We start from the raw sequence: 72089 nt of genomic DNA on the forward strand, positions 1-72089 counted from the left end.
TTCATACCTTTAGTGTTTTATACCTTTAGTGTCTAATCCAAGAAGTATTTGCCCATTTAGAGTTGCAAAGGTGTATTTGCCCATGTTTCCTTCCAAAGTGTTTTGTCTGGATCTCATATTTATGTTTATGAACTCTCTTAACTTAATTTCTATGTATGGAAGGAAAAAGAGGTTAAAGTTTTGCTTTTTTCTTAGTCAGACACCTTGTGGTCCTGCTTGATCCTTAACAACTACTTGTTTTTTCTTATTTCTTAAAAAATGAGTCTGTATCAAAATGTAGCACGCACAACAGAAGAGTGCACACAGTGTAAGCGTACAGAAGGATGAGTCATGTGAGGAATGTGATCGACACTCAGATCAGGTTAAGGAATATTACCAGTGTCTCAGAAGCCGTGTCTGTCCCATTCAACAATAATCTTGCTTTTCCACAGGAAACTACTATCATGACTCTGAATGGGTTAGTTTTTCTTGCTTTAGATTTTTTTTTTTTGTACCAGGAATCAAACTTGAATCCTTGAGCTTGTGAGGCAGGCACTGGAACCACTGGGCTAAATTCCCTGGCCCTCTTGCTGTAGATTTTTAAGTACATTTGTATGCTAGCACTGAGCTACACTCCTACCCTTGGAATGTAAACAAACAGAATCACATAGTATGTATTATTTTATGACCAGTTTGGTTTACTTAAAATTTTATTCTAAGTCCACTTTGCAGCATGCACTTTGTAGCATATTTTCATTGCTGTAAATACTCCTTTTAACCAAAGTATGATAATTTATTTATCCATTCTACTATTAATGAACATTTAGGTTGTTTTTAGTTTTTTTGAATACTACAAATAAACCAATAGGAGCACTCAAAGATATATATGCTATATTGGCAGGCACAACCCACTAGGCATATATCTCAGGGAAATTCCTGGATTGTAAAGTATGAATATGCTGAACTGTTGGGGATGCTTTCTCAAAGTGGCCATGCAAATTTACATTCTCACCAGAAACATATAAAATTTACAATTTCTTTATTTCCTCACCAACACAGATTATGATCAATATTTTTAATTCCAGCTATTCTTGTGGGTGTGCGGTGGCATGGCATCTTTCATTATGGTTTTAATAGTCATTCCTCTGCTGAATAATGGCACTGGGCAAACTCTTCTATGTTTATTTGGACATTTGAATATATTCTGTCTTTTAAAGTGCCTGCTCAGCTCTCTTGTATAATTGCTCCATTGAGTTGACAGTCTTTCTTATATTGATTTAAAACTATCTACAAATACATTCTGGATAGCAATCTCTTGGGGGGAATATGTATTTGACATCTTCATGGCTGGGTGGCTTCCAGTTTCATTCTCCAAGGAATCTGTTGATACGTAGCAGTTCCACCCCACCTTGGTTTTTTGAGACAGGCTCTCATCTTGTAGCCCCGGCTGGCCTTGAGTGGTGGAGACCCTTGTAATCAGGCTCCCGTGCCCACCTGCCCAGTACATGATGCAGGACTGAGAAAAAGTGTACACTAGGAGATAGAATTAAGAGAGAGAAAGCGGGAGCCAGGGTGACCAATGTCAGTGCATCTGACAAAGGCGCTGTGCAGCCCCAGGCACTGACATTTATTGGCAATCAATTGAGGTAAAGGCGACATGTGGTTTCTATGGAAATTAATGTAAACAAGGCTCATAAAGGACAAGACAAAGCATTCTCGAATTACGAACAGAATAGACAAAATATATGATGGTAATTAGAACATTGTCCTGTTAGTCTGAAGCTTTTAGTTGTGGGAACGGAATTCGGGCATGTAGGCTTCAGCCCGACTCACTTCTATAAACAGGCTGACCGTGGGTGAACTCTTCAGAGCCTGCTTTGGGCGTAATCAATATTACAGTCCTCTGCACACGTATGTACCACTACGTTCAGCTCAGTAAAAGCTCCTAACATGAGTTTAATCTAACTTCATCTTTTTTTCCTATGATTAGTGCTGAGTTCAATTTAAGAGATCTTAGTTCGCCCCAAGGTCACGCAGTGCTCCCCTATGTTATCTTCTTGATGCTCGCTGTAACTAATTTACAGTTAGTGTTTTGATTCATCTCAGATTGATACCCATGTGCAACATGAGGATGAGGCTCAGGTTTTTGGTTTTCCATTTGGCCTTTCTGTCCACCAGCTCCACGAACTGAAAAGAACAACCTTCCCTGGTGGTTCACAGGGCAGCTCTGCTTCCTGTGTCTGCTGTAACCACTGGTGACTTAAGGCAGCAGAAATGTGTCACTTCATAGTCCTAGAGGCCAGAGTCCATGAGTAGTACCACTGGCCTGAAAATAAGGTGTTCTCAGGGCTCTGCTGCCTCCAGCGGCTTCATGTTCTCCCCTTCTGCCAGCGCCCAGTGACCACCCGCACGTGCACTTGTGGTCACATCATCCCAGTCTCCGCTTCTATCTTTGTGTCACCTTCTCTGCCTGTACAGTTCCCTTTCCCTTTGCAATTATTTTTCATGTCAACATTTAATTTATTCACTTATTTATACTGACAACTAAAGATTGTATGTGTTTATCTGGTACAATGTGAATTTTTTGAAATATACATAAACTGTAGAATAGCTAGAGCAAGATAATCAACATGCACTCCACGCGCCTATACATTTTTTGTGTGGGAGGACACTTTCAATCTACTCTTTAGGGAATTTTCAAGAATGTAACCTCTGCGGTCACCATGGTGTAAGTTTTATTATTCTTATCCAAGGGAGATTTTGTGACTCTTCACCATTTTCTTAGCCTCCCTCTGCCCTTCTCTTACAAAGACACTTGCAATGGTACTTACATCTTCAAAGAATTTACTATAGAAGGTAAAATTCAAGGTTCTAGGGATTAGGAAGATCTGATAAATTTTGACAGACATTTTTGTTTACCATATATCATGAATCAAATGTCTATATTTCTGGTCTTTTAATTACATTTTATTGGTCTAATTAACCTGTCTGTGCTATTATCACATTATTATGATTTTATTCTTTTTATTTATTCATATATCTTGATATTTGATTTTGTAAGCTTTCCATTTTTTTAGGGTGGACTGGATTTTTCTCCTCTTTTGCATTCTTAGCAAATAAATTCTAGACTCAACTTGTAAGTTTCCCCCAAAACACAGGCTAGGATTATGATTGACCTTGCTTTGTATTTATAATGCCATTTGGGGTAATTGATACTTTTAACAATACTGAGTCCTCCAATTCATGGATATAATATCCATCCACTTATTTATGTTTAAAAAAACATTTCACAGCAGTGTTTGTACTTTTCTAAGAAATAACATCGTATCTCAGACTTATTTCTGATATTCAACCTTTTGATCAAACTTGGAACCTTGGGCTTGTGAGGCAGGCAGTAGAACCACTGAGCTAAATTCCCAGTCCTGGAAATGTTATATTTAGAAGTTTCATTTATTACTTGTTTATTTAAAGAAATATAACTAACTTTTGCATAAAACAATCTTAGTGAACATATAATATAAATTACCTGCTTATTTTTGATTTTATATATACATTCATGCCATCTGCACATAATGATTTATTAAAATGGAAAATTATAGTAATATAATACTAATGGAAATCAGTACTTTAACCACTTCTCTGTTAATGGAAATACCCTAGATTTATCCTCACATATTTGAAATGTGTATGTCTGTTGATCTTTGTACTCAATTACTATTTTTAAATATTCAAAATTTCTTAGATTTGCTTCTTTCTCTTCAATCTTGTCTTTATCTCCCTGATTTATGTGGGATACCTTTCTTTATGTCATTGGCATTTTATTGATTACAGATCTTCTGCTGATGAGTTTTCTCATTCCCTGCATTTTTTTTTTTTTTGAGGATACATTTGTTGGAAAGAACTTTAGCAATCTCTTTCATTAGTTTTAGGGAAATTCAGTTAGTAACACTTCAACTATTGTTTCAGTTACATTCTTTGTATTTTTCTCTTAGACTACATTTAAATATGGACTTTATTTTTGCTATGTCTAAAACCTTTCTTATTTTGTCCTTTCCTTCTTTCTATGCTTCACTTTGAGAATTGCTTCTGACCTATTACCAGTTTACTAATGATAGACATTTATATTCATACCTACATGTTCACGGATTTCTGTTAGACATATCTATTGAGTTTTTAATTTCAGGTTTGTATTTTAAAGACTACTTTTGTCTATTGATATTTACATTCTGTGCTGAAATCTGCCATCGTATCATCTAATTTTAGCACCATGTAAACATTTACTTTAAAAACCTCGTGTATGCTAAACCTGATTTTGAATCACCTGAGGCTCTGTGTCTCTTATTTTTTAACAGTCTTTTAGTTTAAACTGTCTAGTTTTGTCTCTTGATGTAGCAGTAGTGTTCGACTTAAGTCATATTTAAAAATGAAAACATTGCCGGAATCTCTAGATAGTGTTGTCTTTGCCTGGAAGGGCTCCTGTTACTTCTGACAGGAAGTTGAAATAGGACAGATAACTTCAGAATAATCCAATGACAATCCAATCAATGAGTTGTCAGTCTTTGTAAGAAATGCTCTATTTCTGATTCATCTTTATTCTTACAGCAAAGGTCCTTTAAAGTTCTCAACTGAAATCTTGGGGTGTTCAGCAGGGCTGGTCTTCCAGTTATTTTCTTCAAGTCTTGTAAGAATGTAGGAAATCTCTGCGAAGCTCTCTGTCCTTAACTTCTACCCAATCACTAAATTCCCTAATCAGAAAAGCAGTATGGAATTAATGCCAAGCTCACTTCTTTAAATCCCTTGTCTCCAAAGTCTCAGTTAAATTCCTGCTTTTTTTTTTTAAATCTTTCTGGGATTTCAAATGCACATTTAAAAACACATTCCCATGCATTTCTAGTCACTGTTAGTGGAGGAGTTGGTTTGACACTAGCAACTCTGTCATTACTAGAAACATAAATTTCTGACTAGCAATCTTTGAAGTAAAGTATATGCAAATTTTCTGGGCCAGCTCTTCATAAAAGCTTTGAGTAGAGAATAATCAGGATGCAGTATCAAATTATGTAAATTTTCTGAGTGAAAGCTTGATGTATAAGTTCATCTAACTTTTGTTTCTTTTCTATGAATTTCATCGATATCTGTGAGATTTTTCTTTTTACCCAGTGCTACAAAGAAGATGTATATGCTTTCTGTGCTTATATTTACCATTCTTGCTTTTACCTTACAAAGATTGAATGGAGAAACAATAACTTTAAACGACTGTCTTTAAAAATGAGTCTGATCTCATTTTCATTTTAAATGGATCACTCTGGCTATTGTGTGGAACAATATTTCAAATAGCCAAAGATTGGAATGAATCTAAATGTACATGAATATAGCCTGGTTAAATAAATTATGATTAATTCATTTAATAAAACATCAGAGCAGTTAAAAATCATAGGTAGCTTTCTATGTAATGACATGGAACTATTCCAAGAATTATTGAATGGGAAAAGCAAGGTGTAGAACTATGTGTGTGGGAATGACTGCAATCATTTATGTAAATAAAGAATATGTATTCATATTTAATAAATGCATAAGTTATCTTGGAAATTATATAAAAACTAGTGAAAGTTACTAGTTTCTATAAAAGATACAGCTAAGGAATAAAATAAAGTCACTGAAGAGCAGCTCTATGATGAACATTATCTTTTCAGCCCATATACTTCTGTATTTTTTGGATGGAATATTGGGGCCATGTGTTACCTATTCAAAAATGGAACAAAAATAATTTTAAACAAAACACGCCCTTTCTGCTTTGTAATGAAATAATTTTGATTTGTAAATATTGCTATTGCTTTCATTTTTATTTATTAAATACTTATTTTATATAATTATACTTGGAAAATTTTGTATTCTTTCTTGGTATGTTTGTTAGGCAGCTTTCTGTCACTATATCAGAATACCTAAGGTAATCTCATAAAGGTAGATTGATATTGGGTCAGAGATTTGGAGGTTCTGGTCCATGACTGGTTGGTCCCAGTGCCTTCAGGCCTGTGGCAAGGCAGCACATCATGGTGGGATTGTGTGGTGGAGTAAAACCACCCATCTCATAGCCAAAGAGTGAAAGACCGGGAAGGGCTACCATCCTCTTCAAAGACACCTCCCAAAGACCTAAAGACCATCCAGTAGGTCTCACCTTCTAAAGTTTCTACAATCTTCCAACAACATCACCCAGGTTCCAACTTTAACTCATGAGTCTTTGGCAGTCAATATACAAACTGTAGCAACATCAAAACATTTTTAATTTTTTATATTGGCTTTGATATTTCTTTAAGAATTTGCATAATATTATGTTTAGCTCAATTACCATAATTTACTTGCTCTTTCCCAGTGTTGATCATTGATCTATTTGAATATTTCCTTCTAATATGTAACATAGTTATGAACATCTTTGTGACTATATACACACTTGGTCCTTACAATTAGGTTTAATACTTTATTTGTTATACTGGAAAAGAAGTAAAGCAAGCACTATATAGAACTAAAAATGTCAGAAATGGTTATAGATGATCCTTTGAGATATTCATGGTAAGCACAGAAATTTTCATTCAGTCTAACATTTGTCTATACGGGTAAAACAAACAGAATTGTTGCTCTTTAAATATACGTACAGTAGAAATTGAACTCACAGGAAATAGTGCTCTTAAAGAATCATTAATTATTACCTAATTACTTGCACCACTGTGGCATGGACAGAAAAGAGCTCTGCAATGATGAAGTTGTCAATTACAGTTTATAATTAAGGGGCCAGGTGCATGTTTAACTTAACAAGATAAATATCTGCCCAGATGTTGTTTGTCTGCTGCTTCATTACCAGGTAGGTTAGAAGATTTTCATAAACCAGAAAGACTATTAAATACATAACCTTGCTACATCAAGAAACCCTTTGCAAACCTGTTATTATAGCCTATGTTCATTTATAAAGGCTGTGCATCAGAGTTCTGAGAGGGCTGAAGGTGCAAGCACTTCTATACAATACCATTTTGGCAGAGTCTCTGTGAAATTGCTATATGGATATAAAAAAGAGAAAAATATAAAAGTACCGAGAATTAGAGAAGTTGTCACCTTAAATTAGAAACATAAAGGAATATCATGAAAGACTTAAAATTCTAATTTAACGGAAGACAAAGAATCAAAGAATGGCCGGGCATGGTGGTGCATGTCTCTAAATCCAGCACTCAGCTGAGGCAAGAGGATCGCTGTGAGTTCAAGGACAGCCTGGGCCACATTGTGAGCTCCAGGTCAGTCTCAACTACATAGTGAGACCCTGTCTCAAAAAAAAGAATCAAAGAATGCAAAATTCTTGGATGTAAGAGGGAACATCTCGGCAGAATTATAGTAAGACAGCCTAAATTAGGGAGGAGAGGGATAGACTGCTGGGGAAACATAGGAAGCAGACCATGTCATCCGTACATTATTTTGCGAGGACCGTCATAACAAAACACCACACACTGGCTGCATTGAGTCACAGAAATTCATTTTCTCAGTGTTCTGGAGGCTGGAAGCTGCCTTTCACTGCCTTTCCGTGGCTTTTTTTGGGTAAACAGACCTTTTTCTCTTCATATAATGACGTCAGTCATACTGAACTATGGTCCCATCCTTAGACCTCAGTTAACCCCACTGCCTCTCTAAAGCCATATCTCCAAATAAGTAATATTTAGTGTTTCCACATTTGACTTTGACAGACTCAATTCAGTTCATGAGGCTTCTCTCCTTAAAACTCTCCAAATGACTCTCTAATGTCTTTAAAAGGGCATAGAAGAACCCTTACAATCTGGTTTAGTGCGGTTTCTCCAACATTTTATCCTTACATTCTCCTCTTCTGCTCACATAACTGCAGCTACATTGACAGGTATCCCTAAAACTTTACTCTAGAACCAAAACATACTTTCACTTCAGAGCCTTTGCAGGCTCCTCTGTCCTTGCGGAACGCACCTCCAGATAGCCGCAGAGCTAGATTTCTTGCTGCCATGGGGCTCCTGTTCAGAGAACTCTGTGTCAATGAAATCTTTTCTGACCATCACATATGAAGTTCAATTCAGTGTCACTTTCTTTGCCTTTTCATCCAGCCTTGCTACTGTAGTTCATAGAATTTAAATATTTTTTGGCTTATTATTGTGTATGCCTACTAGATTTAGGCTGTAATTGAGGTCAGAGATTTAGCCTTTGTGTTTCTATTATAGCAGCTAGCAAGAGAAGATATGACTTAAAAAGAAAGGCAATTTGATTGACAGCAGATGTTAGCAAATGTAGAAGACAGCAAACAATGGAATATTTTAAATTTGGTGATAGACAATAATTATAAACTTAGAAAATTGCTTTGCAAGGCATTTTCAAATAAACCAAAACAGAAGTCATTTCATTTCAAGAAAAATTCCTTAAAAGAATGTTGGTTGAGGCAGAAAGGAAAGACCTTAGGATGTCTTTAATTTAATATACAAGAAAGAAAGGCAAGAATAAATGAATAATTTTTAAGAATAAGTTTATACATCCAAACATATATTGCTTATAAATAATAACAGTTAATTTCTAGGGTTAAAAAGATAGAATTTAAGTATAAATAGAAGTGTAATATTCCAAACCAGCACAATAGCAAACATGGACAAATAAAAGGATGAATCAAAGCTTATCAATTTTCAAAAAATTAGGAGAAAAGAGAAATGAAGTTTGGAAAAGTGGGACAAATAAGAATCAGTTATTAAGATTGAAAAAATTAGTCAAAATATGATTCCTAATAAAATATGAGTCTCAATAAAAGTAGATTAAATCCATCAGTTAAAAGATGAAGTTTGTCAGATTGGATTAAAAATTTAAAACACATTTATCTTATTCACAGGGGAGAAGGAAGAATATTGAAAGACTGACAGAGAAAGGATAGAAAATATGTACCCTGTGACACTAACCAAATGTTCTCCCTTTTATGTCGAACTAAAAAGATGACAAGTAAGTAGAGGGAGACTATTATTAGGTAAGAAGAAGGGAAGAATGGAAGGAAGAGGGGAGGTAAGACTGGGTCATAGGGGGCATCATTTTTTGTGGGGGGCATCAGGGACCGAACTCGGGACTTACACTTGTGAGGCAGGCGGCAGCACCACTGAGCCACATCCACCACTTGGGTGCACAAATTTGATCAAAATATATTATATACACTGAATCCTTCCCCAAACATTTGAAACTAGGGATAACGGGGAAAATGATTTACGTATGTCATATGCATGACAAATCTGACAAGATAAAACCATTAACCTGTAATAATGTAATAATGGAGTTTGTAAACATTTTAACACCTGATAAGGAGAGTACACTTTCTTCTCAAACACGATGAGACACAGGGTGTCTATTTTTTTTTTTTTTTTTTTGGTACCATGGATCGAACTCGGGTCCTTGCGCTTGCAAGGCAGGCCACTGAACCACTGAGCTAAATCCCTGGCCTCAGAGTGTCTATTCTTTGACCTCAATTACATAAAAATAAGATTTCAAAATCTTACATATTTGAAATAAAAAACATGCTTTCTAGTATGTGAAAAACTAATAGAAATTGAAAAAATTCTTAGAACTAAATGACCATGAAAAAGTTTTAAATTAAATATTGTATCATACATAAAACTTTGTGAATATATACACTAGTACTTAAGGAAGATTTAAAACATTCAATGCTAAATATATCAGAATCTCTAAAAAGCCAGTAATATAAAAGGTCAAAATTGAAAGAAACAAGAATGAAAGAAAATCTTAAAACAAAATGCTCAACAAAATAACTAACATCTCAATTATCAACCTAAACAAGTTGAACCCTTAACAATTACTTTCAGATTGTCTTTAAAAATCAACAAGAAGTCTGCACACGTGCTACAAACACAGGAAACATCTAAGCTCATTGAATTAGGAAAACTTAAAAGAGATGGCTCCAGAACATCAGTAAATCTGAAACAAAAACAAGAGGACCCCAATCACAATGAAAATATATGCAACGAGCATAAACAGAGTGACACATTATCATATAGAGTAAATATAAATGTTAAAAATATTAGGACAAACTGATAGACAACTGTATTTGGAGAGATTATCAAATCTTTCGCCTCTGATCCATAACCCCAGAGCAAGAATATAGAATACCCATGCATTCAAAATGAATCTGCTTGATTTAGTAGACACATAAAAACCTCCACATACAATCAAAAATTTGCTTTTTACTAAAATTATGTTTACTACATAATAATAGTAGTTCTAAAATTATCTCGTTAAATTAGACTTTAACAATGAATAAACAAAAGAGAATACCAAAGAATAAGTTAGTACTATGCAAAGATCTAGAAAATCATGTCACCCATATTAGTCAGTATTATAGCTTTTATCTAGATGCTGCCCCTTGCCCCATGCCCCCCTGCATGTGCTCATAGGTGGAGTGTTTTGGAGGTGGCCGGATCTAGAGTGGGTGATGCCTGGGATTCAGACTGGATGGAGTGCTAGGATTAAGGGCGGCCCACCCAGGATGTAGAATATAAGGGACAGAAAAAGGGCTGCTGTTGTCACTGCTTTGCTACTTTGCTGCTTTGTTGCCTTCTGCCAGCCATGAACTGTTTCTTCTCTGTGATGCCCCTTTGCCTTGCCACCCTGCCTTACAGCCAGGTGATTATAGATTGAATCCTCCACAAACTGTGAGCTGAAATAAACCTTTTCTCTTTTAACTTTGGGTATCAGGTATTTTGTCTCAGCAACAAGAAAAAGTAGCTAAGTCAGAATTCTTTGGTTGCAAGAGAAAGAAACCAAATACAAATTAACTCAAGACAAGGAGAACTTACTGAAGCTTCCTGGACAGTGAAAAGAGGGGGTGGTACTGGAAGCCTGGAAAGCTTGATAGTGTTATGCTTCATTTTCATTTCATTATTCTCTCATCCCTTATCCACATGATGGGGACATGGCGTGTCCACTCGAGGTGCACGCACATCTTTCCGGCTCAACTGCTGCAGCAAAGATGCCCACTGTAAGCCCACTGCCTGGCAGCTTCTTCATAGTGCAAAGGAATATGGCACATCCTTGCCTCCTGCTGTTAGTTTGGGGCCATGTTATCAATAAACAATATGCGTCACTTGTGGATGGAGAGTCTCAGAGTGGCAAAGATTCTGTATATGCTCTCTTTCCTACACGGCGACCCTTCAAAAACATAAAGGTCACGAGGGACAAAGAAAGTTTAAGGAACTGTCACAAATTGGAGAACACTAAGGGGACATAACTCAAGGCAAATACGGGATCCTGGATTGCATCTCAGAACACAGAAAAGACAATTGCAGAAAAACTGGCCAAATTTCAATAAGGTTTAAAGTTTAGTTCATAGTACTGTACTAGTATTAACTTCCTAATTGCATTGTAGCTACAGAAAATGCTTACAATTATTATGTACATGTACCAACTCCACACTAAAACTCGTAATGATTATGTACTGCAAACATGTACTAATAAAAAATAAGAAAATGTAGGTATAAGGGAAACTTGGGTGAAATGTATGCAGGAACTCTGTAACTTAAAAATATTGCTCTGGGGCCCGGGATTTAGCTCAGTGGTACCACCGCCTGCCTCACAAGTGCAAAGACTGAGTTCGATCCCCAGGATCAAATATATATATGTATATGTATATATATATATTTATATTTATATTTATATTTATATTATATAATTATTTCAAAATAAAACATTAAAATGTATGCAACTTCTAATCCTGAGGTTGATTTGGCTGGATTAAAAAACACATATAAAAAACTTTGCTTTATATTTCTTCTTCTTAAGTTGTCACTTTATAGTCTTTTGGCATATTACTTATAAAAAATAGAATGACAGTCTGATTTTCTTTCCCTTGCCAATAATTTGGTCTTTTTGTCTGAGTATGCAAAAGATGTTCCATTTTCTATTTTTCAGAGTTTGATAAAATTCCAGTGTCTTAATGTTGATCATTCTGCATAAATTTTCCTAACAGTAAGTGTGTCCTTTTAATATGGAATATTAAATTTGAAATGTATTGTTTCAGTAGAGCTTTACCCAACTTTTCATTTTGAAAAAGTCCTAAATATTCAGAAAATTTGAAAGTATAGCAAAGTGAACATATATGCACTTCATTTATATTTACTGGTTGTTAACATTTTCACTACATTTGCTCTGTATGTAGGCTACTTATTTACTTATATTTGGAAAAACTTTTGAGAGTAAGTTTCGGATATGATAATCTCACATAGCCTACTTACATATTTTATCAAGTATCTTTCTATGAACAAGAACATTCTAATTTAGCTCAAAATAATTATTGTATTACATGTAACATTACCAAAGCATTTTATCTAATTTATCATGTTCAAATTTCCTAATTTAACAATACTGCTAATAGCCTTTTATTTCCAATGTAGGTTGCAATAAAGAATTACACATTGTATTTGGTTGTTGAATTTCTTAAATCTTCTTTACTCCCGACCTGTTCCTCCAATTAGACAAGGCTGAATCATTGAACATACTCAGGATTCCATGGGATCTACTCTCACAAGGCTTTAGGAAAGCACAGGGTATGGCACAGCAGGACAAAGATAGCACAGACAGACATTCAGGAGGTTCAAGGTTCAGGCACAAGTCCTGGCTTCTTGCTCATGCTGGATGGGCTTCATCTTCAGACCCTAAATCACCAAGGTACAAACGTATAACAGAGGTCACTTTGTGACTCTGTGCACTGCCTCAGGAGTCACATGGTACTGCTTTGCCCACGGCTGCTAAAGTTATTTGTGTTCATTTGGTTGAAGGGACGTCCACCATATTTCTCCGGTGTAAAAATATTTTGCCCATTTGTAATGAATTACAACTGAGAGATGATGCTTTGAGTTTGCCTGAAAACCTTGTCCCCAGCACACTTTCAAACCCAAAGATTCAGATCCATTGGTGGTCCTTCGCGAATCAGTTATAAAAATGAATAAAAATGGCATTTAAGGAATTCTGTTATACTTTCTGCATTTATAATTTGAATTCTTTTGAAAGTAGACTTTGTCTTTTCTCTCCTTTCCCCTTTTGTAGTGTCATTATGGATTTATTGGAGTTATTAACATTTTGAATTAAGTATATTGCAAGCCATCAGTTCTATCATTTTGGACATTCAGATTGTCTCAGTTTTGATCCTCAGAAGTCCCTCTAGCTAGTTCTAGTGTTCTGCTCTATTGTCCCACTCATTCTTGTGCATTTTTCTTACTGAGTGTATAACAAGCTATTCCATTCTTACCTTCTACTTTCCTTGTCCCACACCTGAAAGGTTACTTTTCAAGGATCCTTGAATTTAGAACTCAAGATCTGGGTAAGCAGTTTAGCTTGTTGTCACTGGGATGTCCTTGTTTCTAGGTTCTTTTGGTAGCCAAAATTAAGGGTGCAGTACTGAACATTGCAATGCTCCACCACAATAATCTTTTCCTATCTCACTTTTGTCTCAAAATTTTAACTGTGAACATGTAAGTCTGTAGTACTAAATTATATTATAATATGTAAAAGCATGAATGAGATCTCATTTATTCTCGTAATTTTTATGATCCTGCATATGCTGGGAACATAGAAAGAAAGCTGTTACATGGAAAATTTTCCCTTTTCTCTTCATTAATGAATTCATTCATGAGAAATAGTTGTGTCTATACAGTGATCTTTGTTGGAAATAAATTTGCTAAGATGGGAAATGGCAACAGTTAGAGCATTTTAACTTCACCACTTTCACTTATATGGTCTGTATACAAAAAATATTGACAGCTACACCACTTGTTTTATCATTTGCATTTGTGAAAAAATATGAGTAAGTTCTATATAATCAGTGGTTATTATTTGGGGGCCATAAAAATCCACATTCAATATTTTGTTCATATCACTCTCCTCAGCAATTCATGCATTCAGATTTAAGTAAAGATTGGACAAATTTCCAGTATATCTAACTTCTCAAATAATCAGTCCAGAAATCTATGTATGAATATCCAGCACTTATTAAGCATTTACTATGTGAATGAAATAGATCAGGGGATTTCAAAGACTGATAGGTCATTTATTCATTCCAAGATACTTGCCAGGCAAATAATAGTGTTGCTGTGTTTACAACTGAGTACATAGAACCAAGATAGTTCGTTGAAGATGACCACATACTAACAAGTGACCTAAAGAGGATCTAAAGTCAGGTCTGTCTGAATCCCAGCCCTCCTCTTTTAACCGCAGATCATGATGTATTTAGAAAACTTCAATGTGTATCCAGTATGAAATACCTGAGGGTCTGGTTGATTCACTGGAGCCAATTTGAGTACAGTGCTTCTTCCTAAAGCCCTGTCCCTCCTTATATGACACAGGCATTCCTGCAGTGCCAAGATCTGTGGCACCAGAGAAGAAGATACTTCTATTCAAGGAGATTTCCTGTGTGAAAGGTCTTCCAGCTGTGCTTTGCCCCCGAGATGGGTCTGGACTTCCCTTCTCAGTATCTGTCAGTATTTGCCTTAGCAATCTCTGTGTGGAGGGCACCTGTGCCAGGGTGCTGGGCCTCGCTTCCAGTTAGGGTCCTGACTGGGCGGGTGCTTCCATCCCAATTGTCGCCTTAGCAGGACCTCTGAGAGTTGGACGTTGGAGTTGGTTAGTTCTATCCTGGTTTTTGAGGTTGACATTTCATGTAAATACTTCTTTAGATTTTTTAAAAAATGAGCTTTACTGGGGACTAGTTTGCATGTTTTCTTAGTCACCTTTTCCCCTTTTTCCTGATTATTATCATAATACATAATTATTATAAAGTATACATTATATGTATATACATTTATGACTGAAAAGTTTCATGGTTTTAAAATTATTACTTGATGGTTACTTACCATGTCCCACATATATTATATACACAACCTAACTTCTTTCTTGCAGCATATTTGAATAGCATTGCTATTTCTACTTTGTATGTGACAAAAATGAGGCACGTAGATTAGATCATCTATCTGGCAGGTCAAAACCCTTTCTCCTAAGCATTGCATGAGGCTGCATTGAATTCTTGCTCAGCTGACTTGCAGGCTTTCTCTCCTGGCTGTCTCCATTGTGATCTTTCTGCCACAAGATCTTTATTGAAGACCTTTGTCCGCTCTTTGACTTCAGTTCTCTTTCTGAAATGACATGTTCTACAGCCTTCTCACCAGCCAGAAAGTGTGCTAGACCAAGAAATGGTTCTGTTCACTTATCTGGCTGCTGTGACTACAGCAGAACCTGACGTGGTGTTACTAGGCAGTAAATCCTCATGGGATCAGTAAAGAAATAAATGAATGCATAGATTTTTAGCTGAGAGGACCTTGTTATACATTTGGTTTTATGAAAATGAAACAGAGGAGTTCATTTGAATGAACAATGTACCATGCTCCCCTGAATTCAGGTCAGTTTCATACCATTGATCATTTATACAAGGATTTAGTATGGAGAATTTAGAATTTTTAAAAACGCCCTCTGAAGTTTAACTTTTCAAAACATATTAATGTTGGGCCACCTTCCTCCATTTAATTCATGTAGGCTCTTTTCTCTCTTACATAGTTTAAAGCCCTCTGACTTTCTTCAAATGCATCTTATCAAAAACTTTTTCTCAGCTCTTACAGGATACACTGTGCCTCACTGAGGGTAGTCATCATGTGGGCATCTGGACGACGAATCAGTTCTGTTGTTAATTTATCCCAACCTGCTTTCTTTCCCCCGGTCACTTGGAAGAAGAGCTCAAATCACTACTTGGACCTCCTTTGATTTCCCTTGGGCTGCCTTCCAGCTTTCCTGGGCTTTCTTTGTTCTCTGTGAAAAAGTCTCAGTGTGTTGGGTTACTTTGAGATTTTCCTACACAAATAGCCATCCAATGTGCTGGTAGAAGCGGGCAGATGTCAGGGGGGTAGTCATTTTGGATCTCAGGGTCTCCAAAACCCACCTGACTGTGTTTCCACGGAGGACCAGATAAGCCACCAAACACCTCTCTCTGACTCAGAGAGTTTCCAAAAGACAGCCTGCCTTCAAGTCTTCCTTTGGTTAGTGGTTTGAGCACGACGAATATGGTCAATTTTGTTTGATCTTGTGGGAAGTGGAACTTAGAAAAAGAATTAGTAGGTTGAGCGAGGTGTGGTAATGTATGCCTGTAATCTCGGCACTTGGGACACTGAGGCAGGCAAAAGAATTACCACAAATTTGAGGCCATCCTAGGCTACATAGTACATTCAAGGCCAGTCTGAACTACATAGTGAGACCTCTCTCAGATAACAAGCACAAAAATAAACGAAGAAACTTTAGTGGGCTTAGAGTGTGAAATTGTAAGTTTTAAAATTAAAAAAAAAACAGTGAAAACACCGACTAAAATGGTTAATTATGCTAGGGTTTCTCCACCCTTTTTGTGGATGAAAGAACTCCCAAATCATTGCCTGTCAATCTGATCCTTCAGAAGAAAGAGACTCTGCCTTTGAAAACTGCCGTTGTATGAAAGTCTTCAAGCCAATATCAATATTTATTAGGGGATATACCCCCTTCCTTCATAGATTTATAGAGTAGCTAGTGATCCTGGACTCCCCAAGCACTTTCAAGGATCATGTTAAAATTAAATCTGTCAGCTGTTTCTTGGGAGGCAAACAAAGTTTCAGATCCTCCCATGGCTGAATTGCCTGAAGATGTACAGAAGCATTAAAAAAAAATCTTTGCCTAACGAAACATTTCTTCTTCTGTTTCATTTTTTGTTTCGCTCATCCCTGTGGTTCCTGGTGATTGGGATGTGAAGGCAGAGTTTCTCTGGAAACGACTGCCATGTTTTCCTGCCCCTGCATTCATCCGAAGGGAGGAAGACATTAATGTGCACTGAGTGAAGGGAGAAGCAGAAAGAATAGTAATCTCTAGAAACTTACAGGAAAGAATAATAAATTTGTGACTGTGGGAGAAAGATGTGATAAAATTTTATCTGTTAAAAATTAGTTTTGGAGAAGGATTGGGTAAGCCAGGAACATAAACAGAAGCTGAGTGCCCAATGTGAGGAAGCAAATATGGTCCAGATAGATGGAAATTAGTACTAGAAAAGATTTAAAAAGAACTGGGATGGCTTCTCTCTAAAAGACACTGTAATAATTATTGAACATCCAAGTGTGATGAGCTGCGTACTAACGAGGTATGATTCTTATTTTGGAGTCCCTGAGAACTTTCCAGGAAGGAGCACAGCAAGTTCCATTTGTTGAATGAACGAAGCAGTGCGTGAACAGGCTGAACAGAACAAGGCGGTGATGGTCGTCGTAGTTACTTTCTTCATCATCGCTGAGACACTCGATGGGATGGGATATTCAACTTAGCGGAGGAGCGGCTTATTCAGCTCACGGTTTCAGAAGTCGTGGTCCACGGTTGGCTAGCTCAAACACAGAAATGACACTGTAGGGCCATTTCCTGTGGAGGAAAGCTGCTCATGTCACGGTGGCTAGGAAGCAGAGAGAGAGAGGAGGAGCGGGGAGGGAGGGAGGCCATTCCAGGTCATACCCGTATCGATCTGTTTCTTCTGAACAGACACCACCTCCTAGCAGCAACTCAGCTCTAGTGACCCACAGTCCAGTCACCCTCCAAACACATGAGGTTTCGGGAGCCATGTTAGATCTAGGCCTATGATGCTGGTTCTAACTGAAGGACTGCTCAGGTGAACACCCTGGGCACCATGTTACGTGGGGATTTTGAGCAAATAAGGGGAAATAACTTTCAAGGAGGAACAGTTAAGGCTATGAAGTTAGCCCATGGCTGCTCCTAAATATTGAAAGTCTGAATGATTAAAACTGAGCATCAGCTTAGAGACATGCACTCATGTACTGCACATGGCGTCGGGGGAGAGTAGAAATGGGTATGACTGGCCTCGGAGCTCTCTCGTGCTAGAAGGAAAATGAGGTGATTCCATATGCTTCTAAAAAGCAAACTGGGAATGATGGTGGTAATTATTAGAGAGGGAGATTTTGGCTTCATGAAAGGAAAAGGGTCCTGGGCCGGGGATTTAGCTCAGTGGGTCCAACTCCTGCCTCAAAAGTTCAAGGTCCTGAGTTCGATCCCTGGTACCAAAAACAATGGAAAAGAGTCCTTACATATAGACCAATCCCAAACTGGAAAGGGCTGCTTAGGATGGCAAGGCTTCCTGTGGTGGTTCCTGAGTGTTTACACAATAAGGGAACCTAGAGATCATGTGATTAGCATTCTGGGAGGGACAGGGATATCCTGGACAGGGTTTACTCAGTCCTTTTGGCCTCTCTTAGTCTTTGTATTTTAGGATCATACAACTGGAGAGAAGAAAGAAAACAGAGGAGCCAAATAATAAAGGGTTAATAAAAGCAAAAATAATAGTTGATAACTTTTATGGAGAGAATGTCCAGTGGTACAGATCACAGGGTGTGATGAGATCTCATTTTTTCCCACCTACGAATACAGAGCTGAAGCACACAGCAGATGAACTAGCATGGGAACCCGGGCTCCTTCTCTGTCCTTCAGGCTATGTGGCCTTGGTCATCCACACCTTGCTTTATCTCTTAATATAGACCTCTACTCTGTGCCTGCTGGGAATGATACCTGCAAGAACTCTTGGGAGTGTGTTTAACTTCTCTGCCACTTGTATTAGCTCATGTGGATGTGTAGCAAATGTCATCCAACTGAGGGTTGGGGAGTCACTATGAAAACTCATTTAGGGCAAGAGTTTGCAACATGGGGTCTATATCTAAATTTATGCTTGACTGTGCAATTGTTACTACATGAAGAAAGCCTGTATCTTCAATTGGAGGCTCAAAAGGATGACCCATAACTTCACAGGAAGAATACTGCTTTGAAGGCTTCTGCAGCTTCTGTGAAGAGAAAAGGGACTGTCCTGATAGTAACTTTCGTTCACAAACAAGAATCAGCTAGTTTAAAACAGAACAAACAAAACTCCAGCAATTGAGGTTATTAAACCAATTCATTCTGATTGTGAGAGCCATCTAGATATAACTTGTTGGAAGTCACTTTACTAGGTGTTGCAGACCTTTCACAAGGAGGCATTTACAGGATGTTTCTTTTTCCCTAAAGGCAGCAGGAATATGAGCAAAAGCACCAGAACTGACTTGGATTGGGGAAGTGAGGATTGCTTGCTGGCTTTTCTCAAGCACCTGTCCCCTAGGCTTTTACAATATTAAACAGTGGAGTCTCTGAGTGATCATTTTCTTCCCACAACACTGCATTTTTCCTGCCTGTGGTCCTTGCCTAGCATCCCCAAACATCACATGCCAGCAGAAACATAAGCAACAAAATAGAAACTAGATAGATCAAAAGTAGTCAGATTTCCAAGCAGAAAAAAAAAATCATCTCTGTTTCTGAGCATCCAAAGACACCCTTACCATTCTTGCTGAATACTTTTGGTGCCAGATAACTGCAGGAGAATAAAACTCTCCTTGCATAATAACCACATGCTCATTTGTACTATCTGTTGAGATGGTTCTTTGGCAGAAAAACTTTCACAGAAGCTATTGGGAGAAGGGAGGGGTTGGTTTTATTAACTAGTCTTATATTAAGTATTTAATGATCACATTTCCATATTTATATTAACACTACATAAAACACAAATTCTATTTTGCCTTTTTATTAACAGTTCATTCTCTTATACAGGAAAAAAAAACAAATAAAATCAAATACACTGGTGAAAAAAACCTATTCTGATTCAGCTTTCTTTTTCCTTGCTCAATTAAGTATTCATCTCCATCATACATTACCTTGTTGAACTCTTACTTACCTAATCTGCTTGGGCTTCCCAGTACAATTTTGCAATTTCTGCAAATGTTATCAGCAATATTCTTGATTTCAAGCTATCAGTTACCTAAAGACAGAATTATATAGCTGACACAAGTACAGTCTAGAAACTGCTTTCATATTCATATCTCTTCTAATCTTATGAAATATATGTTCTCTCAGGAAAAAACTCATCTTCTCAGCAAAACATTGCATTAGGTGAATTCCTTGCACAAATGTGTCAACAGTGAAGAGATAAGTCCGTTCTCAACTCACCAAGCTGGCTGATTAAAATGTATTTTGGGGGCCCTCTATGGACATATCATTGGAATGAGGGAGAAATGATGGGCTCATTGTCATCATCAGATCTCAAGACAGATACCATGAGAACCCCAGAGGGAAGGGAAGTGGTGAGAAGGGATGGACTCTAGCAGTGGCTGCCAAGAGTAGGGAAGGAAAGTCAGGGCTCACAGTGGGGCAGGTCCAGGAGAAAGCTTCTATCTCCACCGTTGCCCTGTGAAGACCATAGTTTGTGTTTCTCTACTGAAATTTGACAGTGTGTTTTTCTTTAAAAAATCATATATTCTGAGTGTTAGATTTATTCTAGAAATGCAAAGTATTGGAGATAAGAGTACAGGCAAATCCCCTATGGTGGAGCAGTGTTGCTATGCTAGACAAGGAGGTCAGTGTGTCTTGAAAGTGAACAGGAAGTTCAGTAGGAAAGGTTGAGAAATAAGGCTGAGCATAATCTAGGATCAGGGCTTAGAGGATGTTTTAGCTATAAAAAGGAAATTGACCTTATTCTTGCTGTGAGGTGGAAACAATTGGTGAATTTCAAGCGATGAGGTATGTTTTCTATGATGAATGATCTTGATTGTTAACTTGATTGACTTGAGAAGCTAGCACCTTGAAGGCTTTAGAGCCTCCACTGGCCCATGGTATTAGTAAAGCACACTTGGGTGTGTCCAGGTGGTTCATGATGGTGTGATCTTGGGGACTATATCTCTGCTTCCTGGATGCCAATGAGTCGAACAGCTCTGCTCCACCACACCCTCCTACCATGGTGGTGCCGCCTTGGAGCCAGCCAACCATGGACTAAAACCTCTGAAATCATGAGCCAAAATAAATCCTTCTTCCTTTAAATTGTATGTATCAGGTATTTTGTTCCAGTGACAAAAAGCTGACTACTGCAACATCCTACTCATATTCCAGCAGAAACACTCTGGCTTCAGTCTAATGGGAAATGGACTGGACCAGGACTAGTGGAAGCGAGGAAATTTGAAAGACTGCTGCTGTAGATCTGGGAAGAAACTATGGTAACTCCTGAGGGCGATGGTTGAGCTGGATAGAAGAGTACTCTGAGATGTGCTTTAAGAGCTGAACTGACAGTTTACTAACAGATTGGATACCAGGAGAGGAAACAAACATACTCAAAGACTTTGGCATGAACACTGAAAATGTAGAATTGCCATTTACTGAACTGAGGAGCAAAGTTGATAAACAGACTGTGTTGAAAAATCAAGAGTTTAATCATGGGTGTGGTATTCAATGTTTGGTATTAAATCACCAGTTAGTTGTAGGACCTGGCATTTGGGGATGAAGGTCGGGGTTGTGAATATCTTTGAGGGTGTTAACATGGATATGGTATTGAAAACCACAGAGATACGTGGTTCTGCAAATAATAGTGAAGAAAGGGGCTCCACTCCTGTGGCAGATCTCAGGGGTTTCTACCATTTACAGGTCAGCAAAAGAAGAAAAGTTATGAAAGGAGACTGAAAAGAAATGGCTAGTAAAATATGGGAGAACTATGGAACCAAAACAAAAAATGATTCCAGGTGGAGGCGATAACCCTGACAAATGCCTAAGAAGTTCTACAGGATGTGAACAGAGAATGGACATTTAGATTTAGCAATGTGATCACTGGCACCTCTGATGACAGCAACATGGTGGTACTTAATGGCAATAACTGCATAGACAGTAGGCCCTCGTAATTTCACTTATATGTATATAGCCCAGAGAAACTCTCCAATAGCCCACATGGAGACATTTATTAGGGTTTTAATTGGAGCAAATAATATAGCAACAAGGTATTGGAGACCACCCAGAGGTCAAACAACAGGGAGATGGATAGAGGATGATTCATACACAAGACAGTATACAATGCAGCAGCCAGAAATAAATAAATTATACATAGCAATCTGAACAGATTTTAAACAATGTTGAATGTAGGTAAAGAAAAAAGTTTAAAAGGTAGCATCTCCTTCATTTATGACAATTGTACTGTCATTGAACTCATTTCCCTGCTGTAGAGAGCTGTTTAGTCCAGGCTTTTAACACTTCAGATTTCCTAGGCTATACATTTGTTAGTGATCTCTAAAGGAATTGGTAAAATTTCTGTTGCGAAATAAACATTCAAGGTGGGATTTCGTTACCTTTTCATGGTAGGAGAACTCTGCCTAGCCAAGAGCCTCACTCATGCACAGAATCATTTAGCTTTTTTTGATCAAGACCATGATGAGGTGATGTAAAGAAGGGTATCCATATACAACAGCAAAGCACACATTATCAGCAATATTGAAAATGATGTCCAGTTGTACACCAGCTATCACAAAATACATAAATAAGAAGAGAGAAAAAATGAAACACTCTATCTTTGGAAAGTTTCAAGAAGATTTTTGTATCTACAAAGTAAAAAGTGTCCTATGAAAAAGGAGATTTTTTACTTCTTTCATTAGAATGGTTTCTAAATACTTCATTTTTTGGATGCTATTGTGAAAAGAATTGTTTCCCCAATTTCTCTCTGAGTTGGTTATTTGTGTACAAGAAAGCTATTGATTTTTGAGTGTTGACCTTGTATCCAGCTACTCTGCTGAAAGTGTCAGTTAAGTCTAGAAGTCTTGGTGGAATTTTTTGGGTCTTTAATGTAGAGTATCATATCATCAGCAAATAATGACAGTTTAACTTCTTCCTTTCCTATCTTTATTGCTTTTATTTCTTTCTCTTGTCATACTGCTGAGAGTGTCAGTTAAGTCTAGAAGTCTTGGTGGAATTTTTTGGGTCTTTAATGTAGAGTATCATATCATCAGCAAATAATGACAGTTTAACTTCTTCCTTTCCTATCTTTATTGCTTTTATTTCTTTCTCTTGTCTAATTGCTGTGGCTAATGTTTTCAGAACTATATTGAACAAGGGTATACCCATTTCTTATTGATAGAAACAATTTTTTAAAAAGAAAGAAATGAATACAACCCTGTGTCAAAAGAAATTCTTCATGCAGTTGTTTTGAACATAAATGAATTCTTTTCTTGACCATGTAGACTATGAATTTTAGGATCATAGATTCACTTTTTCCACTTTCTTATTTTGAGGACTCATGAAACAATTTGACCTTACTATCAAGGTGAAAGCATGTTTTGGATGCAGACTAAGAGGACTTCCAGGTAAGAGACCACAAGGACCAATCACATTCACCAGGTGTGCCTTGATGGCCTCAAGGAGGGACCTTGAGCTTCCTTCTAGTCTCCCACTTCAAATATAGGTGTGCAGATACTTCTTTCCCAGAAAATGACCTACTAACCCCTCTTAGGTAGGCTTCTGTATTGTTTCCTCCCTTCAGTCAGATCTCCACTTGAATGCCATCTCCTAAAAAAAGGCCTTCTTTGATCCTTTGAACAAAACCAAGACTCTCCTTTATCATCAAATCTCTGTTTAGCCAGTTTAGTCTGTTTTCTGACACTGTAACTAAATACTCAAGACTGTGTCCTTTATAAAGAAAAGAAGTTTATTTGGACTCACAGTTCTAGAGGTCCAGGATTGAAGGGCTATATCTGATGATGACTTCCTTGTTGGTGGTGCAGGGCACCTCATGATGAGAACAGGAGATCACACGTGTTGCGTCTCTTCTGATCTCTTCCTTCTTATACAGCCACAGGGATTCCATCATGAATTTATTCTGCTGACCTTATCTAATCCTAATCGCCTTCCAAAGGTAGAACCTTTGGTAGACATCCGAGATGCCTCTCATGTCACAGTCAGATTAAGTTTCTGCTGTCTTAACTCCTGGTAACAGATTAAATTTCAACTCATCAAACCTTGAAGGCAACACTCAAACCACATTCAAGTCATAATGGTGGCTTTGTATCTCTTCCTAGAACTGCTTGGCATGATATATATTTTCCATCTTCCATGCAGGAATGGATGCACCATGAGACCCAGGCCTATTTATTGTTTGCCAAGACGTTTCTAGCACTCAGATGGTGGATGGTCAATAATGCCACTGTTTGGAAGACTCTGTGCAGGCCTACCATGAGGGCACTTGTACGATACCCTATGTTTCGGGAAGCCTCTCCTTCTGAGTCCCACTTCTGAGTTTTGGTCCTTTCCTACTGAGGTCACTGTGAGAACTGGAATGTCTGGCAAGTGCAACAAAATGCAGGCAGAAGGGCAAAGGGGAGGATGCCCTAACTGTGAATGTGGGGTAATTTTATTCCTACACTACCCTTATGGAAATTTTAAGCCTTAGCTTGTCAACACTTTCAAACCATGTGGCTGTGTAAGATGCCAAAGTCCGAGCTCTTGGGAGTAGAAGTCTTTGAAGCTAGTAGAAACATTTATAGAATTCAGATCATATGCTATTTGTTCAGCTTCAGTTGCAAATGACTTAGCAAAACAAAGTTTAAAGTTCCCGACTGAGCGTTTAAAATCAAAATAGAATTTTGAAGGGAGCATAACACCTTCCATTGCAAGAAGGAAAAAGCAGGCAATGAGCCTTTTATGAAAAATGGCAAGATGGAACAATCCAAGGTGCCGGTGCAAGGTGACTGGGAATGTGTGTGAGAGGCTGGAAAACTCTAGCTACCAGTATAGAGAGTGATGGTCAGTAGGGCACATGCTTGGCTACAAATGAATCTTGACTTCTGCTGTGCCCAAGGAGCTAAGTGGGAGTTATTTTAACTTGAAAGTTTATTTCCTTATACTTGAAACCTCATTTTTTCCTACTACTTTTTTCCTTCTATTATTGGTCATAATGGAGCACATGTAAGAGTGATCACTACCAGAATAGAAGATGCAAGTGACCTAAATCATACATCTGGGAGGGAACAAGCAGAGTGGCAAGCTGTCTGAGGTGCAAGGTGGTGAAGTCATATCGACAGGCTGAGGACTGTTTCCCCTACTGCTTTCAGGCTTGGTTCAACTTTGCACATGCTGTTCTTGCTCCTGGGAATGACATTTCTCCAGTGTGGTGATCTGATCCCATGGGAGGCCTATGCAGTTGTCACTCATATTGTGCAACCCTCCTTTACCATCTCTTTCCCCCAGATGGAGGTAGCTGCCTTTCCTTTCAGTCCCTGCAGCACTTTCCTCATGCTCTTACTGAAGATCCCATCAGATTTTGCAAATAAGTGTGTTTCAAGGGTAAAGGCATGAGTCCTCTTAGTGTTTAGCAGAGTGTATGGCTCAGAAAGGGAGTAAATGAGTGAGGTGTTGGTCATCCATAATATCTATGGATTATATGTATGGGTCACTCCAATTTTATGACAAATTCTCCCATAATGCTATTTGCTCATTTGGTCTAATGCTGCCCCTCTGCCCATGTTTGGGGATATTGCAGGAGATGATATTGCCCAGAGAAGCTGAGATGGCAGTGGTCACCTTGATTCCTGTTGATGTGATGGATCTTTGGTGCTCATACACCATGATTCCTTCCCTTTGGCAACTCTTCCCAGACCCCACAGGCTTGCCATTCAGTTACTCTTGAGATAGAGCAGTAGGTGACAGGAAGCTGGGCTCTACTTATCACTGCTCTCTGCCTATCTTTGATGACACATTCTGCAGCAGCACAGAGTAGCTCATCCTGCTCCTTTAAATTAATTGCCCTGTTGCCTTGAGCCTGTGCCTTCTCAAAATGGCAACCATGTGTCTCTGAGTGCCTCAGGCAGGCCTGGCACCAGAAGACATTGCCATCTATCCCAGCATAACTTCATCAGGATTTCGGGCCAAGATGCTGGAGCAGGCTTTCCTACCTGCCCTGCACCCTGGGGATTTTTCCACTCAGCTCAACTTCTTGTACAGCTGTTCAGAGTAGAGTAAATCTGCACTTACTAATTGATCAACAGGGCCTTAAGCTAAACTAACAAAACCTTTCTGAGATTACCTTGTTAGGCAATGGAGATATCATTAGGTCAAGCTCATTATTTCAGACTTTCTCCTAGTAGGTGTGGAACATTTCCCTGAAGATCTGGTGCTGTGCCTGAGAGAAAGGGCCTCAGATGCCCTTCATGGAGATGCCTATTAATTATGTTCACCCCTCATAAGCTCAGTTGCCCCTTATAAAGTCCAATTACCTGCTAGCCAAGCCAGTGGGCTGGTACCTCAAATTTGCCTTTCAATCATTGGCTTCTTAATCTAAAATAATGTAAGAAATTAGTAAATCACTGGAGGGATGGGGTGCTGTGTTTTAGGATCTTCAAGCCTTGTGAGGAGTATGAACGACACAAAATGGCAGCGCAGCCCTGCCTTCTGGCCACCTCTGCCAACATCTAGCTGTGTGCCCGTGGATCCATCATCTCACCTCACCAGGTTTCACCTTCATCTTATAAATCTCTAAAATTCCAAGCATGAAGAGATCACTGGGGGCATCAGGGACTTTGATTTTTCTGCCTAGAGGGTCCCCCTCTACCACAACAAGCAAGCTGTAGGTGGGCAGGCTGTGTCGTCCAGATCTTCTGCCAGCCCTATGCTCCTAGGATTATCGCCTAGAATTCTGTGCTGATGCAGACTAGGGAGACACAAAAGCAAACCAAAGCTTGATTGTTTTCCCTTAAAGAACAAATCTATTTTCAAAGTCATAAGTGAAATTAAGAGAGAATAGTGCATCACGAGGCAAAGCATCTCTAAGTCCATTTTCTGTTGCTGTAACTGAATACCAAAGACCAGGTAATCTGTACAGACTTGTATGTAGCTCCCAGGCCTGGAGGCCACATAGTCCAAGAGCAACGGCATCAGCATCTGCTCAGCCGCTGGTGAGGGCCTTCTTGGGCACTGCACACTAGGACACCTCATGGAGAGATGAGGAAATGTGCCAGCTCCAGGGTCTCTCTTTACAAAGCCGCCAAGGCCACCGTGTAAGGTCCCGCGCACCATCCTTACAACCTCATCCAATCTTAATTACCTTGCAAAAGCTGTACCTTAGCATGTGAATTTAGCAATTAAGTTCCTGACACATGAACTTTGGAGGCACACATTCAAACTGTAGCAAATGCTGACAAACAATAAACTTCATCAATGACTTTCTCTCTGCCGCCCCACCTGGAACCTGGCTAGCCAGGCTATAACAACAAGCAATAAAACCACACTAAAAACCAGATACCTATTTTGAGTGCTTAGCAGGTGCCAGCCTTTAACATACATTTTTACTATTCCCATTCTCGAGATGAGGATATTGAGGCCACGAGTCCAGTGGAACTTCTAAGTGATGGTCTGAAAGACACACGCTGATCTCCACTTCAGGGCCTTTCCCCACCACAGTGACCCAACTTGACTGATAACCTTCTTTCTTTCCCTGTCTGTAAGAAATTCTTGACTTTCCCGTGTAAACTGGAGATGCTGGATAACCTCAGTGTTGACACAGACTTGCTGTTCCTGACATCGAAGGTATAAATCTAGGGTTGAAACTGCTTTGAGAGCGGCGTGGAAAAGGGGTAGGAGAGGAGACTGGATTGTAGGGTCTTGGGGTCAAAGCCTAACTCTGAAACGTACAGCTGCGAGACTCGGGCAAGTCACTCAGTCTCTCTTAGATGCCTCGACATACAATGTGGGTCCTAATTGAGAGCAGAATAGCCCCTAACACGTTAATGAGTGCCCCGTCAATGTTAGCCTGTTACTGTAACTTATAGGCATCGTTATTCCAAGGGTTTGAACCATTACCAGAAACATAACAAGATTTAAGGGATTTTCTATGTCATATTGTGAAAAGGCTATCTCAGCTTTCCTTTAACTATTTATTCCAGTTCTTTTTTCCTCGTAGAGAAAGTAGAAAGAGGTCTGTATCCCCCCCTCCATTTTAATTAAGGTATCTTTCGAGAAGGAATACTTTAATCCAAAATGATCACTTTGATACTCAAAGAGACACATTTGGAGGCTACTTGGCGAAGGGGAATTAAAGACAGAGAAGCTGAATAAATAGCAAGCAAAATGTTAATGTTTTGGCTTTGCGGCGTCTGCATCTGAGAGCACTCGGCGCAGATTTGCTGGCCGGCTCCCGGCTGGAAGCCTCCGAGGCTTCTTTTGTTGCGCCGGAGCCCGGGCTGCGCGTCGCTGAGCGGCCCCTAGAGGTCAGTCTGATCCAGGGATTGTCCCGCCTCGGTGCAGCTCCGGCCTGCCAGGGAAACTCAGGGCCGGGACAATGCGGCTTCCAGGATCCAGGCTTGGCCCGCTGACGGTACCGAGCTTTGCGGAGCTCCGTGACCCTCTGGGGCTGTCCTTGCCGCCCACCGCTATCCCTTTCCCAAGTCCTCTTCTGTCTGATTATGGATTTGACAAAGTCAGGAGGGGTCGAATTTGTCTTTAATTTACATGTAATTGGGCTGGCTCACCTTTTAAAGGCAAAGCAAGATAAGGGGAGGGGAGGAGAGGGGAGGGAAGGGAAATGGAAGGGAAGGGGAGGGTAGAGGAGGGGAGAAGACATTATTTTCTAATAAGCTACACGTTTTGTTTGTGTTATGTTCAAACGCTTGCAGGTAGGAGCTGTGGGAGATCTGGGTGGCATTTTAATCAGGGCTTCCTCTCAAAAGAAACTGAGACCCAGAAAGGAAACAAACAAACAAACAAACCCTACATATTGCACTTGAAGCCTTAAGTCAGGGTTATTTCCACTATACATGGTTTTATTATTTTATTTTTAAAATATCAGAATATTTTTAAAGGCATTGGGTTGATAGACTAAGCATAGTGGTGCTACAGAAAAACTCTCACAAGCCCGCGCTAGAGCATGGTAAGGAAGACGGCCCAGTCCCATCGTGGTGGGCACAGAGACTATCCCCCTCGGGGCAGGGAGATGGGGCTCAACTTGGAATACAGCAGGGGCCAATGGGAACTAATAGCGGAGGAAGGCTTGGGATCCTTGGGTAGATCCATCAGGAAACATCTAGAGTGAGGAGGATTCAGGCTAAGCCAGATTTATGGGATCCTTGCTGAAGACCGGCCAGGTTTATCAGACCTGGAGGATGAGGAACCTAACTAGATATCAAGGGCAGTGGGTTCCTATTAGATTGATTTAACTGAGTTCTTGCTAAAACTGGATTTTACAAGAAAGGGCAAACATGGGCTAGAGAAGCTTCAAAACCCCGACTAAAGTTTGGCCAATCTTTGTCAGCAGTTAAGTGGTTGGAACTCAGGCTGATTGTATTTGGATGGGAAGATGGAGGAGGCAAAGGTTTACCACTATTTTTCAGGTCCTATGCAGATTATCTAACCCCTCTGTGCCTCTGTTTACTTATCTGCAAATTGAGAGGATTTGTTAAGAAAAAGTTGTATAGATTAATTCGGTGAGCACTCTGTGAATGTTGGCTGATACTATTATGATTAGGAAAATTACAAGGACAACACTCGATTTTGGAGGGAGAGGTAGAAATGCCATTTTATTAATCTCGGGGAATTAACCTTACTCCTTCCAGCCTGTCCCCTTCATGACTGCCAAAGTTATTTTCTTTAAGTTTTTTTTCTGAGATCCTCCCTTTCCTCCACTCCAGTACAAAATCTCAATGTACTGCTAAACAAGAGGAGTGTCACATGGGGATCTGGTGACAGAATCAGGACTGAGGGGATAAGAATCAGCAAGCTGGGAGCTGGATAGGGAGATCCTACCCCAAGAGATACTTTCAAGGAAGAATTTCCAGAATTTAGTGATTACCTCAAGTTCAAATTCTAAAGGAAAGAACCTTCATTGAGACTTTGCCTACCTATTGAATTTCTTGGTCTGAAATTCAGTGAAGTGTTGTATTGTTTATACTTGAATCATGCAATTGTAGCTTCTTGGAAGATAGAAATCTCATCCCATATTCAGCTTCTTGAGAAGGGGATGTTTGTGAAAATGCTTCCTCTTGATGTAGATTGCCAGAGAAGATATTCACTGCAGCTTACCAGCCACCTCTGGTACCATTTCTTTTGTGCAGACCCCCTAGGCAAGATGAACCCTTTCACTACTGACCACTGCCTTTGGGCTTTTGTGCCTTCCTTCCATTGGCTTTGCTATTTGTTGAATCTGAAGATCTTGCCGTGTAAATTTTCCTCTCATTAGTACTTAGTCAATCTTCTGCAGAAGAGCTAAAATGAAATCCACCATTCACCTGGCAGATTTGGGGATAGTTCATGACAGCTATCATGATTCTTTGCTTTTGCTGGTCTACAATCTTTCCTTTGGGTGTGATTTTCAGAGTCATATTGCTATTAATAATACACTCCATGAAACAGTGTCTTTCATGGCAATATTTTGGCCTTGAATCATGGAGTACATAGCAAAACAATTTCCCTAAGTCTTTTTTTCCACACCACTGATCATTGAGTTATAACCATGCTTAATTGGCTTATTGTTTGAATAAAAAAAAAACCTGAAAGTCTGAATTTATCTAATCGATAGCAACATGTTAATTTTGTAGACTTTTTGTCTCTTTTCCAGAATTCCTTGAGTCCAAAGACTCAACTCTAGGGCCAGGAATTTAGCTCAGTGGTTCTGCTGCCTGCCTTGTAAGCACAAGTTCCTGAGTTCAATCCTCGGTATCAAAAAAAAAAAAAAAAAAAAAAAAAAAAAAAAGACTCAGCTGTATATTTCTAGCACACAGCATAGTACTTGCATTTCATAGGTGCTTGACAAATGTTGAATAGAAGGATGAGACTATAAAGAGTATTTGAATCTTAAATTTCTTATTTTTAATTACTCATATCTGTAATATGTAAATATGTTATGTGTAAATATGTCAAATGTCCTGTTTTCATTTCAAATCCATAATATTCTAAGACAGAACAATGTATGACCTAACTACACATCATTCTTCATAAAACTTAACAAACTAATAATTACAGTAATCAACATTGACTTGTCAATGATTAACCAAGATATCACGCATTTAATTTACTTCTCCCATGTCTAGGTTAAAGTTTTGGATCTTGGCCACAGGATATCATAAAATTTTGTTACGTGGTGCTAAAATCAAGATGCCAGGTTACCCAGGGCATTCCTGAGATTCAAATGCAATTCTCAAGCATAGCAAATGAGGTCAGTGCACCACTAGTGTTTTAGTGATTTGCTGTTTCCTTAGGCAAGTTGCTTAACCTTTAGGGTTACTACTGCCTAATATGAGAAATGTGGATAAAATAATTCTATGAGACTGAGTTATGATGACAATAGCAAAAGATTATTCATGTAAAACATTCAGCATATTGCCTAACACATACTGTATGCTATGCGTTAAAAAACTAGCTACTTTTTATCACAGTGGCTTTGTAGTATAGTTTCAAATTGGGAATTGTTATACCTGTTACCATGTCTCTGTTGCCTAGGATGGCTTTTGCTATTCTAGGTCTCTTCTGGTTCCAAATGAATTTTTGGGTTCTTTTTTCTAGATCTGTGAAATATGGTGTTGGAATTTCAATTGGCATTGCATGGAATCTGTGTAGCAGTTTTGGTAGTATGGCCATTTTCACTATGTTGATTCTTTTTACCCAGGAGCAGGGGATATCTTTCCATTTTTTTTATATCCTCTTTAATCTCTTTTTTCCACCTCACCCCACGAAGAATGACTGCTATCAAGAAATCAAACTAGCAAATGTTGGCGGGGTTGTGGAGAAAAAGGAACCCTTCTCCATTGTTGGTGGGAGTGCAGACTGGTGCAACCACTATAGAAATCAATGCGGAGATACCTCAAAGAGCTTGGACTAGAAGTTCCATTTGACCCGGGCATCCCTCTGCTGGGTATCTTTCCAAAAGAATTAAAAGAATCATATCACAGAGATATATGCACACCTATGTTTATAGGGGCACAGTTTGTAATAGCTAAAACTAGGAAACAGCCCATTTGCCCATCAGTTGGAAATTGGATAAAGATGTGGCTTTTCTATAAAATGGAATACTACTCAGCCATAAAGAATAAGAAATTAGATTCATTCATAGGAAAATGGACACATATTGAGGAAACACTCCTAAGTGAAATAAATAAGTCACACATGTGTAAATACCGAATAGTCTCTCTGGTGTGAAAAACTATAACAGTACATAAAATCCTAATGATATAATGGACAATGTGAAATAGGAAGAAAAGGGCTAAAGGTGTAGGGAAATTGGGAAGGGTAGGGGAAAGCTAATAAGGGAAAAGAAAAAAAAACATGAGAAATGAAAAAATGGAAATAAATTATTTACAAATAGGGAAGGGAGAAGAAGGTGAAGGGAGGGCAGGGACAAGGGGAAAAATGAGAAACAAGACCTGTCATGTAAAGGTACAAGATCCCAATAATAAACGTAACTGTACTGTATACCTAAAATGTACCAATAAACTCAATGAGAAAAAAAAATAACAACAACTAGCTACTCTTGTTATTACTTTTCTTTGGCCAGCCATAAACCCACTCAATTGGATTAGTATCCAATAAATTGTGCATTCATCCTGCCAAGTCAGTTCTGAGTTTTAAATTAGTTTAGCCCATTTGGTATCCTTTAGCCAAAAACTGTGGTTGGCTCCATTTTTATCATATCAACCTTTTCTGTTTACTTGTTTGTTTTGTTTCTTTGCCTAGAAGAGACAAAGACCTGAGTGTGTTTCTTGTGAGCAGATGTATGTGTTTGTTTAAGCTGGTAGCACAAGGCTGGGAAGAGGCTGAGGTAGAACAGCCAACAGAGAACCTTGTAAATACAGGTCAGGCCAATGCAAAGAAAGTTTATTGGCTGAGTTATCTGTTTCTCATTGGTTTGTGAAAACTAAATTCAATGACTTTTCTCCATTTAACAACAAGACAGTTTAAACATAGAACATAATATCCAGTATTTTAATGCAGTTATATAAATTAATAAAATCTAAAATCTATTATCAAGTGAGGTTGTAGTCTCTTGCTTTTGTGTGGTTGAGTCCTTTGAATTTTGCGATACAGCTTGTTTTGCTGCTTCTGTTGAAAATATGTCTCTTTTCTTCACTTGTCTCAGAGGATAGTTTCAGTTAGTTGCTATCATGGACTGGTCTTGAACACTCCATTGTACTAAATTTTCTAAAATTGACCATATGTTTTTGGTGTCATTTAATCCTGAAAAAATTATTCTGAATTAGATACTCTAGCTTCCCAGATAAGTTGAGGATTTACTCAAGGTCAAACTGCAAATAAGTGATGAAACAAGGTCTGTTTGATCTCAACATTCACAGTTTTAATATTATGCTACATTAGCTTCTTTGTGATGTGTTTCTGTGTCTTAGATGATCTCAGTGGCCTCTTCTGCTCATTTCAGTGAGCTCTTGGAATTCTCTGTGGAAGTAGGTGTAGTATATATATTATGTAAAAGAATTAAAGAGCCACATAACTTCTTATTTTTATCTCTGAGAGAAGTAGAATCAGAGGAGAAATTAGACATAAATGAGTCATAAACAGCCATTAATTATCTGATTTTGAGTTTTGAAATTGGATCCTTGGTTATTGAATTGAGAATTAACCTATTGCTAATTTAATTAATTCAACAAATATTAAGGAAGCACTCACCATGTGCTTGCCACTGTCTGTGATGCTGAGCAACTCTGTAAGACTTTAAGACTTCCCATACACTGTAAGAATTCTGAATTCTAGCCATCATTGTGGCTTAAATTCCCACTACATTGACATATTCTTTATTTCTATAATATAGTTTTATATATATATGCACTTACCCCTGAATCCTAGCCCTTCCTTAACTCTTCCAATCACTTAGCCAAAGCCCACATATTCATCAAGACCCCAGAGACTACCTTTCCCTTGTAGCCTTTCTCAACCCCAGGAGTATACATTCCTTATTCTCCCCTAACTTTGCATGTTTTTACTGTCTTTTGTCCCTTAAGACTTGTAACTGTACTGTACCAATACACTCATTGAGAAAACTCACAAGGTACTGATAAACTCATTGAGAAAAAAAAAAGAATATAACTATTGTATCCTCATATTTGAAGAGGTCTTGACCCAGATGGCCCCAGAATCACTCACGGAGTTCACAGGCCAGGGATTCAACTCACCAAATAGTTTGTGATCAGTGCTCCTGGGGCTGAAGCTTGGATTTCTATCATTTTTTTTTCCTCATTAAATTTATTGGTACATTTTAGGTATACAGTACAGTTACATTCATCATTGAGATCTTGTACCTTTACATGACAGGTCTTGGTTCTCATTTTCTCCCCTTATCCCCACCCTCCCTTCACCCCCTCCGCCCTTCCCTATTTACAAATACTTTCTTTCCATTTTTTCATTTTCTCATGTTTTTTTCTTTTCCCTCATTACCTTTCCCCTACCCTTTCCATTTCCCTTACAACTTTAGCCCGTTTCTTCCTATTTCGCATTGTGTATTTTATCATTAGGGTCGTATGTACCATTATAGTTTTTCACACCATGGTATTTATACATGTGTGACTTATTTATTTCACATAGGAGTATATCCTCAATATGTATCCATTTTCCTATGAATGACTCTAATTTCTCATTCTTTATGGCTGAGTAGTAGTCCATTTTATAGAAAAAACACATCTTCTTTATCCAGTCTCCAACTGCTGGGAAAATGGGCTCTTTCCAAGTTTTAGCTATTACAAACTGTGCTGCTATAAACATGGGTGTGCATATATCACTGTGATATGATTCTTTTAATTCTTTTGGAAAGTTACCCAGCAGAGGGACAGCTAGGTCAAATGGAACCTCTAATCCTAGTTCTTTGAGGTATCTCCATATTAATTTCCATAGTGGTTGCACTAGACCCTTATCTTTCACCATGCACTAAACTAAAATCTAAGTGGATTAAAGATCTAAATATTAAAAAAGTCACTAAATTTGCTGGAAGATAAGTGAGGCATAACTCTTGAAGACATTGGTGTAGGAAAAGGCTTTATGAAGAAATCCTCAGTAGTATGGGAACTAGCAGAAAAAATCAACAACTGGGATCTCATCTTATTAAAAAGCTTCTGCACTGCAAAAGAAACCATCAACAGAACTAAGAGACAAACCACAATGTGGGAAGAAATTTTTACCAGCTCTTCCTCAGACAAAAGACTATGATCTAGAATATATAAAGAACTAAAAAAAAACAGCCCCCCCGCAAATAAAAAGACCTGATTCAAAAATGGGCATCTGAAATGAACAGACATTTCTCAGACAAAGAAGTAAAAGCATCAAGTAAATATATGAAAAAGTGTTCCACATCACCAGTCACTTGAGAGATACAGATGAAAACAACACTGAGATTTCACCTCACCCAGAAAGAATGGCTGCTATCAAGAAATCAACCAATAACAAAGGTTGGTGGGGTTGTGGGAAGAAAGGAACCCTTCTCTTTCATTGGTGGGAGTCTCTATCATTTGAAACAGCTCCTTGAGTGATTCAGAGGTCTAAGGCAGGTAAAGAAACCATAGTCATTTATTGTTCTCATACATTGTGATTGATTCCTACACTTGATATATAATTTTGTAAACCAATTTTACTCCTTCAATTTCATTTAAGCATGTGGAAACATTGAGGTTATAGTTCTTTGCATTTTAAAATTATCTAGGACAACCCTGAACATACTAGATAGTCATTGAGTGATATATCAGTTGATAAGATAACTCCTATTTTCTCTGTCTTCACGGTATGCTCTGTGTTAGTCCACTTTGCATTGGTGTAACTAAATACCCGAAGTAATAAACTTTAAAATGAGAAAATTTATTTTGGTTTGCAGTTTTGGATGTTTCAGCCCATAGGTCCATTGTTTTGGACCTATGTTGAGGCAGCACATCATGGTAGGAGCATGTAGTAGAGGGAGGGGCTCATCTCATGGCATAAGAGAAGCAAAGGAGAAATGAGGAAGAGACATCGGGGTCTCAATATACCTTTGAAGGATGCCTGCCCAGTGACTTATCAGCCTTCTACTGGGCCCCACATCTTCCACTCCTCCCAATAGTATCATCGGCTGAAGACCAGGTCTTTAACATGTGGTCCTTTGGGAGACATTCAAAATTTATACTATAACAGACTGAGAGCACTTTACGGTTGCATTATGCAGTCTCAGCCCCACAGGGAGCTCAGGCTCACTCACCACTCTTCCTAATCTTGTGGAAGGTCACAGCCCAAGGAAGCTGTGGTTCTTCCTCCTCCCTACCAGGATCTTCCAATTCTTTTCTCAATTCCTGTCCGTTCTTTTACCATGTAGATGTCAGTATGATCTTTTAGTCTAGTAAGGTTGCCTCCACCACAGGTCAGGGGCCCACCCTCTGTCTCCAAGCCCTGTATTGGCTGCCTGGTAGATCTTTAGTCATGTGGCTGGCCTTGTCATTGACTAGCTGGTCAGAAGGGTTTGCTGTGCCTAGAAAGGCAGATGGACAGGTTCAGGTGGTTTTGCTTTCTGGCGGAGGGGTTTTGGTGGAGTCTTAAAGGTGGCAAGAAAATGGTGTTAATGAGTATGTTGTGATCCAAGTTATGCTTGATCATACGGAAAGCTGAGAGAGAGTCCCAGTGGCCCACTGCTCCCCACTCTGTTTATAACATCCGTCTGTATTCTGCTAATAATGAGATGATGCTATAGATTGGTTAAATTATAAAGAAATAAATGCCTTCAGTTCTGGTTCAAGGTCAAGGAGTTGCACCTGGTAGTGTTGGGTCCTTGATGGCAGAGTCCCAAGGCCACTGCAAGGAATCACTTGATGTAAAAAAGAATGTGTGTGTGTGGGGGTGGCTGTGTGTGGGGGTGAGTTGGGGGGGTGGGTGTACTAGTGTCTCATGTTTTAAATGCCATCAGGACTTAATCTACTGTCTCCGTCCTGATGACCTTATCAAATCCTAACCACCTCAAAGGCCCCACCTCTAAACATCATCACTTAGACTAAGTCTCCAGCCTTTTAATATCTTGAAATGGGAATTAAATTTCAGTATCAGCTTTTGGAGGGGAAAAACCATAGCAACAGCTCACAAGTTCAGGAGATGTGATTCCCTTTCTATACTGGGGCCCATTAGGGGGCTTACCAGGTGAGGTATCAGGAATGTCCCGAGGAATAGTGGGGAGAGCAAGCAAGGAAGATTTTGCCTATGAAGGGTTAGAATTAAAAGTTTCATTTACAAAGAGAAGACCAAGCCTTCCTTGGGCTTTTTCTTCCTGAAAGAAGCTATGAAGAAAGCTTTGTTCTGGGCTCCAGAAGCTATAGGGAAGATACTTTTGAGAACATACGATGTGTTCTTTCTTAACCTTCCCTCATCCAGCCTTGGAGGAACTCAACAAACTTTCTCCCAAAAGAAGAATGTGAGAAGATGAGTTTATTTTGTTGATAAGTGTAAGAATGCTGATGGTATATCCCTAGCCTGGGTAATAATTTCCAGGCCAGTTGTCTTGGTGGCAAGAGTAGTGACAGTGCTTTCAGGCTTGGAGCTCTCCAAGGCTACTCTAGAGCTGGGGCTCAGTTGAGATGGCCTCCAGATCCATGGCTATCTTTTGTTCTGTGCATATCAGCGAGGGTCCTATCAAGAAGGAGCAGATCCACACTGGGTCATTTGAAGGAATTTTGCATATATGGAACCATTTACAAAGTGGAACAGGATGTAGGAAAATTTTGAAGAGCTATTGTAGGTCTTAGGGGCTGCTTAGACTGAATCATATCTAGGCCAGGGGGTGAGGGATGTGAGCAGTGGCTAGAACTAGGAGCCAGAGAAGGTGTGTATGGAGGGTGTTCCCATGCATAACCTAGGGTTTTCACTTGAGGGACATAGCCCCTGGTGACCCCATCGCAGTAGAGGGAACTCAGGAGTACCATAACCTCAATCTTCTGCCTCTTCACTGTGCTCTTGCTGAGGCTACCCACTGGTCAAACCTAACTAGAAACCAGGAGACAGGCAGGCCCATTGAAGTAGTCCATACGTGTGAGGCTTCTAGGGAGAGGTGAAGGTAGCTGCAGGGGCAAGTGGAAGATACCCAGCACACTCTCATTCCATGGTAAGGCCAAGGGGGGCATTTCCTCTATCCTCTTAGGTTCTTTGTTTAGGGGCCTGTGAATTAAACCGAAAGAAAAAAGATTAGCAAGAGAAAGAGATTTAATCACACAAGGCCAAAACCTTCCAAAAAGATGTGACTAAAGGAAGTAATTAGAATTTAGGGATTATATATAATCTTAATAGATGGAGAGCAAGAGGAAAGGTATTTATGGAAAAACAAGTGAGTCTTGGAAAGATAAAAGTGCACACAGGAAAACTGATGGAAGATATGATGGTTTGTGGCAGTTCACACTGATGTCAGTCTTCTCTGGCTTCAAGAAACTCCCAGGGAGGGAATTTATGACAGTTGGAGAATCTCTGCTTTCAAGTAGATAGGGGATTTTTGGTACTCAAATATCTTCTCAAAATAATGGCCATGCCATAGGAGCCTATCCTGGATCCCTTCACTAGAAGAGGTCGTGTTGCCTGTGAGAAATTTTAGAGAGAACAGCTCCATTTTCAGTCACCACACTGAGGGACCCAGACAAGTCAGTCATATGTGGAGTCAGGCAGGGTCCTGTGGAGATGCCAGAGTGATGCCACCTTTAGGCTTCTCTGCACAGGGGATAGCCCTTAACAGGCAGGACCCTGATGCTGCCCCGACCCAGTCGAAGTTGTCCTGTCGTGTGTTTTGGGGGCACTGCTCATGTTTCATAGGACCCATAGGATCTGGCATGTACTTTTACGTACTGAGAAGTTGACATTCTCTTTTTCTTGACACTTCAGGAAATTGCCCTACTTCTAGGATAGATTCTGGCTGGAGTCAAGAATTGTGGGCCATGGGCTCAAGTGACCTCATTTTCTTTAGAGTCTAGGGACCATGCAGAACCCTCCTGAGTTGTCTAAGAAGTCTGTGTGCAATTCTGAAAGTATTTTGGAGTTCGAGAGAGGAAAGTGAAGCTCTCAGGTGTGTGCAGTTTCCAGACGGGAAGGAGGTAAGGCAGATAAGGTGGTAGAATTCCCATCGTTAGCGGCTGCTTGTTTGTCTCTGAAATCCTCATGGAGGAACTATACTGAGCCATGAATACTAAAAACACTGGAGTGCTTTTCTATGTGTGAAAACGTTACCCTTTGAAAACTCCAGGGCCCACCCTGGACCACACATGTCGGATCCAGAGCTCAGCTGTTCAGCGCCTCTTCACCTGTGCCAAAAGCAGAAGCAAAAGTGGTTCAGCACAGACATTGTTTAAAACGGCTGCGTTAAAAATACCACCTCAGCTTCACAGATTTCTTGAGCTGTGGAGTCCTCGTTTCTGTGCTTTGAGGAAGGTGAGTCTGAAAGCAGTGTACATTGCCGGTTTGAATTGGGGCTCTAATTGGATTATGCAACAGCTCTTGAATCTCAAGGATTTAAATTTTAAAGAAGCATCAACATTGCTGAGCTCCCAAATCCTTGTGGCCACCCACCATCAAGACTCAGGAGCAGTGCAAGATGGAGGGGCTGATGGCTCAGCCCCAGTGCGATTTTGGTTGTGACTTCTTAGGGTAACTACATTATGTGGGGAGGAGAGGAGACCTGTGCATGGGGAGGACTCTCCTGAGAGCTGAGGAGAAGAATTCTTGGTGTGTTGAAAGGACATGTGGAGGGAATTCCAGAGGATCTGACTCTAAGGATCCATTCCCAGCTAAGTATATAGGTGATTATTTTGGTTTCAGCTCTCTCCAAAAGCCATGTGATCTTCAACATTCTATAAAGCTGAGCATTTAATTCATAGTAAACTCTCAGAGAACCAGGTCATGTGCTTGGCTTACCTTTTCAGAATGCACTTGTTTTGTATCTTTAGGCAAACATTTTGCAAAGGACCATGTGCTGTCTTATCAAGCTGAACTGCCCGCCAGACTGCCCTCCTGTTTGGTTCACACAGAGTCTGCTTTACGAGGGTCTGTTCTGGTCACCCCAGCCTGGTGGGCTTGTCTGCAACTCATAATCCCTCTGCAGGGGAAATCATGGCCATAACCTAGTGGCATTGCTCTCCAACTTGTCTTTGAGATACGGGTAGAACTGTTAATATTTAGATAATTCCCACCCACAGAGAATGCGGGGTTGGAATATGGTGAGAGGAAAGAGGACAGGGTTAAACAAGGTGGCCAAGGCAGGAACCTTATGTGGAGATGACCTCTATTATTTACTCCTAAAGTGTAGAAGAGTTGGAAAATTACCCAGAAGTTAGAGAAAAGGATTGTAAAAACAGAAGAAAGAGAAAAAAGTACTCAACATGTGTTGATTATGAATTTTAATTACTGAGTTATCTGCTCAGTCAACAGGCTGGGAAAGAAATGTGGGCAGGAAGAGCTCTATGAATGTTACAGATGATACAGTTCTGTTTTTAGGAAATGCACAATTAGACTGTATCTACACAACCCAAAGTAAAAGCAGATGTATCCGTCATCAGACTATTTTGATTAATGGGGAAATTTGGAGCCTAAATTATCTGTTTCCGCCAGCTATGTTGATCCAATGAACTGGATCATTGCCAGATCTCCGTTCTTTGCAGTGGGGTGTAGCCACAACTTTTAGGGTAGAGCAGTTTCTGGGAGAGGATTCATTACGTGAAGCAGCAGAATTGAAATGGGAAGGAGAAGCATCAAAACGTAAGTGCTGAAGACATCCTATATTTGAATAACCTATGTATTGAATAAGGCCATGGACTCAGTTTATTTCCAGTCCATACAATCCACTCAGCAGACCTTACAACCTCTGGTATCTCATTTCTTCCTGGAAATTGGTTATCTAATCAGTGAAGGCTCTCAAGTGATCACATTGTGTTGTGTGACTCCATAGTAGTAGAGTTGGTAGAAAGCCCTCTCACATGTAGGGTTGAACTTTTCTATGGTAGCTTACCCCAGGGAGAAGGCCAGTGCAGTGAAGATGGGCCATGTCCACATCTTCTTGCCCTGACCAGAGTTCTTTCTGCGTATTAATGATAATATTATTTGCCCTCCAAAGTTTTCATTGAGTTATTCCATTTTTTTTATCCTTCTCTGGAACATGCCTGTGCATGTGTGCATATGTGTAACTCTGTCCTTTCAAATTATGAAATCAGTGTATTCATTTGTATACAGACTGTGTCAAGAGTACACATTTAAAATGACATTACAGTCTGAGAAAAGAGAATGATTTGGGTCGTGGATGATATTGATCCACCAAAAAAATGTTTTTTGATATCAAATCCCTTTGGAAGAACTTGGGTCCTTCAAACTTAGTAGGTCTCTTGTTAAAAGCTAAGACAAGTCAATTAAAAACAGAAAGGAAAAGCCATATTACAAATTATTAATGATAATTGGTGATTTGGACATGGCTAAAGTGACCCAAATGTTCATCAGTGAATGAACGGATGAATGCATCCTTATATATCTATGTCAGTATCTATATATATGCATCGATACACAGCCATAAGAAGGAATGAGACACTGATAAATGTACAGCATGGATGAATACTGAAAGCACGCCTAGTTGAAAAACCTAGCCACAAAATGGTACCTACTCTATGATTCCATTTGTATTAAATATCCAGAATAGGTAAATCCACAGAGAAAGGAGGGAGATTGGTGGTTACTGAAGACTCAGAGGAGGGAAAATGTTGGAAGTGACTGCTTTAATGATTATTAGGATTTCTTTTGGGGTGATTAAAATGTTTTGGAACTAAATAGAGGTGGTGGATGTACAGCATTATGAAAATATTAAATGCCATTGATCTGTACAGTTTTAAATGATTAATTTTATGCTAATCGTTAATAGTATGCTTTTAAACAAATTGGCAAGAAAGCTAGTATGTTAGAGTCATTCTATCACCCTACTCATCCCTTTTCCTAATGAAGAGATACAGAGTGTGGGGCCATTTTGGAGATGTGTCCTATACACTTTTTTTTTTTTCAGGCACTGGGGAACCAACTCAGGACCTTGAGCTTGTGATGCATGGTGCCACTGAACTAAATCCATGCTTCTGGAGGTGTGTCCTATAAGCAAAAAAGGTCAATGCACTAAAGGACCTAGGGGCCACCTTCTCCTATCCCCTCCTTTTGCAAGTAAGAAGTGATGTGGTAGACCTAGGAGTAATTTGAGGTTCAGTTTGGTATCCAAGTTGCTTGATTCTTAGACCAGTGCCTAATGTAGAAGAAGTACACTACCTCCTAAGAAACAAAGACACAGAATTATCAGGTGATATTATGGGTTGGTTTTTAAATGTTCCTCAAATTCCCATGCATAAGGACTTTTAAGAGGTAACCTAGTTGGAGGAAGTTAAGTCATTGAGGGTGTGCCCTTGAAGGAGGTATTGGGACCCTGGGTCCTCTTCTCTCTTCTGTTGCTTTCCAGCTGCCATGAGATGAGATGCTTTGCTTCACCACTGTTATGACTTATATCTGGATGTCCCCCAAAGCCTCCTGCACTCATAGGTGGGGCTTTTGAGAGTGATTGGATCACAGGTGTCTGATTGGTTTAGCATAGTTCTGGATATGGCTGTGAGTGGATTTCCTGAAGATGAAGACTCATACTGGGGGTGAGTGGCACCAGCCAATAGCTTGTAGCCTGGATGGAATAAGAAGGAGAAGCAGAAGGAAATCTGCTGCTTCTTGCCTGACATGCCAAGAACTGTCTCTCCTCTGCCATGGTCTTCTGCCATGCTGCCCTGTGTTGGAGCTAGATGACGATAGACTGAATCCTCAACAAAAACTGTAAGCTAAAATAGACCTTTCATCCCTTAGCTTGTGTGTGTTGGGTATTTTGCCCAGCAATGAGAAAGAAACTAAAATAACCACCTGCTCCCTGTATGATGCTCTACTTTCCACAGGTCCCAAACAGTAAGGCCAACTGATCATGGGCTGAAACTTCTGAAACCATAAGCTAAAATGAACTTTTCCCTCTTTTAAGTTGATTTATCTCAGGTATTTGTCACAATGATAGGAAGCTGATACAGATACCTGACTAAAGTGTGCAAAAAGTTTTAGTAATTTTCCTTTTACTGCGCTTTGGACTAATGTGATAATAACTGTAATAGTAAAAATAACAATAGTGATAAAAAGATAGAATATCCATGTGGGTTAATACATATGTTAATTAACCCATTAAGCCATTCCACAATACATATATATATATATATGCACATATATATATTTAAAAGTATCATATTGTACCTGACAAATGTTTTAAATATTTTTACTTAGTTAAAAATAAAAATCAAAGACACAACAAACTAATGTCATTTATTGTACTCTTATTAGGTGTCAAATACTGAATGAAAGAAACACTTTTCATATTGTATTTCATTTAATTTGTTCCCAAACCCTGTGAGGTCAGGGAGGAAGTTGAGGTCCCAGAAATGTTAAGTAAATTTCCTCCAGAGATTTGTACAGTTAGGATTGGACTTGTTTATTGGGGTTGGACCAATGGCTATAGTGCTCTTAAGTAAGACATCTGAAACATAGTTTTTAGACTCTTAGGTTTCAAATGCTAACAAAAACTTCAGAAATTTATATAAGGTAGCCATTTTTTATTTTGCCAAGTATGAACATTAACAAATACATAATATAAGAGATAAAAACTACTATTTCTTACCAAAATTATGAAATCAAATAAAATATTTCACACCCCAAAAAGTAGAAGAATCTAATCTCAAAAGAGAAGACAGTCTCATAAGTGGATTTTTTTAGCTTTATGAAAATTTCCTTAGCCATTTTGCTGTCCAGGAAGATGTCACAGCTCAAACTTGGTCTTTACTAATGGTTGTTCACTTTGTCCAGCAACATGGAAAGCAAAATAAGCATTGGCAAAAGACTGTCCATCTTGTTACACCAAGCTTAGCCTCTATTTCTGCCACCATGACTGCTTTGCACATGAGACTACTGACAAAATACTGGGGCGGCTGCAGAAAAAGTAGACTGACATCTACCAAATAGGTCATGCTGTCCACCAGATTATTGAGATCCTTTTCCTCAATATGCCGTGTAGTACAAAAGTATGTGAATCTTGACTATCTTAGTATTTTTGGCCCATTCCTGGAAATTACCCACCTACTTCTACAGACTTCCTTGTTATCTTTATCCTGCTCTTATTTTTTCCAAATACTTTAGCTACTGTCAACCCTCTGGCCAATAAATTGTCTACAGGGGTAAATTGATATATGAAACCATGTGTCCTTGGTCATAAGATGGACATGTGGAATAGTGGCTCCAATTTGGCTCTCTGAAAGGACTTTCCTCCTCCAGCCTTCCAGGGACACCCCTAATCAGGCTGTAACATAACTAATTCTCAGTATGGCTAATTCCAGTAGACTGGGAAACAGGTCAGTAGACCAACCTATGTTTTCTCTCCCTCTGTCAATGAGTAACAGAGAACTCTCCAGGTTGTCCCTTCCACATTTGCTTGGACCATCTTACTCAGACCATTTCCACTTGACAATGGAATGCTGTGTTAAAGATCATATTTTAGGATTTGATCAATCTAATGACATAAAATTTATAGTAGGCAAACATTTGCTGTTCTAGGGCCCAATGTTCAGTACTTGCTAGGCTCAGTAACAATTCTCTATCAGCCTTCCCATTGGACAGCTATTGTTGGAGAACTTGCTATGGCCATACTCAAAACTTGAAGAGAAATATTTTATGCTTCTCTGATTAAACTTAGTCAGAGGCTTCACTCAACATTGCTATGTGCTCTTGACACCTCCAGTCCAGTTGGATGTGATTTGTCATAGGACTGAGCAGATAGCAGTTTGAATTGTAGTCTAATTCCGCAAAGGTTTTCAAAATAAAAGCTGGAGGCCTCATGGGTAGCCCAGAACTTGAGCCAGAAAAGTACAATTATGTTGTTTTAGACTCCAAAGAGGCTCACCAAACATATACCTCTTTGTGTAAAGTAGATCAGGTAAAATATTTGTCTCACATAGCAGAAGAGACGGTGTGTGATACTCCCAAACTCCTTGTACTTGGAACAGTTGTTGCTCCTTGTATCCAGATTCAAGTAGTGCAACACCAGTGATAACTGGGCAATGTGATATTCTTCAGGCTATCAAGGCAATCAAGACCCTCTGGATTGCATTTGAGAGACAGCAAGAGAGTGGGCAGAGCCTTCGTAAAGTATATAGTTGTCCCATTCACACAAAGGCAACCTGTTTGTGCTTGTCTTTTCAGATCCCTTCCCTGGCTTCTTGGGTAATTACATATGATGACTAAGTAGTGCCATCTGGTTCCTACCACCCTGTGATCCCATTATTTCTATAGAGACCAAGAAGTTAATGCCAGCTTCCATCACTACCTCCTGTATGACATCATCACTGAGAGTCTTTCAAGGACACTAGTGTTTTCCTTACCAATCATTTCTAGATGCCTTGCTAAAGTATCATCCAGATCTTTTTTAAGGGTCTGGTTTGGAGAAAGTGACAATTTGAGTGTTCATGTTGGTAGCACATACCATGAATTACCCATGTCTGTTTTTCCCTATCACAGAGTTTGTTTGTGCTTTCATGAAATATGTGGGCAACTCAATGCTTGAATCCCATTTTTAGTGTCTTTTTTCTAAAACTATGCTATATTATTTAAGATCTTGGCAAGAAACAGATATATCTCAGTCTGTTTCAAGTTGCTATATTAAGATACCTGAGATTGAGTATGTTATGAAGAATAGGGGTTCATTTAGGCCACATTTTGGTGGCTGAGAGTCAGAATTGAGTGATCCTCTCTGGGGTCCTCTGGTGAAGAGGCTTTTGGTCGCATCACAACATGGGGGATGATGACATAGAGGAAGCATGGGTCAGAGTGCCAAGTTGTGAGTGCAGCAGATACCAGACATGTGGAGGTGACCTTATGTTCTTGCAACCTGCTCTCTTGGCAACTAATTCAGCCCCCAAGACCTAATCCACTCCCATATCATTGATCTCTTTTGATTACAATGCCCCAATGACCTAATTACCCAATCACATACTAGGCTCCATCAGTTAAAGGTCCATCTCTTCTCATTTATATTACACTGCAGACCAAGCTTCTTCTAGCACATCATACTTTGGGGGACAAAACATATCCATACCACATTAAGATGAGACACTTAAACAGGGTGAATTTGTACAGTTCAATAGGGGAAGCTAGAGAACAGTCAAGAGGAAGGACTGCTCCAGAAACAGAAGCATTTATAGGAAGAGAAAGTATTGCAGCAACTATGGCTTTACAGAGAAATGCAGCCATTTCTAAAACAATACTTTGGCAAGGAAGAGTATGATGGCTCTTCCTTCTCCCACATTTCCGTCGAGGTCCTGCAGCTTCTCTTTGGTTAAAACCCAGCTGGGTGCTGGAAATCATGAACCAGTACCCATCCCCAGAGGGCAGTCTCTTGGTGCATACACAGCAGAGTGGGAAGTGGAGAGTGGGACTGGAGGCCAAATGAATAAGACCCAGTGCTTGGATGAAGGACTCTTTTCTGCATCTGGAGTCACTGGGAAATGACAGCAACTTTTTTTTTTTTTAGCAGAGATGTATTTTCATTGAATTAGGTTTTAGGATAACAACAGCAGGTGACTTGAAGTTTGGGTAATATGAAGAAGGATGATCTTCCAAGAGGCCACAAGTCTGAACGTTCTGACATTGAGGCATCATAGTGATTAGAGTGGCTGGGGAAAGTATTTGGACTGACGCTATTCAGTGGGTGCATATACACATGTCTTTTATGCCAGTAAGTGGCAGAGAGCTGCAGTTTGAAGATGCCCTTGCACCTGGTGCCATGTTAGTGAATCCAGTGAGTAGGCTCTGAGGGCTACAAGCTGCAGCACACTGCAGTAGAGTTTTGCTTTTGAAGTTAGAAATCCAAAAAATTGTAAAGAGTATTTGGTCTTTCCTCGTTTCTATGCACATGGAAGTTTCATATTAAAGTCAAAGAAAGTCAGTTGTGTATGTAAAGGAGAAATACTTTTCTTTGGGGCCCTTATTTGACAAACTCTATCAAGGCTTTCTTCTTATCCATGGAAATAATGGTATCTACTTTAAAAGCTTCAACAGTGGTGAAATTTGATGCCAGGAGTGATAGCCATAATAATAATAGTAAATATTTATTGAGTACTTATGATGACCGAGATAGTAAGCTTTGCATTATTGCCTTATTGATCCCCACCAACAGCCCCAGGAGACATTACTATCCCCATGTTATAGATGAGGAAACAGAGGCTCAGACAAGCCAAATCTCACACCAAAAAGAGACAAACTTGATCCTGTAAGACAGTATTAACTGGCTCTGAAGCCTCTACTCTTTATGCTTAATTCTCTATTGCATCTCAGTGGTAAAATATTTCAGGATTTATTTTACCCTTATGATTATCAATTACATTCATTACAATGCCTTTCAATTACAGTCATCCCATGGTATCTGTATAAAATTGTTTCAAGACTCCTTGATTAATTTACATTTAATCTATGTATATCCTCTCATATACTTTACATCATTTATAAATTACTTACAATACCTACTATTATGTAAATAGTTTTGTACAGATAGTTTTTAAGCATTTCTGTTGGATCTATGAAGCAGAACCCATGGATATGGAAAGCTGACTCTGTGTGTGTGTGTGTGGATTTAATGCATATGAAACTTTAGTTGTTTCCAGCGTTGCCATCAAATTCAGGTTTTTACTCATAATTAATTATTTGTCGGATAAGAAATAAATGAGGCTTTGATTCAGTTGTTCGGTCATAAATAAAAGTATAAGATATATGTATAGCAAATGTTTATACTATTTCATTTTATCCTCCCCCAAGCTCTAGGAGGGAGACAGTACTAGAGTTTGTCTGAGATTTCACAATAATAAACAAAATGGGAAAGTTGCTCTTAGGCTGAAAGGCTATGTTTACACTTGTTTTAATATGTTCATATAAAGTAGCTCTTCAGAAGCAGAATTTTGTCAAGAGTAGCAAATTACCTTCTTATATTTTCAGGTTCATTTGTTCATTCTAAAAACACTCTTGAGCGGGGAGTGGTGGCACATGCTTATAATCCCAGCACTCTGGAAGACTGAGGCAGAAGGATCACAAGTTCAAGCCTACCCTTAATGACTTAATGAGACCTTGTCTCAAAATAAAAAATGAAAAAGCGTTGGAGAGTAGCTCAGTGCAAAGGCCCTGGATTTAATCTTTAGTACAACCACTATCACCACAATCAATCCTTGCTGACCAGCTAATATCTGTCAGTTTCTCTTCTAGGACATACTCAAAGTTGTCTTGAGATAACCACTTCAGAGCAGGGGGGCTCTGAGGTCCAGCCGCATTCCACTGACACTCCTCAGTTCTGGTAAAAAGCAGGTAGAAGACTGACTGAATTCGACCTTGACTTGGGGAAAAATATAACAATTTAACATTTTCTTAACCCTTAAGATGCATTTATTTAATCAATTTTGGTTGACATCATGGCACACTAATTATGCTCCTTTGTCCTACTTTGCTGAACTATGAAATTTTGCATCCTAATACTAACTCTAATCTAATTCTTACTGTCTCCCTCTACTAAGAGGTCCAGAAAATCATTCTCATGTAAATGTTTCCTTTAAATTGGGTTATTTTTAGTAAGAACAAATTTATCTTTCTTTGAGAAGAAAATAATAGCATCATTTACTTGTGTCTATTCCACCACTTAGTGTGAAAACTACAAACAATTTCTCAAATAATCATTTGGGAAAAGCAAATGTCATCTAGTCACTTGTAAAGAACAAGGACAGTTGGGATTATGTTATAAAAATATTTCTCATTTTTTTCCTATGAAGAGAGCGAAAGTATTTTCTATGTATCTGTGAAAATCTCTCCTATACATTAGTATATATTAGTACTAGACCTTCATCAGAGGGTATGATGGCTGAATCAGACTGATCATGATTATCAGCACCCAGAAAAGCTCAGCTAGGAATAATACTCCCTGGCTCTGTAGTGTACACCATGCACCACTTTGTGAACCATGATGATCTCCAGGTACCAAACTTATCCAGGGAGAAGAAATCGCATTTTGGTACAGAGCAGGTTTTCCATCTGATTTGTGCCCAGAACATGTAAAAAACATAGCAGATTGCATGCTGTATTGAGTAAGGAACATACATATGTATTTAAATCACTTATGTTTTACTTTTTATGATGCATTGGTGAATTGTATTCCTTTTGCATTTGTAATTAGAAGGCAGAACAGATGCCATGGCTTCAGTTAAAGTGATATGTCCATTAAAATAACCTATACTACCAAGTAATTGTTTCCTTTATCAAGGGAGTCTGGCCATTGCCCTGCTGTTTTTGAACCATTTACATAGACTATGAAGAAAAACATGTGTGTCTCCAGGAAATGTTATTCGATGATGGAAGTTAGACATTTTTGTGAGAGATAGGGGTTTTATGTGTCTGTTGTTTTGTTGTTGCTATTTTCTTTTTTATTCATTGTGGAAGCGAGACATTGTCAAAAAACATTAATTCCTTCAAAATCACATTTCCCTCTTAAAATGGCATGAATACATAAAACTTATCTGTAGTTCAAAAGAAGCAATGACTTTTTAAAACAGCTATGCTACAGTAAAAGTCAATATTCAAATACCATCTATTTGATGGTCACATCATCTTTATTAGCAATGGATCTTTGTTTGAATCTAAATAACATGTAGACTTTAATTTTGATTCATGTCAGCTTTCTGAAAGCTGTACTTTCACTCAGCTGGGACAGACTATGACAGAAGACAATTCAGTGCAGTATATGAACTCAACTGACCTAACTATCCATCTCCATCCCTAGCAACAGTGGCAGCTCCAGTAACTTTTTCACCATTTTCTTCTTGCAATGCCAATGCACTTGGCATAGGTAAAAATTCAGCTAATCTTTAAGCTGATGTATATTAATCTCTCGTGCCACTATAATTTTGCACTTCTGTTTTTGAGTGACCAATACTTGTAGATAGCTCTCTAAATTCAAAGTTGTCATTTCTTAAAGGAAAATTCAACAACAGTATGTGGATTGTACACAGTTTGAAAAGGTAGAATGGTTTCATACAAATTCTATTTAGGATAAATTATTGCCAAAATAACAATTTCTTGTTTATATGAAAATAGTCAGAAAGGCTGATGTGGAAAGAAATGTTGGGACAAAGGATGCTACAATGATTATGACATAGAATCTAGTAATGTGTGCACTTTTCTGGAAGCAGGTTCAGCAGTCACTGGGGGTACCTGTTATACCTTGTGAGACAGGTGGAGAGAGAACTCTTTCCAATTCCTAACCAGACCAGCATAACTGTCAGTGTGGTTATTCAACTGAGCACTAACCAGTGTGCTTGGGAATTGCTTCTCTTAGTTTTATAGTTTGTATATTAAAATATAGATGGGCTAGTTTTCCGTTTTTGCTCTTGAAGCTTATCTTCCCTTCATGTTTTCCTTGTCATGGCTCTGAATTTCTATTTCTACATAAACTTACTGAACATGCACTACCTGTTGAAAGCATCTCTTTAAAATTTATTTAGGAGATATAAAGACATACTCAGGTCAATGGTTATGAATTGATTTGACCAAAGCTTTCCTAGTCATTGGTTTTCTATTTGCAAAAGAGAAACAATGATAAACATCCATATTTTATGTTTGCTTTAAAGCTTTATTTAAAAGGTTGATTAAGCAATTATTGTCAAGTTATTGACAGATATTAATATCAGAGATATTATAATAGGAGTAATAAATTCAATTTATCAAACTGATATTTTATTAGTTAATTAATTATTTCTTCATAGTATATAAAGAGACACACAGAAGTTTGCTGGGGAGCTGCTGTGGAATAGCTTTCAGTAATGACAGAAACCTGTCTGGTTAGATTTATTTAGATGCAATCCTATTTGAAACTGACTTTAAAGGATTGTTTATGGGGCCTTTGATTGCTAGTTAGACCACTTTCATGTCACAGGGTAATTTATATTAGAAAGTAAGGCACATGAAGATTGTAATTGATATATTTTATTCAAGATTTTTGCTAAACCATTATATTATAACTGCTCTTGTCACAGGGGGAAATGGATAGCTATATATGGCCAGGGATGTAGCTCAGAGCACCATGCCTTCCCAACAAGTGGAAGGTCCTGACTTTGATCTCTGGTTCTGAAAAAAAACAGACAAAGTAAATTAAATATAATAGTGTTAGGGCCAGGGATGTATCTCAGTGGAGTTATGTCTGCCTGGGCAAGCTCAAGGTTCTGAATTCAATCCCCAGGGGGAAAAATGCATATGTATATATAGTACATTATGTATATGTATATATTTAAAAATAAAAATTATAAATTTATATACTCATATACACATATGATAACACCAGGTTGGGTAAGTGTCTGTTATCCTTATAACCTTCAAAATAAAATATTGAATGTTGAATTCTTTTAGGTTTGTAAGATAATTATTTAATATTGTATACACGCCTTTACTCTGTAGTAGCCAAATATACACAGAAAGATCAGTACTCTGTAATGTTTACAATTGCTCATGAATATATAAAATATCATTATTCTGATCTAAAAAGTGAGTGTTTACAGGCAAATTCCTTAAGGAACAAGGAAGCTCTCCTTCAGGTGCCTGCTTAAGCCTGCCTTTCCTGTGAGCTTCGCCTTCTGTGCAGTCACAACTGTTAGCTCCTAGTGAGCATGTTGGCAGAGGGGGCAGATCTGCCCCTCTGTTCCCAGAAGATCAGATGGGTGCTGTGCAGCCATGGAGCGTGATCATAACAGAAGATGTATATGAGTAGGGGCCAAAGAAAAGCTGAGAAAAGAAGCTACGCAGTATGCTGAACAAGGTAGTTTTATGAACACTGATGGAGTAAAAATATGAAAAGCCAATGTTTAGTCATTAACTTCTATTGAGGTCTTTGATTTAAATTCTGCCTCTCATAGGTCAAATCATGTCTAGCATCGGACTCTGAGAAGATGCATTTGAATATTTTTCCTTTGACTTTTATAAAAATGCATTTATTATCCCCCATATAAATTTCAAAATGATTAAAGGCTAGTAGACTTCAAGTTCTTCGATTTTAGATGCTTTTATTTAGATTTACTATAGCTAGGAAGAAACTGAGATTTTTGCTTCCTGTTCTGATGATGCAAATGAAAACTGTTTGTACTCTTTTACATGAACAGGGAGCATTCTCACATTTATTCCATTGAAAAATCTAACACTGTAAATGTGTGCATTTGGAAGAGATTTTCTTCAAGGTTCTGGAGCAACTACAGTGGCTGCATAAACATCTTCACAAATACACATTGTCCTTCTATTTCTTCAAATAGTACATATTTCCCTTTTGATTCTTGCTCCCTAAATGTCCCAACTTCTCTTCTGTTTTCCTATAATTGCTCTTGGCAGTTTAATTCACCTCTCTTGGCTTCATTGATGATCAAAATCTATGTCTTGACTATTGTAAGACTGAGAATACCCCCAAAGATTGAAACAAACTCTTGCAATAGCTAATGCCCGTACAGTTTGTACTTCTTTCATCAAAAGATCACATTATATCTATCTTTATCCACATATTTACTGGTTTGCATTCCGAACCAATTTAAAATTGTCAGTCCTCCCACACCACACAATCAGATCCTACCTATTATCTCTCAGTCCTTTCCCTGTCCCTCACAATAAAGTCATCTGCTATTGCTCTGCAACTTCACTGTCTGTTTTTTCTAAAATATTCTTCTTTATTCTTTACACTACTGAGCTATATTAGGTTGCTAGGTATTCTATCTCAATGCAAACTGCTACCTTATTTCAAGTAATTGTCACATGAGTAATATTTTTCAAGCACAGCTCAGATTTTGTTATAGTGCCACAAAAATATTTCAGTGGTTTTCTGTTTCATCCAGTCTAGAACGCAGACCTGTTATCGTGGCCTTAACCCGTGCTCTTGCTCTTCCGCAGTCAGCCAAGTTAAAAAGTCTATCTACAGTCTTTCCTGTAGCCACATCCTTGCTAGGTTCCTTCTCACTGAAAAACACCCTGTTCTCCAGCCACCTGTTTCCATCCTCTACTTCAAAGGCCACTGCACACCCCTCCCGCAACACCACGCAGAGCTTTCGCCAGTGCTCCCAGCTAGAGGGGCATCTCGGTTCTCTGAATCAGTGCAGCATTTTCTTTTTTCTTTTAGAGTTCCAGAATTTCCATAGAAAAGTACCCAAAATGTAGTGGCTTAACACATATACTTATTTTCTCACAATTCTGGAGGCTTAGAATTCCTAGATCAAGGTGTTGGCAACATCCATTTCTTCTGATAGAGTCCTACTTGGCTTGTGGATGACCGTCTTCTCCACGTATCTTCACATGGGCTTTCCTCTAGGAATGTCTGTGCCCAGATTTCCTCTTCTGCTAAAGATGCCAGTGAATTGATTGGGTCCACGCTAATTACCTCATTTTAACTCTGTTAGTTCTTTAAAAGCTATATGTTACATTCTGGAGTACTAGGGATAAGTAGTTCATCCTATGAATCTTCAGCAGGATGCAACTAAGCCCATAACACCTATATCTGCAAGGTGTTTCGCTTTAGACCTTGCATTTTAGTTTTTTAGATGTACGTATCATAAATTTCTTTTTTATTCTACCTTGCGAGGGCAGGGTTTGTATTTTTCCATGATTTATGTCCATGTAAATCCTATGCACACTAAACTCAGCATGTTGTACCTAGGAGATAGGCAATGCATGTTTTAAAGATAATAAGAAAATAACTGAGGACTCTTAAAAAGGTAGACCTGGTACATGAACAACAATACTACATTTACTTAGTAGACTGTAGTAGTAGACGAGTAGATGTGGATAAGGATCAGTTATTTGGTAAATCTTACAAATGCATACTTAAAAGAAATATGAATTACTTGTCAGGATTTGGCACATAGTTGTTATTGATTTCACCAGATAATCAAGTACTGGATGTTCTACTGCATAATGGTGTAAGAAGAGTTGTGCAGTAAGCTATTCTATAAGTAAATTAAAAACCCAATAATAGGTAACATTTCCTGAGCCCAGTGTATCTGCCAGGCAACAGCGATTAACTCATTCAACAGTCACAACTTTGACACAGCCAAACTGAGGTACAGAGAGCTTGGGGAATGGATCCAAGGTCATACTCAATGCCAATAAGGAACAGAGCCAGACTTTAAAGCTGTATAATCCATAATCTGAAACCCTATCCTGTTTCTAATGCATAATTCAGTCTGTTGGTGATATATAATTATATTCTTTAAGTATGACAAAATATGTTTCAAATATCTCTGACAGAATAAAGCAATGGTAACTTGTAAGGTTACAATAAAGCTGTAGGTCCATTTTAGAATTTTGGAAATAGGGGCACAGCATGAAACATTTATCAGAGTTAAATTCATTCTTATAGACAGGCAAATTAAGAAGCTCAGGATCCATACTGGGTTCTTTGATCTGAATTATCTGGTTAGTAGTCCACAATGATCATTTCTAAATGTCACACTCAAGGTGTGACTGAATAGCATGGACCATAAAATGACTCAAGTTTGTCCCATGGCCAGTGTCTTCAGCATAAAAACCACTCTGGGGCCAGGGATTTAGCTCAGTGGTGCTGTTGCCTGACTTGCAAGCACAAGGTCCTGAGTTAGATACCCAGTACCCCCCAAAAAACTCAACTCTGGCATATATTGTAGTTGCAAATTCATACATTTTTACAGGGTGGATGATTTGTTACATATATTTGGAAAACAGAGATCAATAACCAATAATGACAAAGGTAATTAAAGCCGGGCTAGCAGAGTAGTGTCAAAATCAGCACATATGACTCTGAGGCACTGATCCTTTCTGCCTTGGAAATTATTTTTTCAAAAGTACTGCAGAATTAAGAAATGTCAATTGGTGCATACTGTGCCTTCTGATTTTTGCTTGAAGCCTTATTGGTTGGAGTAATTATTCAGTTTTAAGAGGGAGAGAGGTGGTGGTTAGATGAGAAAAAAAGAGAAGCAAGAGAGACAGACTCATGTCCCCAGACCACTTGAGCTGGCATCAACTTTCTCACTCATCCCCTCCTCTCTCTCTCTCTCTGTCTCTGTCTGTCTGTCTGTCTGTCTCTCTCTGTCTCTCTCTCTCTCTCTCTCTCTCTCTGTGTCTACTCCCTCCTCTGCTTTTTACTTGTTGGTCTTATGCAGAAATATCTCACTTATCACAGCAGCAAGGTCAGCTACGTGCACTCATTCCTTCTCACTTTAAGAGGAGAAACAACATACAGCCCCTGTGCAGGACTCGTGGCCTTGGTCTTTGATGAGTGCTCCATGGCAAATAGGAGACCAGTGGACCTCGAGGAAGAGAAGCACAGGGGATACAAATGGGAAAAAATGCCTCATGCAATTGTGGATTAAAATCGATTTAATCTTTTTGGGATAATTCACGTTTTTGTTGTTGTTTAATTGTAAACTACACCTGATGTAGATAGTTCTTTTAAAAGACAGGAAGCCCATAAGAGAGTACAAATTAATATAATAGAATATAATTAATATAATATAATGAAACTGGGCACAAAGGCACATACCTATAATTCCAGCATTCTGGGAGGCTGAAGCAGGAGGAGCACAGGTTTGAGTCCCACCTTGGCAACTTAGTGACTTAGCTAGATCCTGTCTCCAAATGAAAAACTTAAAAACAGTGGTGTAGGGATGCAACACAGTGCAAAGACCCTGGGTTCAATGTTCAGGACCTGGGGGCGTGGAACTAAAAAAAAGAAAGAAAAAGATGAGAGGTCTAGGTATTTGTTTGGTTTTGTCTCTTTTTATGGTGCTGGGGGGTGGAACTCCTGCCCTCACATACAGTAGGCAAATACTTTACTACTGAGCTTTTTATTTTTAATTTTAAGATAGGGCCTCACTAAGTTGCTGAGGCTGGCCTCAAACTTGGCCATCCTCCTGCCTTGGGCTCCCAAGTAGTTGGGATAACAGAGGTATGCCACTACACTAGGCTAATAAGGTGGCATTTTGTGAGGAAATTAGATGCTGCTATACAGTTAGCCCCTCACATATTAGTTCCAACATAGATCACCGCTCAATCATAGGCTGAAAATATCTGAAATAAATGATGTCTGTGTTGAACTGTGCTGATCTTTTTCTTGTCACTCTTCCCTAATCAATATAGTATAACAATTATTTACATAACGTATACACTGTATTAGGCATTATAACTAATCTAGAGATGATTTAGAGTATATGAGAGAGTGTGCACAGGCTATCTGCAAATGCTATGCCACTTCATATAAGGGGCCTGAGCATCTGTGGATTTTGACATCCACAGGGGTCTTGGAGCCCATCTGCATAATAAAGATATGAAGTATTGGATATATCATGGCTTCCAAGGTGAGTTTTTAAAGAGCAGTAATAGTAGCCAGGTACATTAGAATATTTAAAAGCTTTTTACTAAGCAATCTGGATATTTTTTCTGCCTCCTGGTTTTGTTCTTACTGCTTGCTTTTGGAATTTTTCATTTATTTCTCATTACTTTAGCATAAATTCTATCTCTTTGGGTTTCACTTTCTTCTGCTGTCAAAAGCAGATGATTGTAACTTGCTTGGATGGTAGATGCAGGGTTAAAAGGGACAATGCTCAAAAAACAGGTGCCCACCTCATAGATCCTCAGTAAATGTCAGTGTTCCACAGTGGTGTGTACACTTAGCATATGTTGACTCCTGTCTTAGTTTCCTCATCACTGGAACAAAATATCTGGCACCTACAACTTAAAGAAGGAGAGTTTTATTTAGATTCATATTTTTGCTCATGGGCTCCAAGGCAGGAAGGCATGATGGAAGGGTCTGGTGGAGGAAAGGTGCTCACCTCATGGCAGCCAGGAAGCAGAGAGAGAAGGCAGGATCTGAGAAGGGGTTCATCCCTTCTAGGCTAAGCCCAGTGACCCATGTCTTCTGAGCAGATTCCTTCTCTCAACTGCAAGCCAGCTATGTGGCCTCCACAATCTAAGTATCTTTCAAACACATGAGGTTTTGAGGGCCTTTCTGGAACTAAACCATAACATTTCCACCTTTCCCTTTACTAGACATTTTTCTTACTTAATAGTATTCAATACAACCGGAAACAGAAGTTATTTGATTTAATTAATGTGGAATATGAATAGAACTAATAATAAATTATACTCACTGTATTTCTGGTAATGAAAAAGATAAGCATATAAAATTAATTACATCTTTTTATATGTCAGAAATGCAGTAAGAAGGAAAGTCAGAGCTGGACACCCACTGAGTCACAATCAGGCTATGGCAGGCATTTGGAGAAGGGAGAATATTATGCGTCACATTGTCACCTTTATCTGTCAGTCATTGGTGACTGAGGCCATATGAGGACTAGAATAATGTGCAGCTGCTCAACATAACACCAGACCAAGGAACAAGCAAGATCCTGTTGGTCCCCTTTTTTAAAAAAATTCAAAACAATGTTTTTCTTTAATAGTGGAAAAATTGGTTGAATTCTGAAATTTGTAGTTTTAGATTTTGTGTTCAAGTTTTAAAGATGACACATCTCCATGTACTCTTATTTCTCCAAATACGTGGCCAGCAGCCTAAAACAATGTTAGATTATAACTGAAAAATGCTCCCCTTAACTTGCAAAATGGCAGGCCTCTCTCATAAGACTATGGAATGAACTTTTCTAAGACAGTGTTCAGTAATGTCTAATTTTATGTAGCTGTCACATTGGGCCCACATTTGAGGTTAAATGACAGGTATGAGATTTTCATCAGAAAGAATCTCTGAAGGTTCTGAAAACAGAAAAACCAACTGAATTCATTTATACACCCTAACAACATATGATTGCAATTTTCCTTGGATGTGGCTTATTGTTGGTAAAATTTAGAAAAATTCACATGTATCCTTTTGAAGTATGTGTAAAGTATATTCTCATGAAAAGTACATGATTGTGTAGTTAAATATTTATGGGAACTTTTCATTTTTTTTGCCATTCGGCCTGCTTTCAAGATATTCAAATATATTTGGCTTTTGTAACTTTGCTAATTAAACCTTCTAAAACAGATGGAATTATAGAAATTGCAGGGTTTAAAATATCATCTTAATTGGTTTACAATCTATGTGACACATAGTGCCATTCATACTGTATAAAATATATATGAGTGGCTCAAAAGACATGGCATGCCAATTAATTTTCTTCAACTCTTTCAATTATATTTTGTTTTCTTCATTATTGTATCCCTTTTCCATTAGAATGGTTTTGATGAAGTCTGATCAACCACAACTGTAACCTAAAACCATATCAAAGAATTCCTTTCTGACCTCAGAGTGCGAAGAATAGGAATTTACCTTCTTTCTGAAGAAAATAACCTTCAGAGAAGCTTTTACACATGCATGTAGTTGTTTCCCTTGAGTAATGATGAGATTAACCTTTTTCTTTCTCACAGTGATTTTCTAGTGTATTTAGGCAACCACATTCCTCTGATTTTCTGAAATAGTTTGATTTTGAATATTCTAGCCTACTATCCCACAAAGAGCACTTGTGTGTATCAGGCCACATGTTCAGATTTTGGATTTGGGATTAAAGCTATAATCTGTGTACATAGATTCTTGGGAGATTTAAATAGGCAGCTTTATGTGTGTCTTTGTGCCTTGAGATCGAGAACCTGGTCAAATCCAACTCACAGTACCTCCAATTTTCATGCCCACAAGGAAGGCCTCAATTAAATAAGCCTGCTTTGCCCAGCAAAGTAATATGCAGTTAAAAACAACAAAAATTCCCCCACCATTCTATAAATTTTGGGCTAACAAAATTAAACTCGACAGTTTCTTTCAAATATCTCAATTTGCCATTTCGGTGGGATTTTAAACACACTAGTCCCCCGTTGTTGCCATGGTAACGGGTTTGGGCCCTCAAGGGTGACAGAAAAGTACCACAGTCCTGGTTCCTGTTTGAACACACACGTGCCCTGAGTTTCCGCCTTGCGGCGGGAGGAGAGGAGGCTGGAATCTCCACACTTCCTCAGCAAGGTAAATCTGTGCATCAAATAACACTTGAAGCCTGGGAAATCTGCCACAGCAGGGACAGATTACCTCGTACAGTCACTACGGAGAACGTTTCAGAGTCTAGCTTTAATGATCCCGGAAAGAGCTCTTCTCCTCCCCACCAATGTGACATTTTGCCGACATTTTATATATCAAGGAAATATTTAATTGAAACGTGTTTCTGAGAATGCCTACTGAGCTGGCTCTAGGCATCTTCTAACATGGCAGGGGCCAATTAAAAGAAACAATCAACTGTTTTTGAAACTTAAAAATATTTTTTAAGAGGGGGCGGAGGGGAAGAAAGTGGACAAAAAGTAATGTTAAATAGCATGGAGCATGACTAATGGCGCTAGCATGTAAAAATCATTGGGAAAATGTCCTTGGAAGACAAATGAATTTTCAGCAGAATAATTAACTTAATTAACAAATTTGCATGCATATTCATCAGGCTATTGAAGTCTTTCCAGCCCAGCTTGATGAGCGTTGGTGTAATAATTGTCTCATTTACATTCTGCAATCTACTACAATTTAGGGCAGGCAAAAAAAGCCGACCTCTTCCCTTTGACTTTCTTTAGGACCCATGGAGTCCTAGAACCACAGCCTTCGCCCACTGGATGGTCTTCAGCTCCGGCCTTTTGAGGGAGTCCCCTGAGAGAGTTGACTGTGGTTGCCCATCCCCCAGCTTTCCTCTTTTTTTTTTTTTTTTTTCCTTTTGGACCAGGTTCTCTGTTTTTGCCTCTGCTTGCTCTCCTGGGTAAATCTTGGCACCAGTTCTGACTTCAAATCTCTTGGGTCGCCAGACTGCATCATGTAAAAATTGCCATTTCCCTCTATCTCTGCAGGGCAATCTTTAAAGGCACTAAGGTGTGACGGCCCAGACTGGCAGCTTGGCAAGTCGGAGCCCATGGATACCAGCACACAGGAATCTGGATGGTTCCCTCGCTCTGACAGCAGTCAGCACTGGGAACAAAAGGAATGGAGGGGGGAGCACAAATGTATTTTTACATATTGTAGGCATATGGCCACAAGACTAGCAGAAATATATTTAATTACCAATTGCGCGCATTGAGGAGAAAAATATTGGGAAGGGAGAAAAAAATGTGTGCACAGCAATATCATTCTATTTTAACTTTTCACCTCAGTTTTTTTTAAAATTAAAGATAAAAGGGAATGTGGATCAGAATTACAAAGGGTTATCTGCTGGAATCCCATCTGAGGGGATAGGAGTTTCTGACATGCCTTCCTTAATACTGTAACACTATATAAGGAAATATGAAAGTTTTCTTTTAATGATTTAAGCTATGAAATGATTTTACTGTAGTACTGGGGGGGACCAAATTTGACATAAGACAGTTAGACAATCTTACTGTTATGCTAAAATTATACTTCTGATGTGACATGTTAGTTTAGGGTGTTCACAACTAGCAATACATGAAAAATTATATTCTTTATTTTCCTGTGAAATCAGAACAGTTCAACCCACATTTATCGTCAGGCACTGTGCTAGCCAAGGGAGATACAGACATAAATGAGATAAAGTTCCTGAATCAAAGAAATTCATGGTCTAGGAGGGAAAAGTAAAATGCATTTATGTAACTATAAACTTAGATCATTAAATTATTAAATATACTAAAATTACAATCAATTAAAGTTATATCTATAATACACATGACATATATCATGTAAAGTAATGTGATGTAGGTTCAGTGGTCCAGGGCCCATAGAACCTAACTCTTAGGTTATCCTGGGCATGAGGCACACTGCAGGAAGGGAGGCAGAGAGGTGGTATTCTGGAAGAACTGGTACAAAGGGAGAACCAGGAGAAAAAGCCAGGGAAGGAGGCAGGTCACAGAGTTGTGAAGAGCAGAGGACCTTGTGTAAGTAGGACGGCTCCCTGCCTTGAGTGCAATAGAGGATGGGGGTCAGGCAAAAGGGCTAGGGACATGCAATTGCTCCTGGAAACAGGAGGGAGCCTGCACCTCTGTCACTGACAGGGAAGAAACCCACAGCCCTGATAAAGCGACTGCCAGGAGTAGTCCTCTTCTTTGCAGCACCCTCCTCCCGACTTCATGTTAGCCCGCGTCTCCTATTCCCGTCCTTCTTTTCTGGCCTTGCAGGTAACCTGTGCACTCTGCTCCCTGCTACTGTAAGTTCTGTCCTTCTGATCATCCTTACAGACTGTGTCTAAGCTCAGATAATGGATCAGAGATCTGGTAATACGTGCTCTGCTTTACAAAGCAAATATAATTCTGAGAAGATTGTTATTTGTAAATTTACTTTTGTGGGGTAAATCAACCTACATAATAAAAACACTAGGGGAACTATTTAAAGGAACCCTGTAGTGAGTCTTTTTGTAATGTTGAAGCCATTGCTTGGTTCATCTTTCGCTTCTTTTCTTTTCTTTTATTTTTTGGTGTCAGGACTATCTGCACCTCTACAGATTTCTTACTAAGAGGAAGTAGCATAGATTGTAGCATCAGGTGCCTGCAGCTGAACACCAAGACTTCTGGGGCTGTGCTGACCACTTGCTGGCTGATACTGGGTGGGGGCACTGAGTGTGACCGGGCAGTCAGCTTCATTTGCACCAAAGGCAGCACCACTCAGACCTGAGCTGGAATCCTCATTCCCCTCTTTGAATCTCAGTTGCCACTTGGATACTGGCTTGTCTTGCACTGTAAATAAAAGCATCTCTTTGAGCACTTGGCAGAATAGGCATTAGTCTTTTGTGTCTACTCATTGCTCAGCAGCTCCTGGGATCAGAGGCAGCAGCTCAGAATGATGACAATAAGATCAACAATTGTTCTTGCTAAGACGAAATACTGGTCAACTTGGGAGCTACTGTATTTCCTTAGAGGAGAAGAAATGTCCATTCCCTAGAAAGAAGGTAGAATAAAGTCAATATTTTAGACCTTTCTTTATCCTAAGCTATGGTAAGAGGGCTTTATTTTATTGGTATAGTTGCACATTCAGCCATTTGGGGTCAATATGAACATTCATTGTGGTAGTGCAGGGCTACCTCACCCTCAGAGCTTGCATACTTCAAATAGACTAAAATCCTCCCACAGGCTAAGCCTACTCCTGTGATTTTTCTACAACTTTTGGTCTGAGAGGTATGTGAGAAAAAAACCCTATAGTATCTCCTCAACCCCATGTCATCAATCATAAATCTGTTGGGAAATTGCATAAGAGTCAATTGGCTGGAGATTTCTGCTGCTCTTACCTTCAGTGGCAAGGTGGACTTGGGCAGACACCATTCAGAACATTGGGTTGTCTGATGCTATGGTTTGGATATAGTTTATCTCCAAAGACTCATGTGCTAGAAGCTTAGTCCCCAGCATGGAAATGCAAAGTTGTAGAAGATTTAAGAGATGAACCGTGTTATGGGGCAGTTATGTCTAGGGGTGTTGCCCTCAGAAGGTATTGATGTTGGTTTCATGGGGTGTGTGTTAGTGCTAGCTCCTCCTCAGTCTCTCTCTTCTGTGTTACCTTATGGTCTCTTCTGCACATGACCATTTCGCTTCCTGCTTCTTTGTCATATTGTGATGCAGGCAAGGGGGCCCTCCCCAGAGGCTGAACTCATGTTTGGGATGGGATCATCTGATCCAAAAACTATGAGCCAAATAAACTTTTTAATAAAGTACTCAGGTTCAGGTATTATAGCAACAGAAAACTAAGACATCTGGTCACCTGTGGTGGTGACTACTGCTGGTGCTCAGAGCAAAATCCAAGAGGGTCACAGATCCCTCTGAGGAGCACTGGGGAATGCGACTGCTACAGTAGCAAAGACAGCAGTGTGTGGCTGTCCTTTTCAGTCAAGTACTTTAGCCAGGAAGAGAAATGGCCAGGGTCAGGGCAGGTAAGCCTGTTCCAAAATACTAATAGCCTGTATCCGTGTTTTCTAGCCCTGGTTGATGATACATTGCAGGTGCACTTCTCTGGCATTCTGGGCATTATGTGGAAAACTCTTTTCTTTTCCTTTTTTCCTGAACTCTAAAGGGTTAACTGGATGGATAGATATGAGGAAAGTTCCAATTCTGGGACTGGTGTATATATGATAGTTACCAGAAGTATATTATTGGAGTAAGCTTGATATGATTGGATTCATGGTCTTGGTGAGCCCAATACTTAAGAGAAAGGCCAGCCGGGCATGGTGGTGCACGCCTGTAATCACAGCACTCAGGAGGCTGAGGCAGGAGGATCACTGTGAGTTCGAGACCAGCCTGGGCTACATAGTGAGTTCCAGGTCGTCTCAACTATGTAGTGAGACCCTGTCTCAAAAAACAAAACAAAACAAAAAACCCAAAAAGAGAGAGAAAGGCCAATGCATGGCTCCCATGAGTTTCATTTTTTGCACAAATTATATTCACTCTATTATTAAAGAGGTCAAGTGTGCATGGGCAAGAATTTGAAATGTTGAAATGGTCATGGCATAGGAATCTGCTCATTGATTACTATCCTGTACCCCAAATTTAAGGTATTTCTAGAAAATAAAGAAACAATATCAAGAGAACTCCAATGCCCTTTAGTTGTTTATTCTCTCATTCATTTACTCATTACCAGGGACTTATCATATTCCATTACCTTGTCACTTGTTGGAGAAATAATAGTGCACGATACAGTAGCTCTTGGCCTTCGAAGGTTTATTGTCTGGTAAGAGAGAGGTGAGTAAGCAAGCAATAATACTACCTATGAGGAAAGGTGTAAGTGACAGGGGAGCACACTGTAGGAGCAGCAGTCCCGGGGACGACGGCAACATCACCTTTCCTGAAGACGTGCACATCATTTGCTGAAGGGTGCTCTGTAAGCAGCATAGTCTGGATTTTTCAAAGGTCAAACTCTATGTTCTAAATCATGTCATGTGAGGCTGAAATATTGGTTACAAACACATCATACGCTGCATATTTGGCTACTCTCTTGGCCATGTGGAGCTTGGCGCTCTAGTTGCTCTGTCAGTGGAGAAAACATAATTCGAATTATTTGATAGTGGAAGGAGCTAGTTTTCTGACCTGCACTGAAGCAGAAATTGCAAAATAAATTTTGCTGTACCTGTAGTAATGCTTTCAAAGCAGCTTTCCCATTGCCTTAGTCCTTACCACTCTTTTTTTCAGTTTAATTGAAACATACAAGTTTAGTTGATTTCATGAAAAATTTTGCTATATAAATACCATGTAGGAACTTTTAAAAGTTTGCCAAGGGAAGTAAGATAACACTACTACAGTTCTAGAGCAATGCTTTTATAAATTATATGCCTACTTTTAAGTTTACAGAATGCAAAGTTTGTATTTGCAGGAAAACAGATTAATGTGGATATCATTATATTGGACAAAATAAACCAGACTCGGACAAATATTACACATTTTCCTAATATCATATGTGGAATCTAAAAAAAGTTGACATAAAAGTAGAAGAGAAACTATTTTTAGATAGAGGAAGGGAAAATGGGGTGTTAGGGAAGATAATAGAAAATTGATACGATCAAAATATATTTTATACATCAAGACTCAATATTTTGCAAAATTATAGGCACTAATAATAAAAGAGAAATAATCACAAAATTTTATTTTATGCTAAGGCACCAATTATATGCATATTTATATTTTGCTTCCTAGCAAGAATTGGAATGTCTTCAAAAAATAATTTTTAAAATTAAGATTCAAGTGCAAATTGGACAGAATATATATATATATATAAAATTTCTTTCTGGGCTTTCTGGGGGCCAAAGCAAAAGGGAAATTTTTCATTATCAAAGAGGTGGAAGCTTACTATTTTCACAGGAAGACAAATTTGTAAAGAGAAATTCTGAAATTAATTTAATATAGTCTTGACCTTTAGAAGAAGGAAAAATAATTCAAGATGTTTGTAATGTAGCAGATTATAGCACAACCTAAGAACTGTAATGAAACACACCTTATCTTTTAGAGCTAGAGTGGAAGAAGGTTTCCTCCCAGGGGAGTATTTTAGCAAGTCAGAAAAATTCTTGTCCCTGATAGACAGATCTAAGTTCAGTAGAGGCAGCACTAATGCATCTATTTATTTAGGTGTTCATGAAGCAAATATTTGTTGGTTACCAGGTATTGTATGGGGGACACATATTTCTAAGTTTGAGGGGGAAAATTCCCTGCTTATGGCCCACATTAAAGTGATTTCAGTACATTAATATGAAATGTTACAGTTTCAACTGTCACGAGGATGTGCAATGGATGAATTATGGGTTTATCAATGTACATGATGCTTTATGGTTTACAGAATGTTTTCACACACATCATTACAACCCACATCTCCTTGTGGAAACATTGGACCATTTTGGGTATAACATCCTGATTTGGACTGATGTTTCTGGTTACAGTGTCTTGATATATCATGACAGCATTGTTTGTGCTTACATTTTTCCGTTAGAAAAGATATGCTTGAGAGCTTGTTTCAGAAATTAGTAAGAAAGTCAGCTAGTGAATGCCACAAGAGACCTTAACATACCTTGTGTGCTTAAGAGTTGAGCATTGCACTTAGTGACACTTGGTTTAATGATCATCATAATTTTTTTCACATTCCAGGAAGCATTGCACATCTTTTGGCAAAATGTGAGATCCTTGTATGAGGCACAGTTAGGAAATATTAATAACTGTTAAATGACAACCACTTGTCCCTATCTCAAATCAATGATCGCCAGTCACATGGTTTACTCAAGCTCCAAGGCCCTCTCTTCTTCCTTAGTATGCCTATGGTGCAGAATGGGTGAAGAATTTTGCTTCTTTTCCAGTTAATTAAGCTGCATGCCCATGAAACTGTCCTGTCCTTGGTTGATTTGTAGCAATCCAGCTGTCAGCCTCCTGTCTCTTTAAGAGCTTTAGGTGAAGCAGGTAGACTTTTCAGTAAGAGAAGACTACATGCCATCACAAGGGCAGGCAGGCAACACAGAGAAAGGGTTATCCTACATCCTAATTGTCCCAGAACTTTCTTGGTCTTGGTATTGTATGTCCCAAATCCTGGGAATCCTCCTGGCTCTGGGCAAACAGGATCAGAGTGTTCACCTAAAGTACAAGAGATCATCTGCACAATCAAACAGCACCAAATAACACTTCTACCTTTGGGTAAAATACAAGGGGATAGTTAATATCAAGTGTTTTATTTTGGCTTCCTCTGGAAGCAAGACCTGAGTTCAGGATTCTAGTGCCAGGAGTTTATTTGGGATATGAAGAGTATTTCCCCGGGAAGTAGTAGTAGGGGAGAGAAGAAATTGCTTGGGAAAAGGAGTTGCCACTGTAGGCAACTAGAACTTAATTGTAGCAGGGAACGGGGGGAGGTGGCTAGTACATGTGCCTCAGGGCCATGCCACTTGGAGTAAGCATCATTGATAGCTGAAGCCTCTTAGTGATGACAGAGCTGAGTTATTGATTTGGTTTTCTGAGCCTATGAGCGGAGTGGACTCAGCCCTGAGAGGAATCCATCTAACAGAAGCATGTAGGGCCTGCAGTCAGAAGCTATGCCATTGAACACTGAAATGATAAAAGCCAAAGGAACATGAGATCGACACTGACAGCACTGCTATGTGGACACACATTGTTATCTATGTCAATTCATCCTGTGTTAACTGAACACTTCCTTGTGTAGCCTAGTGGAGATTGGAGGAAGATATATGTGCTGGACAGAGGAAGAGTAAAGATACTAGTAGATGTTTTAAAGGCAGGGCAGTTGGATGCCTTTGAATCATGAATGATACCTGGACTTTTCAGTAATAATTTTTATAGCAGAAAACTACAGATATTTAGGATCAGTTGCAATCTTCCAAAGCACTCTTCATGAACGCCATTCAGACATTAATTCTATACATCTGGATGATTTTTAGAGGTGAGAATTTGAACACCCCTGCATCTCGTTCCATGGCTGACCAGATATCATTATCATGACTTATTTACTCTCCATTTTATTTTCATCGTTTATTTGTCCTTCCCTGCACCATTAAAAATTATTTTACTATTTCTATCTTTGAGCTGGACAAAGCTTGGGTTTCCTATAGAAAGTCTAGAACATATCCTTCTCCTAGTGTTCAGAGAGTAGTACAATGAAAACTCTGTAACTAGGTATCCAGGTACCTAGGCTTGGAAACAGGGCCACGTTCAGCCATCCAGGCTCATCACCGGTCCTCTCCCCCAGGACCTGACAAACACCTCTGCAAGGTGAAAATGCCTGACTCTCATCAGAGGCTGAAGCTTCTGTCAATTCATTGTTCAAGGAGTTTATTAAAGGTAATCGGTGAACATAATCTTTAAGTAATCAAAAACCTTGAAGGGGGAGGAGAGTAGTGTGAGAGCCTATGGGTGGTGGTGGTGGATCCGTGGAGCAGGGAGCAATCGTCTGTCTCTCATAGAGAAGAAAAGAAAACCAGGCCTGCTTCTGTCTAAATCAAAGAGTAGACAAGTAAAATGAGTAGACACTTCACAGAAGAAGAGGTATCGATGAATACAGATACACACACACATATATATGCTCAACATCACTGGCCATTACAGAAATTAGAGAAATGCAAATTAAATCAAGAGTCCATCTTTCTGGAGATTCCATATTTCTCCAGAAAGAATAGCCTTCATGAAGAAATCAAATAGTAGCAAATGCTGGGGAATTTGCAGGGAAGAAGGAACACTTCTTGAGAGCTTGTTTGGAGGTTCTAGCAGGGGAATGCAGCTACTCATCTACCCTTGACTGCGGAACGGTCCTCCTCTATTGGGGGTGGTCTTCCTCTTTGACCAAATGCACAGCTTTGGGAGGGAGGCATATGGCGCAGTGAGGGAGGGAGGGGACACCTGCCTAGCCAGCCAGATCAGCCGAATCAACCTGGCAATCAATGGGTGACAGATGTCGCAGCCATATCACCCTCACATATGAAAGAAGACCACTTCTACATTGCTGGGGAGAATGTAATCTACTACAACCACTATGGAAATCAGTAGGGAGATTTCTGAAAAAACTAAAGCTAGAAATTCCATTTGGCCTAGCTATTCCTCTTGTAGGTATCTTCCTAAAAGAGTTGAAAACATCATATTAAAGTGATACCTGAATAATCATGTTTATAGCAACACAATTCATAATAGCTAAATCTTGGAAGCAGCTTCTATGTCCATCAACAGATGAATGAATAAAGAAAATGTGATATTTACACAGAATGGAGTAGTATGCTGCCATAAAGATAAACTTGAGTCATTGTAGGAAAATGGATGTACCTTGAAACCATAATTTTAAGTAAAATAAATCAGACACACAAGTTTAAATCTTCGATATTTTCTCTTCTGTGAGAAACCTAGAGTAAAAATAAATAGCAAAATGAGAGTTAGCTGATAGGAATTATGAAACCAAATCATTCTCAAAGGGGAAGGGGATCGGAAGAGGGAAGGAGGGAAAAAGAAGGATACGATAAAGAATGAAAAAAGGAATTGGGATGTGTTGTGGAGATGTACCAACTCCACACAAGGAATATGTCTTAGTTACTTTTCTCATTGCTAGGACAAAATCACCAACACCCAAAGTTTAAGGAGGAAAGGCTTATTCCAGCTCACAGTTTGTAGAGGTTTCAGTCCGTAATTGGCTGACTCCAAGGCAGGGTGGCATGGCAGACAGGCATCACAGAGGAGAAACAGTTCATGGTGGGCAGAAGGTAGCCAAGCAAAGGACCTTAGCAACTTTTTTCTACCCCTTTAATATTCTATCTAGACTACCAGGATTAGGGTGATACCAAACCAATCAGTGGGTTGATTTAGTAACCACACTCCTGTAATCCCAGCATCATACACTCTAGATCCAGCTAGATCTGAAAAAGCCCTATCGTATGACTGCATGAGGCTTTAGAGGGACATCTAGACATAAGCTGTAACAGAATGTAAGCACTGTGTACCACACAGGTGTACTAACTAAAACATTTTTTTAAATTTAAAAATTAAAAGTCAACTCAGTATGCCTAAGTCTTTCTGTGTAGGCAATTAATTTATTTGAATCTAAAATGAGGACTTTTTAATTAAATAATTTATTGCCTTTATTCCTTTCACAAAATGAGGTATGTAAAAATTTTTCTCTCTATCCATCCCTGCCCCAAATACATTCTATAAAAGATTTTAATCTTTTTGTCATATAAAAAGTAATAAAAAGAACAAAAGAATAAGAATAAAAAATGTGGCAAAGGAAGAGGAGATAAATGAAGAAAGTCCATTGAAAGTGAGTTAAAAACTTACTGAGTTTCTTGGAAACAAAGAAAGGCACAATACAATAATCGCATCATGCTGCAATAAAATAAAATATAACATTGTATAAAGAGAAAAATATACTTTAATTAATATCAATGATTACATGATTCTTTGTGAGAAATTGAAACACACATGGGAATTTTATAGTCAGTAGTGAAAAGGCCTTTGTATCCAAATGGAAAGCTGCAAACGTGGAATAGTGTTGACAGCTTTTTGAAGGCATTTCTCTGGAGATCTGAGAAGACAATCAAGGCATCTATTATTTAATAAAGTGAATATATATGGTCAATCAACCTACAGGAGCCCAAGAACTTGGTTTATGTTCTTTCTGTAATCTTTTGCAAAGATGAATATTCTTGGCATGCCCTGATGTTGCCTCATATTCCCAACTGGTCTCCTTGGCTCCAGTCTTGTCCCTCCCTTCAGTTCCTTCTCCATGTTGCAGCAGACACTTTTCTGCAACATAGCTGTCAGGTGTCACTTCTGGGCTGTAAGCTCCTCCTACAACTCACTTCTGAAATCTTTCAGTTTCTCAGATGTTTTATAATTCCTTTTGCACATCCTCCTATTCCTGGAATGGCCACCTCTATGGTTGAGCCAATTGCTAAGTAAATATTTATCTTTCAGAGGGTAGGACATGTGTCACTACTTCCAGACAAAAGTCCTTGGCAGCCCCAACCTCTGTGTTCTCTGTGTTCCGAGAACAATCTACCGCACATTGCTGTTGTTTTATACGTACTTGTCTGTAAATGGGAGTGTATTGCTGTACCTTCATTGAGCCTCTGTGTTACCAGAGCTCACTTTATGGGGATTCATAGATATTTGTTAAAACATGAGTGAATGACTTGGTAGGAGCTATCTTTTAAAGTAACAGTCAGTGTAATCGATGGATATTTCTCCAAAGTGTATTTCATAAAACACAATCTAAGAAGTATTAATAGAGGTACTGTTGAACACTTCTAGAGTTAAGAAAGTAGAAATGCTACATATTCTATCTCTCAAAAATTACTGTTTTTCATTAGTATATTAAAAGAAAGGCTCTGGTATGTTTTTCAATTAATAGACTATATATAGTTTATGTTTTAGGGTATGTGTGAACACATGAGTATAATAGCTGTTGAAACTAATTCTCTACTACAAACAAAATTTGGAAAACATTGTATTACAGGCTTTACTTTAAGAAATAAAATAGGAATGCTTTATTTATCTGCTTAGTTACATTGTTTTGTAAAATTTTACTCAATATGGTAAGTGCAAAAATAAAAAGGAAACAAAAAATGAAAAATGAAGCAGCAAAAGGATAAAAATAAAAAGTGAAAATGATTATTTAACAGATAATGTGAATCAACTTTGAAAACACAGAAATTTACCGCAAACCTGATAAACTAAAAAGGAATATGTGACATGAAAAATATATTGAAAATCATGATATATCCTGCATAAATAGTAGTGGAAAAGCTTAGATTATTTTACCAGAAAAGAGCCCCATTTACCATATCAATAAAATGGAACAATTTAGAAAAAAAAGTTCACAAAATTATGAATTAAAATTTTAAAAAACACTACATGGGAGACCCATAAATTAGGATATTTATCATATTTGTGAATGAGATAAGGCAATATTGTATGCTGTTGATATTAATGAAATGCTAAAAATCTCAGTTTTAAACTTGATAAAATCTTTCTAAAGTTCAGCTGGAAGACAAACTAGGCAAGAAGAGTAATGAAGAAAAGCAAATTAGCAGAGTCCAGCAATGACAGTTTTGAGAATACCTTAAAAGCTACAATTCCTAAAACTACACTATCCAGTCTGTTCTCTGTGTCTGAGGGCTGATAGATACACTTTTAAAAATGTGTAATATTCACGAAGACAAGAGAAAAATATTTAATGACAGCCTAACCTTCGGCCGGGCCTTCTTCTAGAATCTTGAGCTATATACACGAGCAAAGTATATAACAATCTTTGCTTTTGAGGAGATAACCTAACAGTGAGAAGAGACAGACAAGCAGAAAACAAAAAATAGAAACAAGGAAGACGTTAATAAAGTCTAGAGAGAGATGGCCACTGCCTTGGCCAAGTAAAAAGGAGAAAAGGGTCCAGAGCATGGGAGTGTGGGTCCAGGTGAGGTAAGGCAGGTAGATGGCCGTTCTGAATGGAGAAGTCAGAGCTTACTGAGAAGATGGCACTGAATCTCAGGCATGGTGAACTTTCTGTTGGGAGGGGCAGACGGTGCATATATGTAAAATTTTAAAGATTATTACTAATAAAAATGGAAAATTCAGACAAATCTATTATAGTTCACTTATTAAATAGACATATACTTTAAAATACTAATTTGGTGATGTTATAGGGAGATTTTTATACAGTAGAAGAAATGTAAACTTGCATAATTGTTCCTGAAAGCAATAGTGTAATAAGAAGGTGGCTTAACAATTTTTTTAAAAAAATATATTCATTACATGTCTATGAGTGCATAGTAAAAAATAACAAAAATGCTTATACAGTTTATTTGAAAACTAATTATAACTCTAAAATTTGAAAGTAGTGCACACTTTTTATAAAGGGAACAAATAGGAAATTATTATGGTACACCCAATTAATGTCATGATTTCTCATCTCTAAAACTGGCAAAATCATTTTGGAAGAATATCTAATGGTTTGAGAGAGCACTTATGCACAGAAAATGTCCCAAAAGAAATATATCAAATGTTGAGAGTGGTTCTAAGCCTTGGGTGGTGGGACGATAGATGCTTAAAAATAACTTCTTTAATGATATTTATACATGATACATTTTAAAATACATAAATGTTACAAAGAAGATTGTTTAAAATGAAAATAGCAGAAATGTTAGAAGATATTAACAATGGTTTTGGTTTATTCTCCTAATTCTGTTTGTCATTTCACTTTCTCTTACTGGATCACC

This window comes from Fukomys damarensis, unplaced genomic scaffold (assembly GCF_012274545.1).
Source record: "Fukomys damarensis isolate Sample0158 unplaced genomic scaffold, DMR_v1.0_HiC HiC_scaffold_4, whole genome shotgun sequence".
In the NCBI taxonomy this organism is placed as follows: domain Eukaryota; kingdom Metazoa; phylum Chordata; class Mammalia; order Rodentia; family Bathyergidae; genus Fukomys; species Fukomys damarensis.